Raw genomic sequence first — 72,089 nt, 5'->3', positions numbered from 1 at the left:
AGGATTAGGGATTGTGGCCATTCCCTCACGTGGGGTGAGCACACCAAGGGTGTAGTCACCTTAAGGTCAGTAGCCTATTGGCTACTAACCTTGAGACCTCTAAAACGCCCCCTAAAAACAGTATTTAGCGGGCAGCTCTGAATCAAGAAGACTTATTCCCGCAACCTAAGAAGAAGGACGAAAGAGACGCCCAGCAGAGGAGACTGCAGAGAAGAACTGACTTGGCCCCAGCCCTAGCGGCCCGTCTACAGTTTCCAGAGATCCTGCGCCAAAAGTCACCTTGTCCTGTAGTCAACGACCTCCAGAACCCCTGGGAGGACTGACTGCCTTCTACAAAGACCGGATATCCTGTGAACAGCAGTTCTTTAAAAAGAAAAAAAAGCCAAGAAAGACTCTGAGCCTGCTGAGGAAAAAGAAACCCGACCCCTGGAACCAGCACTGCACCCGACGCCTACGGGCAGAGTATCCCACCGGTCCCAGGGAGGTCCCTCGGTGTCAGAGTCCACCGTGAGTTGACCCCCCCACCCAGGACTCCCCGAAGTGGCCTGCAGCCTTAGCACGGAGACCCTCCCCAACTGCAAGTGCACCGGTAAGGTGAAATCTGACCTCAAAAGACACCCCTGCATCCAGCCACCCGGAGAAGAGAACCCAAGATGCATCTACGTCCCCAAGCCCTCCAACTTACCTGTCCAACTGTTGGTTCATGTAAGACTTCCTGGACCAAGCCTGCAGCTAAAAACCAAAACTGTCAATCCACATTGAAAACAACAGTGCCACCGACGCCAAAACAGCACCCTGCACCAGCAGCCCCTGTGCCGCTGCAGGTGTTAACTCAGATCCCCCTTTGCCCTGAGCCTAACACCAGGAACTTTGCTCCCACAACCTTGTGGCCTGTTCGTGAGCAGCCACTAACCAGAGGCCCCATATCCTCCAGTGGATAACATTGGGCCCCAACACTCTCCACCCAGCCGCGCTAGTGCCACTGAGAGTGCATCCTCGACCACGGGGGCACCCTGGTTCTTACCCCAGAATAACAACTTCCACAAATAAGTACTTACCAGCAAACCGTTAACTTCCTTTCCTTGCATAGGATTGCATTGACTGCTTTTCCTTGAAAATTCTCATTTCCTTGCATAGGATTGCATTGACTGCTTTTCCTTGACAATTCTTCTAAGTGTGGAGTTGGTTTGTATGAAACATTGAAAAACTGCAAATTGAATTACTTACCTTTTGTCTAAGAAATGTGTCAGTGTGGTATCTAGGCTTATCAGACTGTTTAGCAAAAGTAAAGCACACAGTAATCTGTAAAGTTACTGAAAACTTATTTCGAACTGTTGACATACCTGTAATTCAACCAACTGCATTTGAACCTGCATTCAACTGTAAATCCCTGAATAATATAATGCAAAGTATTATTTTACTTACCTGCACCAGACTTGGCTTGGTTATAGAAATAAAATAACTAAATCATATTTTTGATTCAAAAAAATTGGTCTGAGTTCAGTCTTTAAGTGTGTGACATCATTTCTTGCCTGAGTGTGTACAACAAATGCTTAACGCTACCCTCTGATAAAGCCTTACTGCTCGCCCACACTACCACAACTAGAGAGTAAGATGCTACCTACTTTTACCTCTGCCTACCTTTGGGGTTCCACTGGACTCTGTGCACACTATACTGCATTCGAGGAAGGAAGGACCCTTGTGAAGGGCTTTGTGGCCCAAGCATTTCAAAATAATCCTCAGATTGAAAGGAAGTCAGTTCAGGGCCCTAAGATGAGTGGGATGTGTGATCAGAGCCAAGGACAAGTCTGGCTGTCCTATCTTGATGACGTTGAGGCTCAGTGAGGGATATTGTTGACACCCGAGATATGCATGCATATCAGTAGGCTACATTAGCAGACCTAAGGACCTGAATTATGCATTTGTGACAACCTTCAACCTTCCAGTTAAAATTACAATTTCGATTCTGTCTTATTTGTTTGTTTGGGAATAAATACAATATTTCATATTTTGTGTATTTGTTTGTTGGGCACTTTTCTCAATAGTGGTGTATAGTTTTGAGGTTACTTAGATCGCAGTCTCCACCTTCCACTAGTGATTCAGTAAGGGTGCAAATAAACTAAAGGGTTAGGAACCACTGGCCTAGACAGTGCTGTCTAGGTAACCCAGGCTCTGGACTTTGCCACTGGAAGATGTTTTCAAAACTATCTGCCTCCTCCTGCACACTGGGTTTATTCTTATATTTGTTTCTGAAATGTAACAATCTCATTCATTTTAAGGCTGATTGGGCCGATGGGTCTGTTCTTGCTTGCTGGACCCAAGAGCCGTTTTTTCCTAAACTGCTTTTGGGATGTCGATGAACTGAATTTCACATCCCCAGCTTCTGTGACAATCCCTTAAACTATGGTTTAGTAGGAGTTTCAAGTTTGCGTTCTTTCAAACACATCCCGTAAAAAGTGGAAATGGGCACGAAAGCACTAGACATCCACGAATTGTTACACAAAAACAGGAGCTCTTTGTGCAAACTCTTCACGTTGGAGTATGTAATAAAAATATACGAAGTGCTGAACTAAGATTCTTTCTTGGTGTTCTGCATCACTCAACTCAGGGAGCTGAATCACTCTTCTGATGCTCTGTGTCCCATCCTCTCTGGTAATCTAAGTAATTTTATTAATATGATCAAGCGTTGTGCCAACCTCCAGCATGGTGACCTAGTGTGGTTGTAGGTTTAGAGTTCATGCTGAAGAAGTAGTTGGCCTATCATTTGGTGAGTGAGATGCAAGTGCGGATATGTAGACTAGCAAGCTGTCTTGCTGCTGCGTTCTGCAGTCAGCTAAGCAGTTAGACAGGGGCTCCAGCTTATGTACCACGGCATAGTCTAGACGGGAAAGCACTCTAGCCTCCGCTCCACATTACTTGCAGTCTCTTGTTCAGCCATACATCCCTACACGCCTCCTTCGTTCTGCCACTCTTGAAAAATGTATGGTCCCGAAGTTTAATCTTGCTAGGATGGGTGGCCGTTCCTTTTCTTATCCTATCTTATCTTGGCCCAATGCTCTGGAACACCCTCCCGATCACTATCCGCAAAGAAACCATCTACACCAGCTTCCGCTAATCCTTAAAGACCTGGCTATTTAACCAGTAACGTCTTTCATCATTACTCCTCTTTATTTTGCTCCGTCCAGGCGTCGGGAACCCCTTTTTGGGTAGCTGTTGCGCCCTACAAATTCAATAAATAAGTATATTTAGAGCCAGCATCCTATATTTGGTTGGCAATAGATTAAGCATCGCTTCAGACAATCATAATGGCACCCAGACGCGGGTTTCACGGCCGTGCTCTTACTGATGGAAGGAGAGATCTTTATCTTCACCCTAAAAGAGAGACAACCCTGTGAGAGTTCACCTTGTCTTACATATTATAAAATGTCACTAATCATCGTCATCATAAGGTGTGCCATCTAAAATCTTGTGTGCAGCATTGATGGCAGTTCCCCAAGTCACACACATGCTTCTATCAGAGGTTCGAGTGTTGCAGGCCTTTGCAAAATGATTCCTTTAGCCTCATTTTAAGCACTAATGTCCTTCTGTCAGACATGAAAAAACATTAAACCTGGTTAATTTTAAACAGAGTTCTATAGATAGATACAAAGATTTCACAGGTGGAAAAGAACTTGTGATGGTTGTAAGGATTATGTTGCAGGAGTGTGCTGTTCTGAAAACACGCAATTTATGTCAGTGAACACGCAATTCATGTCAGTGACAAAAAAAATATTTTAATATTGCATCACGGACGCCTAAGTAAAGTCGCAGAGTAAGTAAGTACGCATGAGATACCTACACTGAATATTTTACAAAAAGCTGCAACAACAGCATACAGTTCGCTCTGATCTATGTAGAGGTGTGTGAAATCTTCTATCCATAAATTTCTTCAAACAAAATGTGGTAGTTCTGGAGATCCTCGTGCAAAAAAAAGATGTGAGTGACAGTGCTTATAGCAGAAAAATTCTCATGATTGAGACATTTTGTGCATGAACCAGACTCTTGCATCCACCGGGCATCAGCCAAATCGCTAGGTCTCCACAGTCTGGGGTAAGTTCCACAGGTTCCAAGTCCTGATGTGTAGGCAGGTTAGGGGATAGGTTCAAGATCTGGTCAATGTCCAATTGTTGTCCCAGGGAAGTAAAACAACGTGTAGGGGACCACTATGGAAGCCATCTTGGGGTCAGGCAGAGGACTGTACTGTACACTGTTGGCCATCCTAAGGTTAGGCATCAGGCAGTTAAAGTCGGACAGCGGCTGCCAGAAAATAACAAGTCCAGCATGCAAACACCATCACACGCACAGACATGCACAAGCACACACCAATGTGAGCACACACTCTCATATGTGCACTGACTCACACAGACAAGCACGTAGCCAGAAACATCCAAAAACACAAGCACACAAAATCCCATGCTCGAATAACAAAAACACCCAAATACATGCACATGCAAACACCATCACATGCACAGACATGCACAAGCACACCCAAATGCGCTCACTCTCATATACACGCAGACACGCACATACAGAAACTATCCCAAAAAAAACACAAGCACACATACAATCACATGTTCCAGAACAAAAATACCCAAGGACGTACACACAAATACATGCGCGTGCACACACACACCATCACACGCACAGACAAGCACACAACAAATGTGTGCACACACTCATACGTGGACAGAGGGCGCACATACAGTTTGATCTTGTTTGAAGACTTCTTAGGTGGCATAGGGGCTGTGCGGCGAAGGTCACTGGTTTATGGACAGATCTGATCACAGGAAGGAGCTCTGGGAGGTACCCATGACTCTTCTTGCAACCTGCGTTGTCACAGGCCTTTCAGTGAATTAAGGGGACTCCACGGCCATCTTAAGGTCAGGCAGCATGATGGCGCTGCACCAAGTCTTGGAGCAGGCAGCGAGACCCACCATGGAGGGGGGAGTAGGAAGGAGGGTGTACTGCCTACCTCTACTCCTGCGGTGGAGTGGTGTAGCCCAGAAAAGCTCTGGGGCCAGATCAGGACCCCGGCACCATCTTGGAGTCAGGCAAGGCGCCACATGTAGACCTCTCAGTGCAGAAATCCAAAAGCAGCTAAATGCTTAAAAGGCCTGAGGCTGCTAGCGATGATCGTCCCTAGTCGTGCACGACCCCGACGCTCTGTGGTGTCTCTCAGGCAGTGAGCACCCTTCAGGGCACACTTCCAGTCTTGGGCTACCGCACGGTCCGCGCCAGATCCGCCGGAGAGAAGGCGGCAGCGCAGGCTAGCACAGGCACAACCAAGCTGTCCCCGTGAAACCGGAGCTCCCACGGCAATCAACCTCATCTGCGATGGTATCGCTCGTAGGACAGAGGCTGCAAGCAGATAAAGATTTTGCACCCCCAACCTGCAGCTAGTGTGTGTGTGAGAGAGAGACACGTATCTGTCTGCTTTACTCTCTATTAATAAATTCAGCAAATATTCCGCATCTCACTCCATAGATTACAACCTCTACTTATTTGAAACCACATCCCTGCAGTATAACAATAGCCGGTCTCCTCTAGCCTATCTATTCATCCTACCAACCATTTGCATGAGTAACAGTCTACCACAATGAAACTGGGGTTAATGCATAGAACAGTTTCCTTGAGAGCTGAAGACTAATGCCAGTAACCAGCAAAAATCACTGGGTAAACCACGGAGGATGTCTTTCTGGAGTAGTCTGCTACCAGCCATGGGACACCTCTAAGTCTCATCTGGGGAGCAAGAGCTATATGAATACAATATATCGATTTTTCAATCCTTCCAGGTTGTAATTTAGGGGAGATAAAGTGTTGAAAATATTTCCTTTGTATAGTGTGTAATATAAATGGTTATTAGTGTAATTATTCACAGATGGGTACCTGATGTTCTTACAATGCACAAAGAGCTCAAGTTAAAAAACAAAAAATCTTAATCTCACTGTATCTTGTGGAAACTTGTAAAGTGACACCTGGGTGTGCCTTTGTTTGTTGAGGAATCTGAAGTTGTGGTTCGAGTTGTCCTGCTCCGTTTCACCCCCAACCGCCCCGAGCAGAACATTCAACTTAGACAAAAGGAATTAGTGATTGCCAGTGAAGTGAGGCATTTGCTGTCATGTTTTGCTGGAAGGAAAATAAGAGCGGTTACCCTCCGCCGTGAAGGTCCTCAGGGCAGAGGGAACTGAATGTGCAAGTGCTCCATGAATGAGTCATGGGTTCAACATACAGCATAGGGGCACTCTGAGGAATATTCACTGGGGTAAGAATAACTGATGGGGCTGGAATCTGGCTGCTGCCTGCTCCGAGCCTGCATCAAAAGCTGGATTTAAAAAATGGTTCACATTCGAATAAGAAAGCAACAAGCATTTTTAAACACCTAATCAACAAAGAGTTCTCTTCCACATATCGTGTTAAAAATGTGAGTTCATACTTTGGTTCTGAAGTGTCATTGGAAACCGCCCTCCCAGAAGAGCAGAGGTACAACCCCTAGGAATTGCCAAAAATACTCACAGATGCAGGTGGGCTTTAAGAAGGTCAGGAGGACTCAGCTAGGTGAGAGTTGGTTACTAGCCACATAGAAGGATTACTTAAGTGAAAAGGGATGTGAGGTAGTAAAGAGGGAAAAGAGGATAGGGAACAGGGTAGGTGTTCTGGACCCAGTGCTTAATTTGTGCTGGTGCTTCGCACCGGCACTTACTTTGCAGGGCCGGGTCCACACGAGTCTGCTGCACGTGACGTCACATATGATCGTATGTACCTCACTGGCTCGGCGCACAGTGTTGTTCTCCTCTCCCGAGTCCCTGTGAAGAACGTTGCGGCTGTGAGAGCCTGAGCCAACAAAATTCTGATGGCATTACTGCTTTGGTGGCCCTTAGTTCAGTGTTGCCGCTGGGCGGGACACTGAATGGGCAATTTGGGCTGGATTTGGTCCGGCAGTTGTAGGGTCTGTGCGGCAGCCAGGCAGGGCGCACAGATTTTGATCCAGATTGCCACGCCCCGGCAGCATTCAAGTGACCTCGACTGTGTTGGGAGCAGTAGCTGCACCACACCAGGCCTATTTCAGTGAAGGCAGTGCCCCGGCCCACCATGTAATAGTGAGTAATAACCAGTAGGCATGCCCATTGCAAAACCAACGCTGTTTTTTTTAATGTGTTTTTTAGCGCTGTGATGGACACTAGCGTAACGAAAAGTGAGGGGGGCTCCCTGCACGGTACTTAGGGGGGCCCCCTCCGGGCTCAATCAGGAGCTCTCCCAGCCAGAGTTCAGTGCCGAGGGGGCCCCTTGGAGCTATGGGCCCCCCACCCGCACCGCGTGGGCTGCGGGGGCCTGTGTTACGCCCCTGGTGATGGGACGCTTGACTTTTGATGATAATACTGTGCTGCGCCACACGGCTGCGCTACTGCCTCTGCCTGGCGTAGTGGCCGCCAGACACAGTCAGATATATTTATGTATCACGATGAAGGGCCCGGGCCGGCGGGGGTTAAGTTAAAGGCCCTGCCCTGCGCCTGAAGTTTCCTCCAGGCTCCCGCTCCCCTAACAGTTAGCAGATTCAGGGCTCGATCTATCAGTAGTTAGTTAAGGCAGTGCCCCGGCTCCCAGCTTACCACGTACCAGGCGCAGTGCGTCCATTGGGGCGTAGCCCCACTAAGCCCCATGGACCTACCGTGTCGTCACTAAAAGCCCAATACAAATATTTTAAAAAATCGCGCTATCTGCCGGCCGGGAAACCGGGAGACATCCCGGAGTGTGCGGGGGGGGGGGGGAAGGATGGGCCTGCTGCAGCTGAGCAAGTGTATTTTTGGGCACAAGCATGCCGCGCATGCGCATATCGTTTTCCTGTGAATTCCCCCTTAGAGAGAGGACCAGGGGGCGGGCTGCAGCCCCTGGGGTTACACAGGGCGACGAGTCATGGTGCCCCCCCAGCCAATCCTGGCGCTGCATACAGCGCCAGGATTGGCTGGTCAATACATAGCCCGGGTATGCATGCCCTCTTTAGTGACTATCAATGCATTACAAAATGAGCTCGCATAGGAGAAAGCGGGGATTCCCATTTTGGTGTGTAGTTCAGTTGTAAAAATGTATACATGACTTTGGTGTGAATATGTACCATCAAAACTGCAGAGCCACATCAAAGGGGAGAGGATGTGGTCCGACGGTTAGCGCGGCCGACTTTGGTACTGGGAAACCAGGTTCGAGCCTCTTCTCGAGCCATAAAAATTTATACAGGACTTACTTTTGTGTTAAATAAATAGATATTTTAAAAAACAAATAAAAATGATGTTCCGACTAAGGTGTGAAATTGGTGTCGAATAAATACATTTTTAAAAACAATTAATATTAATCATGTATCATTGGTGCTGGAGTGCAAGGTTCGAGACTGGTATTGAACACTGACAAGCTGTGTGCAAGTTATATGGTCATACAAATACATGAATGATGGATGGATGGATGATGGGTGGGTGGATGCATGAATGGATGCAGGATGAATGATGGGTGGATGGGTGGATGCATGAATGAATGATGGATGCAGGATGGATGGCTGGGTGGATGGGTGGATGCATGAATGATGGATGCAGGATAGGTGGATGGATGCATGAATGCATGATGGGTGCAGGATGGGTGGATGGATGGATGGATGGATGGATGCATGAATGCATGATGGGTGTAGGATGGATGCAGGGTGGATGGATGGGTGCATGAATGAATGATGGATGCAGGATGGATGGGTGGATGGATGGGTGGATGCATGAATGAATGATGGATGCAGGATGGATGGATGCATGAATGAATGATGGATGCAGAATTGGTGGATGGATGGGTGGATGCATGAATGAATGATGGATGCAGGATGGGTGGGTGGATGCATGAATGAATGATGTATGGATGCAGGTTGAGTGGGTGGATGGATGGATGGGTGGATGCATGAATGATGTATGGATGGATGCAAGGTGGTTCAGGCTCGCTCGCTGCGGTGCAATATGCAAATTAGTTTACGCCACACCACTTTCAAATGTCACCAGCCGCCCCTGCCACGTACCCATAATAACCTTAAAACTAGTAGCCATGCACTGACTGAGCCGTGCCCAACCAATGCTACTTTTTTTGGGGCGTGGCGGTGAAGATCATGCTGTGCCACTGCCTAGTAGCAGACACCGGCCGTACACACATATATAGTATAAGGATGAAGGGCCCGGCCAGCCGGCCGGGGTTAAATTAAAGACCCCAGTCCTCCTCAGACAGGAGGAACTGGAGTGTTGGTCCATTTGGGGACGCAGGTCACGCATAGGGGCTGTGAAGGAGCCTGCGTGAGAGTGCTGGCTGAGCCCGGCTTAGAATGAAAACAGTGCACTAGGGGCCCCCAGCTGCAGGAGTCACCGAGGGAGCGAGAGGTAGCAAGGGGAAGCACCTGCTCACTCAAGGCTCAGGAAGGCAGGCGAAGGGACAGAATATAAACAGGATTCTTAGAACCCTGGTTACTTTCCTGTAGTTTTTACACTGCCTGCCTATATCCTCGCGCTTCAGGAGCAAACAGAAGTATGTTGACGGACTAAGGATGAGAAAAAGAGTCAACCCTGCGATGACACTGGAGATCAGAGGAGGGCATGGTTTTACGTTCGCTACCACTGGCATGTTGGTTAATCAACTTCCATTGCTTCTGGGTCCCTCTGCCTGCAATTGTCTAGTCTTAGTGCTGCTGTAGCCCTGGGCCTGAAGTATTCTCCAGGCTCCTGCTCCCCTTAACAGTTTGCTGCTTTGAAATGGCTAAATCCCTGCAGTTTAACCTTCACAAATGAAAATACAATTGATTGCGTTCCAAGATTGTGCATCACAAGTTGCCACATGGATGTGTCACCACCTGGGGTCAGGCCAGGGAAGCCGCATTTTAAATGTTTTCAGATGGAGTAAGCAGAAACTTGAAACTTTGGAAACCTCGCTTTCTAATGGCAGATTTAGCACAGGACACGTGATCTGGGGCACCCAATACTTGCTACTGTCATGCTGCTTCACTTCAGCCACCATTTTGCATGGAAGCTCCCATATTGCATCTGTCCAGGGTCCACTGAATGAACCTTTGCCTCCATGTGCTAGTTTTCTGAAACTTGAGACATAAGTGCCTGTTGAGAATGTGGGTGGGTCATCTAGAGTAAGTGGGTGGAGCCAATGGAAGTGGGTGTGGCCTCTTAAAAAATGTGAGCACCTGCTCTTCATATTTTACAAATTAAGCACTGTCTGGACCAGAAGCCATCCTTCCACTAACAGGGACAAAAGGGAAGACAGACTTAACATACATACCCAACTGGAAGCCTTGTGAGGAAAAGTTAAGTAGAGAAGAAAGTGGGCAACTGAACTTTGAAGTAAGGGGAGGGATCACAAAGTTGACTCGTCAGGTAAGTGAAAGGTAGGTGCATGGAGTCCGAGTCATATCACCCACACGCAAACTAGCGCGACAAACAAATTCTGGTTGACGACTTTGGAGACTTGCAATAAATGGATTCTCTCTTTCAATGTAGAAGTAATGCATAGTTGAATGCAGTCACAAAGAGGTGCAGTCATTAAACGTGGGTTAATTTCCTGCAGTCATGGCTTCGTAAGTAGAGTGCAGGTGGACTCGAATCAATGTGGTTGCCCTTTGAGCTTTGGACGAGGCCATCCTGCTGCCTCGTTGCATCTGCCTGATGTGCAGGGAGAAAGGTCTCACCTGCGCCAAGATAACATGTTGAGTCACCTCCCCTCCTTCCAAAACAATAAGGGAAGTGCAGAGGAGTTGATCACCCTCCAAAACGATATATATATAAACAAAGAGATTCTATCAATGTGTGGACATGTATTTTATTTGTTGGTTTTACAGTGATGAAAATATAGTGAAAGTACTCTCTCTTAGGGTGATAAAGATGAGAGCGCTATGTGCTTTTTAAAATACCCCTCACACACTAAAAAAATCCAGTAGTGTCATGCTTCATCATTGGGGTCTTCCCGTCCCTCTACGGGGCGGGGCGTGCTACGACCTGACCGACTACGCGGGAGCACTGAAGTGGTGACAGGACTATGTGATGGTGCAAGGTGTCAGTGAAAGTGTAGGGACCTAACAATGTGTGTGAGTACAAAAATTAAAAATCCTCTGGCTAGTAGAAAAAAACAATTTATTAGCTTCTCTAGCTGGGGACGTTAAGAAGGGGGTTTTTGGGGTTGACCCGATCGCTACAACCTGGTCACCTCCCCTCCTGTCAACAGTCACAAAACAAAAGTAAGAGACGGCTGGGGTAAGGTTAGTCCCGGCGTCGGCTCCCCATCCTGTGATACTGGGCACATCCCATAATCTCCCCACGCCTACAAAATAAACGTGAATTTATATAACTGGTGCTCGCGTGAGGCGCTCAAATGCCTCTAGGCCGAGTTAGCACTATACAAAACTGCAAAAAAGCGGTGCAAAATTGCCGGCGTCAGATAAGTTTACATATGTCTAGGCAATATTGTCACTGGAGCTTAAGCGATCTTGCACTGTCATCGAGCCCACTGCCGATTAGAAGCTTTTTTTTTAATCTGCAAATTCCACAGATGCGCATCTTAGTTGGTTTTGTATCACCCCCGAGCACGCAGCAGGCACGAGACGAGGTGAACGGGGGAATAAAATGCCACATGGACCACTTCGGCCATCCTCAGTTGCAATACCCATCGGTGCCACAAGAGGGCGCCGCACTACGTATTATCTGCTCGGTGAACTAAAGAAGCTGAAAGAGTTTAGGCCGCAGTCTAGGCAGATAGTGGTCTGTTTTGCTAAAGACATTTTGGGGAGTTTCAGAAAGTTGGCCAGGGAATGTATTCCGCCCGTTGCTTACCATAGACTTTGTGGTTTGCAACTCGCATTTATTTGCTTTCCTTTTGTTTGCAGGGTGACCAACCACCCGGATTTTTCAGGGGTAGTCCATGCATTGTTTTTGAGCGGTATTGCTGGGTGTGTGCAAACCTCAGTTGTGGAGTGCGTGTTTTTAATGGACAGTTAGTTTGCACTAGGTAAAATCTCAATACATACACTTTAAAAACACTTGATTGTCATCTAAGTTATGTCCACATTTTGTGGTAGCCGCTTATACTGTGTGATGCAAATTTAAAACTTACACATTCACAGTGCTTTCTGTGACGGGCAGGGACTTCCTAGCACTAATACACAAAAGTCACTATTCCCTGCTAAACCAAACAAATTTCAGTTTTGAGGGCTTCCGGTTGCAGACATACTTCTGCAGTGATCACATTAACCAAAAGTTTCATAAAACAGTGCATTCCCACAGTTTTTTTTTTAAAACTTGCATTTACTTTTCAGTTAAGGTGTGCATTATTTTATATGCAGTTACCGGGTGGTGAATGATAAAGATGGTCGCAGAATATTTTCTTGTTTTCTGCTACGCCTTGGAGTCTGCCTCCACACTCACTGGCCAAATCTCCATTGTACTCCGGATCACAGTAGCCATACTTTTATACCCTTCGACCGCTGTAGCCGCCAGTGATATTAGCATATGTTGTCATGACATCGTGTCAACTTAACATGTGCTCTGTATTTAACGCAGTGCTCTATTCATCTGAAAGAATTGAACGAAAACTCATCTGGTGCTAAAGGAGATTGAGAAAAAGAAAGTAATCTAGTCAGTTCTTTAATTGCACTGTGCGAGACCTGGGTTCAAACCCCAGCTCACCTGCATGACTAAGTTGTGTGACTCAAATCACTTCATGCGTCTAGTTTACTTGATAGTGACATTTGAGAGCACATTCAAGCAGTGGCGGATGGCATGTACAGAAGGGGGTGGGCCAAAATAAAAGCAAGTAAACAATTAAACACCTTCCTGCACATCCTCTTGGTCTTCTCCGGGCAGGCTCCAATGCAGGACCCAGGAAACTGCAGTAACCAATCCTGGTGCTGCGCTCATGAAAGAAGCCCCAGGATTGGAGAGAGCAGCCTCCTCTACCGTGCCTTATGCGGTCTCTAACCCAGCTGTCCTAGATAGCTGGGTTAGAGAGGTTTACAGTGCACACGTTTGGCTGGCTGTTGCAAGACTGCTGGCCAAAGAGACATGCACACTTTATACTCAAGTGCACTTGCCAGCACTTTCTTCTGATGCGTGAGTGACAGCAGCAGAAAGCCAGACAGCCCCCACCTGACACACTGAGTTTTGAAAAATAAAATGGTCATAAATGAACTTCACCATTTTATTTTTTCCTTCCCTGGGGGTAATTTAGTTGGTGGGGCTGCGCTCCTCCGCCTTACCGGAGGAGCCACCCCTGCCTTACCGGAGGAGCCACCCCTGCATTCAAGTAATTCCCTTCAAGATGGGTCCTGGGTAAAAACCACACTTGTATGTTTCAATATCCTGTAATGTTATGTCATGGCCAATATTTTTATTGATTGCATAAGGGACACCCGAAAATTCGTTTTGCTTTGTGTCAGGAGGGAGGGGTTGATAATGTTTTAAAGTTAATGTTTAGAAACTTCCAATTTAAACAAAATGTCAATGTTGTGATTAATATACTATAGTTAAACACTTCCATTTGTTAAAGAAACACTTTTTAAAATCTTTTTCATGTCCTCATTTTGTTTGTTGTGTAACTAGTATCCCAAATATTTTTAATGTTCTGCATTCTCTTTGGCACTTGGGGATAAGCCAGACCACAGGTTCTGGCTTGGCAAGACTGCAGAGCCAAATCTGAGCGAGACTTCTAGCCGCAGATTCCTTACCTTTGAATTTCCAAGGTGTCAGACTAGATCCGGAAGGCTAGAAATAGTCTCTACCAGAAGAGGTGTTACCAAACATAAGTATGGTGTTCTTTAAGACATGGAGAGTGGGCACTTATACATGACAACATTCAAAGGGTCCGGCTGCTTGCCCTCCACAAGCGCTACTAATTGACCATCACGCTGGCAGAGTTTGCCAGGGTGGGAGGGTGTTGCTCTTTCAATGACTTGACAGTGTCTCTTCGGTTTCTGGCCTCTCTGCTGAGACTACTCTCAAAGTATGCAATTCTTTCCAATACTCATGGAGGGCCGATCTCATTTAGGAATATTCCCACCCCGTTTTCGCTCTTATTTATGCGGTATTGAGCAATGACTCTGAACATGTTGCTGCGAATCCCCCATCTCATTTGGACTTCGTCCTTAGAGGTCCTCATGCACACTAACGCATTAGTCGAGCCTTCTTGGTGCTGCGAGACTAAAAAACAAGCTGTGGGTACCTCACATCCTGACATTTGGTGTGAGACTGTCGCCCACATCATCTGATCTGCCTCATTCATTTGTTTTCACTTTTAGTGGAAGGTCAGGCGAGGCACCTGTGTTTGTTCAACTTGTAGAAGGTAAAATATGTTTACCAAACTGTTTGCCGTGCATATTGAAAGGTTTAGAAACTTGATCAAAACTTTGCTTTCTCTAAGAAAGATTGGGTATATCAAAGTAGGAGTGATGCCCCCGACATCGTGCTCAGGGGTATCAATTTACTATTGAACAAGGATATAATGGGCCATCTGAATTTAGCATACCTAGAGGCAGTTTCATGCACAGCAAATAGTGCAATGTAAATAAATTAATCAACCAGTGGGGTATGGCCACTCCTCCAGCTGTCCAGTATTTTTTTACAGTCCCGACCTGAATGTGCCTCCATGCCTGGTGGCTACTTAATTTGCTTTAGGCTCCGTTTCTCTTCAGTTGCCCAAACCTCATTTACCAGTATCCTGAGAGCTTTTTTTGTAAAGAGGCCTGTAAATCTTTATTCTCTTCATACATAAATGGGTCGGAAGAGGCCTTAGTTGCTGTCAGAGCAGACTGCCCCTTTATTGCCTCCAGTACGTTACCAATATTTGTAAATTGATACTTGTATAGCATAGCGCACGACTCACCCGCAAGGGTCTCGAGGCGCTTGTACGAATACCGCTTTGGAACCCATCCTGGCTTTCCCTGTGAGGCGTCCACTCCTGGGCACCCCCAAGGTGGAGGCCAGGCATCCCAGCGTTGTGGGGGCTGTTGTGGAGATTAAGCAAGCTATTGCCCAGAGTTGCAGAGTGGGACTCCATGATTGGAATAGGCACCGAGGCGAGAATTATCAGGTCCGTGGAATTTTGAGCCCAAGACCCGCCGAGGCGGGGAATTGAACCCTGGTCCCGGGCTAGACCTCTGCATCAGGGTCTGCCGCTCTAATCATTGAGCCACACTTCTCCACTCTATGCAGATGAAGCGGTTCTGATGGCGCGAATGGCCAATGACCTGCAAACCTTGTTGAATTCCTGTGACCGCTTTGATAGATTTAGACTGTTCTGTCAATCTTTCTAAGGCCTATATTAAGGTGGTGGGAACCAAGTAAGCAAGAGTTGAGACCTTTACTTTGAACTTGCATAGCCTTTTACAAGTCAGAAACGTTCCCCATTTAGGGGTTTGTAGATTCAAAAGCTGAAAACCCTTGCTTGAGGCCAAGAGGCAGGAGCTTAGGAAGTCTGTAGGTGACTTTCCAGCTTTGCCTCTAGGCTGGGGAGTAGACCTCAGAGCCCAAGTTAAAATCTACAAGGCTAGGTGTATATCAAAAGTACTTTAAAAGTGGTGTCACATGGGGTACCTTTCAATAAAGGCGCTCCAAATAGAGTAAAAAAATTTTGTTAATATGCACACTGTTCCGTGAATACACCAAGGAACCCAGGAGATTCTTCGAAGCTCCTTTAAAGTAAGTGGATTTAAACCAGTTCACCCACCCTGTTTTTGCAGAGGTTATCAGATTAATTTGTGGCTGCAAATTGTGTTTTTAAAATGCTGTTTATACTAATGCGTACAGGGTGATTAATTATGCCTGTCCAGAGTTTGGGTTGCTTCTCTTTTACATGCATCATTTTATATACTGCTGCCTTATGGTTTTAATATATAAACTGACTAGCAGCCCGCCCCAGCGTTGCCTGGGGCAGAAAGGGGCTGGGGGCAGCATTTGAGGCTTGTGTGCACTCCCGCCACGACATTGTCTGTGTCCCGGAGCCTGTGCCTTACCTCAGCCACCGTTGTTCAGGGCCAACCTCCCGCCCCCCTCCCGCCCCGGCCCCCTCCCAGCCCAGTCCCCTCCCGCACGTGTCCCAGAGAGCCTGATCCTTACCTCAGCCGCCGGTCCCGATCCAGGCGCCCCGCCCACACAGGCCGCCACTTTGCCCAGCAGCAAGCAGGGCCGCGGCAGTCCTCCCAGCAGGTCGCAATCTTCGCCGCCATATCAGGAAGTGTTCAGGAAGTGCTGGGAGCGCAAATAATGTCATCACGCAGACGTCGCGGCCGGCGCTACTTGCAAGGGATTACTTTATTTTTATTTCTAAATTTTTTAAACAACGCATATTTTTATTTTTAATACCCTATGTCCTTCTGCTTGCCCTGAGGTTTTCAAAAATGTCTGGTGTTTTGATTGGTGGTGTACTTTGAGTTTACCTGGCTCAAAGGACACAGTTCTCTCTTTATAATAGTAGTATAGATATAGATGTAACGATTGAACTGGTATCAGACCTCTAAGGTTCTAACATGCTTTGTGAAATCCTGCCTGGAAGCCCCAGAACCCCCATTCCACCCCTTGTCACCAGGAAGTGTGGCATACAAACCCTACATAAAAGCCCCTTCCTAGCAGCCTTAAAGTAAGGTTCCCTAGTGCTGCAGTTTCGCTATTGCAGGTGCAGCTAGTGAACAAGGAACAAAATCGAGAACACCGGGGCACTGTACACATGATGCAGTCGCAAACATCCAGGGCTCAAGAGCACGCACTGCCTCACATCACCACCACCACCCCTACCGCCTCCCCATTTAAAACCACCATTCTATTAGTCAGCTTGTATTGGAAGAAGCTCATGGGATAAGCAATTTTAGAATATTAAGTCACTACCCATCACAATAAAGTGCCTAATTCCATCTAAAGATGGGCCTGAACACTATTTGCAAACAACCAACCCACAGGAGAGCCCCTCTGAGGAAACCTTGATCACCCTTTCCTGATCTCCAAATGAACACAGAGAGAATAATTCAGTTCAACGCTTTATTTTACAATAATGTGAAGCTGTGAAACGAGACAAGGTCTGGCCACCAAGGATTTCTTCCAAGAGGCTTCCTGTGGGAGGAGAGTCACCTACAAGAAAACAAGAGAAAGAACGTGAGTGAGGACAGCTATAGACAGATGTTGAAGCATCAAAAATAAACTAAGACTGAGATTTACTGTTTACTCCACCCTCTGCTGTAATCCAAACGGGTAAGATTCACCTCTCCACTGTAAGGGGAACGAAGCCCCTCCCAAGCACACCAGAACATTTAAGGGAAGCAGAAAGATGGAGCATGCACAGGTCACCGACATATGAGCTGGTTTTAAAATGCTTCAAACACACATGTATACATACAACCCCTTAGTAATAGTCACTCCTTGAAACTGGAGTGGACATGTGTATTTGTAAAGCGCACGTTCACTCGGGGGAATCCTGGCGCTGAACAGAGGTTTGTTACCCAACTCAATGGTACTCATTTTTATCGACCTCAGATGGATGAAAGACTGAGTGGACCCGCTGGGATTTGAACCTATGACCATGAGGTCAAACAGGACCCTGAAACAGACGCATTAGTTCACTGAGCCACCAGACTAGGCTTCTATTTATAGTTTCCAGGCCACCTTTGGCAAGCGGAGATTACAGCATCTGAAACCTGCATCATTCTTACGACGCCTACAACCCTACATGCAGACACCATTTAAGAATAACCACCTAGAATTTTTAAAGCACACAGCTACCTCCGAAGTGGTTTCCCGGCACTGGGGGCCCTTGGGAAGATAAACTACTGCCCAGAGTCACATGGTGCTGGGCTGACCTGCCGCTGGCGATCGAACAGTGAAGCCCGTGGTCCAGAGTCAGGCACCCTGGCCGCACCCCTTCATGGGATCCATGCAAGTCTTCTGCTGCGGACCATTTCTCTGTGGGGCCATGTTTAAAATTCCCCTTTCCTCCACTAACTAGACGGTGTAGGATGCTTTCTAAACACCTTTTGATCTTCACATATAACTAGTTTCCTTATTTTGCTGCAACCCCAGTTCTTTACCCAAGTGAAGCAAAGCAAATGACAGATCTGTGCAGGCAGTCAAGTATTCACTTTCCTCCTGGGTAAGTTCTCACAAGGAGAGCATGCTTTCACGGTCTTGGACACATTTATAGTCTGGACCATTAAACCCCTCTAGATACACATTCTTAACCACACCCTATTGCAGACCAGTAGATCTGCCAGTCACAGGCCTGGGGCAGCACATTAGTTAGTTCTCAGATACATTTGTGGCACAGTAAACTACTCTTACCCCCTTGATACACTTTAAATTCTCCATGCCCCCTGAGCAATATCGCCTCGCTGTCATTCTGCCTCCGCCTCAGAGAAAAAGGAGATCCAAACTACTATAACAAACCTGATTACATGCTTAACATACTTTTGTATTGTGCATGTTACATACACGTTATGGTTTCATAAAGTACCTTTTATAGTGCAGGGAAAGGCGGATGCAAAAACAGACTTCACAGCAAAGTGGACAACCGAGCAACACCAGGTCCGCTGCAGAAGACTGGTCCAAGGCTGTGGAAAACAGAACAGCATTAGGATCTGAAACCACCATGTACTCTGTTCAATCTGAAATGATAGTGGATTGTCTGCCAAGTTTTGTATCAATTAAGTCAAGGGGGTGATGGATTTATCAAAGTAACATAGCAAGAGCCAAAGACTTCAGCCTGGACAGCTCCAGCTTTTGCCCCACTCCAAGGGAGGCACTTATGGTTCTAGGGAGTGGATTTCACTATGCAGTCACTCAAGAAGACAGACGGGGGGGCGGAGGGGGGGGGGGCTCTCAGATACCAGACCCTGAAGTGAGCGACTGAACCAATCTCTTCAACTTCCCAGCCGACAGAAGTACTTTTGTCAGTTCACCCCTTGGGGCATTCCAAGGAAAACAAGTGGCCATGTGGGAGACCCACCTGTAGTGCCACGTTCCGCTAAATTTACTTTTAATTTAGTCACTTAACCGCATGCGCGCTAGCGCAATTCCGCTCCTGTGCTGAGATTTTAAAACCGCACTTTACGTGACGAGCTGGGCTAGTCATCAGTGTGCGAGGAGGCTACGCCATGACGAGCCCAGCTCGTCATCAGCGTGGAAGGGGTTAAAAATGGTGGTAAGGAAGCAGAAACTAATAAAAGGTGGAACATACATAAGACAGACTGGGAAGAGGCCCTAAGGCTGGTTAGCAACTATGTAAAGAAATTACAAAATGATATTTGCAGGGGGGTGGGGGGGGGGGGGGGGGGAGTTAAGGGCACTGAGCACCCTAACAGGTTTGTATTCAAATTGTGATGCAAACAGACCTCGGCAGCTATCCCCTCTTGTACAATAGCTGGGGGTAGGCAGCAGGTACCATTAGTAGCAATGTACAAGTGCTAGATCCACCATATTACGTTGACGATGACATTAGTAATCACAACTACTCTGACGAGGCGCTCGAAAGGGCACATTTGTAAGCTCCCTCCAGTCCTTACTGCAGCCTCCAGTCTCCACCTCCCCAACTCCCCTGCTTAACTTCCACCTTAGTCCTAAGGAAGGATAAGCACTCATTTTATTCTTATATCGATTCTATATACATACCTTACAAACCCAGTGAAGAGTAAGAAAATATCATATAGTCACTAATGTGGTTTACCCTGCGAAATTTCCTTCAGCATTAATACCATTTCATAGAAAACAAACAGAATAACTCTTTACCAAATAGATAGTTGTAGTTTCAACTTTAATCCTGAAAAGTAGCTCAATTTGTATTCCACAAGGTTCATAGTTACTCTATATCTCAAACACCCTTTTAGGAATGTACATTAAATGCAGTCAGGATCTATACACAAGTTCAGTGAAAACATGCATTTTCTGGTACACTTTGCATTCCTCAACTTGGATTTAATATGGAACAGTTAAATCATTGCCAATGTAATTTTTATTGCACACAACACAAGCTGAATTCACTATGCAATATTTTGTGTTTATTTTATGCTCATTTCAAATACCTTTCCTTAAACCGTTCCGTGCGGCTGTCAGCCATTGGCAAAAAACACAGTTATACAGAATGTAGAACAATGTCATACATTCACCCCAGTGGTGCCGCATAATCGCAGCCACCGTTAAGGTGTTAAAACAGGTTTCACGGTAGTTACCATTTCCATTAATTGACGTACATTGTGTAAACCAATGGCTTACCCGGAATACTGCAGCTTGAGTTTGATAGGTTCTTAGCAAACATGTAGGCAACTTCACCACAATCTGCGCTTCAGGAATTGGTGCAGCACTGCAACACAGAAGGCTGCTTCTATAGCGGTGGGTAATCTGCAATAGATAGCAAGGACAAATGGTACAAAGCTCAAGTGGAGAATCCAATATCTTCAGGTGGGAAAAGGGACCGAAATATTTGGGCATACGGTATCAGCAATAAAGCCTTCCAGTGTCAAAGGCAGAAGCTCTTGCTCAGCCATAAGGGGTTCTCCTCCAGTGACTGGAGTAGATTTCACTGCGAGATGCCCGAATAGAGGCTTTCTGTACGGCCCTTGGGTGCCAGAATTCAGGCTATCTCGAGAGAGGTGACAGACCGGGCCCGATCCCTGCCACCCCTCAGTTGACGTCAGCACTGCAGCCGGTTCACCCAGTGGGTTACCCCAAATTGTAAAACGGGGGCCCACATGGGGCCCCGGCTGCAGTGCTGAGGTCAGGCTTAAAAAGAAAGCCTTTTCATTTTTGTAATTTAGTCATCACATAATAGAAAGAAAAGTAAGAAATAAGAAAGTGAGGATACAAAAGGACAGGAGACAGACGAGAGGCTGGATAACTGCTGTAACAAAATGTGAAAATTCTATTGGTACTTAGTGGGTATCACAGCTACCCATCTTAGTGGTACTCAACAACCAATGTATTTTGCATCCAAAGATGGATGCAGAATAGATCAACACTCCCCATCCCTCATGGGAGGCTAGTAGCTCAAATGCAGGACCATGTACCCTTACATAGCACATGCAAGTACTGCAGTCACCATGTTGAAACAAGAGTAAGCATTAATAACCACTGCAAATATAAGCAGTTCACATGGCAGGTCTAAGCTCCATATATGGTCATTCACAAGGAGCCCAGGCAACTGCCATTTCCAACCCATGTAGACATAGCCACCACATTTGATTTATAATTGATACAGATGCCCCTGGGCATCTTGGCGCTAACAGTTACTAACTTTCTCCTATTTTGTTCTTGACCCGTTATTGCTGGCTATACGACTCTGGGCACTTTACCACTGCCAATCAGTGCTAAAGAGCATATGCTCTGTGTAAATTGTGATCATGATTGCCAATCTGTGATAACCAATCATCGATTGGCATATTTGATTTACTGGTAAGTCCCTAGTAAAGTGCACAGAGTGTGCCAGGGCAGGTAAATCAAATGCTACTAGCGGGCCTGCAGCATTGTGGTGCCACCCACTGGAGTAGCTCTGTAAATGAATCTCAGACCTGCCAGTGCAGTGTCTGCATGCAGTTTTAAATCAGCATGTTGACCTAGCAAGGGCACCCACTTGCCAGGCCCCCAACCTTCCCTTTTCTTAGATGTAAGGCACCCCTATGGTAAGATCAAGGTTCCCCCATGGGCAGGGTGCAGTGTATGTAAAAGGTAGGACTTTTACTGGTGTGTGACATGTCCTGATCGTGAAATACAGTAAATTTTGTTTTTCACTACTGAAAGGCTCAGTCCCATAGGATAACATGCCAGATACTTTGTAACATCTACAAGTATAACTATCCATTTGAACAAGATTGAGAAAGTTTTGGCTCTTAACTCAGAATTTAATACCACATCTTGTTTAACCCTTCTGTGTGCCTCTGCCAGTTTGTGGATTGACAGTGTGGATTTGGAGTGACAGGGAATGTGCACTCACTGTAGACAGCCACTAGGGGGGGTTTGAGGTGTGCCTGGCCTTTTCTAGAGGACTCAGAGCTGAGCTAAATAGACGTTGGCTGCATTTCGAATATTGGGAGAAGTCTCCCTTGTACAATGCTAACTCCACCCGCTGTGGTCACAGTGCGGACAGAACTGGTTTGGACAGGGAACAGAGTCCCTTGCACAAACATAAGACAAAATGGGGTATACATAGACCTTCAACCCCAGAACTTTAGATCACTTCTGGACTCAAGAGTAACCTTTGCCAAGTAGAAGAGCTGTGAGAAGGAATACTGCCCCTTTAATGTGTGTGGTTGGCCTGCAGTTGCTGCTTTTGCCAAGAAAAGGCTAGACTAGAACTTTCCAGTGAATCTGCTTGAAGAATTCACATGGGCATGTGTGTGCTGGCCTACTGTCGGTTCTGAAGTCTCGGGGACACAAATAAATCACCCCCAGCTCCCGTAACTATTGCTGAGTTTTGACCATCCAGGAGGTGCCCGTTTGTTTTGGGACTCTTGAGGTTTTTCCTGCTGTTGGGAGCTGGAAATAACTTGAAACAAACAAGAAAACCTGTCTCCGAGGCAGTCAGCGATGCCACTGCGACGCATCGACCTGCACAGAGGCCAGGGGCACTGCTCTTGAAGTACACAACGCATCGGAGCTCTGATGTCTGCATGGATTGTATTCCCAATGCAAGTGCTCACACAGACTCCATCGCCAACACCTGCATCCTGTTTTAGCGGCACGATGCCATGCAGTCAGACTTCGTTATCCAATGGTACTGTTTGTTTGGGAGTCCGTGTGGCTCCATGCAAGATTCTGCACACTTCACCTCATCAACACCGTACTTTGGATTTATCGCAGTCATGACGTCTAAGAGCCCTAGGTGGAGCCATTTGCTTTCTAGGAGCTTCTTTTTTTCAGTAACTGTTCTAAAGTCATATCTGACCTGTATGTGGAATCTTTAGCGTTTGTCTTGAGTTAAAAGATACTTTCTTTTCTAAACTGGTGTTGTCTCATCACTTATTGTGTGTTTTGAGAACAAATACTTGCCTTTAGGGATAAGGCAGTCTGCTTGAGACAGACTGCTAAGGGGGTGAACCCCCCCCCCCCCGCCAGTCTTACCCTGACTAGAAGCAAGGGTCCCTATTCGGACAAAAGTACCTATCTCTGCCAATTAGAGACCTCCATTACTAACGCTGGTCAGATTGGATTTTAAAGGTGCTTAGACAGTTGATTCCAAAGTAACCCGGGGGGGGGGGGGGGGGGGGGGGGGGGGAGGACAAACGTGCCACCCCAAAAGACCATCTTGATTTTTGGAACAATGACAGTTTTGGAAGTTGCAGATTACAGCAGTCTATTAGGAGAGTACCATACAAATTTCTTTCAGGTACTCCAATACGGACCCATAGAGGGCTTTATGCACCAAAGAGCATGAAAAGCCCCTTTTTTTTCCTACTAGTAGCCAGTGAAGCTCCGATCGGACACCTGAAACAAATTTGAACTTTTATATTTTCTTAATAAGGTGACCCGCTTTGTCCTGCAGAGTCTGAAGCATGTTTAGAAAGCATTTTTATTTCCAAATAAAGGGCCTTGCATTAATTAAATACTGATATCACTGATGAAATGTGAAACTAATTTCTGCCAATCAGAAGGAATAGAGGGTAAAACCTTCCTCAAAGTTCTCAGCAAGAAATAGAAGGTCAATTTGCTAGTCTTATCCACAAATGATAAGTCAGACTCAAACATTAATACCAAGTTCCTAACCTGGGGCACTGACACATTGGGGAAAGGGTTAGGACCCACCAAGATAGATTCCGTAAGGATCCTCCCCAAATAGGAAAACTTATCCTAGTTCAACTTGAGGCAACTGCCACTCAAGCTACCAATTGCACACATGCATCTCCTAAAATAATAGTTGACCCTAGTCAACATTGCTGGAGATGCACTACAATTTGAGTGGTGTCAGCATAAGACACTGCGGCAAAGCCAAAAGAACAAATCTACTGGTCTACAGGGGCCACGCACATGTTAAAAATAATTATTCAGTGATTACCGCAAGAGGACACCACAAGGCAAAGAAAGATGTAGATGTACTCTCCAAGAGCCACAGACTGCTCACCACTGGTTAAAAAATGAGGAGAGAAGATAAAGGGATGAACCAGTGATGAACCAGTGATCCCAATTCTGCTAGGAGCTCCAGCAGAACCGCATGGGTCCTTGTCAAAGGCTGCAGAAAACCAGTACCTCCAAGTTCAGATGAGAACAAGGTTGAACTATGGCCAACTCCATATCTAAGCGGCGGATATGAGGAAAATGGTCGTCCGTATCAACATAACTGCAAAGGAAAAGCGCATGTGAAAGTAAACTATCAGGTACTGCTAACAACTTGGCCACAAAAGCGATGGGCAGCTTGCGGGCGACGGACAGACTGAAGAGCATGGTTTGGTAGCTAACACCAAGAGGCAGGCTTCAGGTGCAATAATGCAGGTGTAATCCTACGGTCACACAAATCTTAAACCATGCAGCTCGGGAAGACGATGGCCTTGCTAGAAGACAGTGGGTCTAGGTCTGCAAAATAAACCAAAAGATTGAAGCAAACCACTGCCAGTTCACTAGGCTTAAGCAGCGGCCCATATTCTATTAGGCAATATCCCCATCGCTGTGCAGCAACATTAGATTCTAGCCAAACTTAGCATTTAGAGATTAGAGTGAAGGCACACACCAGGGTCAGGTGCCCACGAGTGGCAGGACAGTAACTTACTATGGCTAGAACAGTAGGGAGTGGAAGTAAATGAGGCAACCCCACCACAATGCAAAAAGGTTGACAACTAAGAAGCTGAAAACATTTGCGACAGCTGCTTGGCACCAATAGAAGCCGCGCCATTGTTTTTTCATTACGAGAGCCGCTGCGGAAGGCTACGGCTGCAGCGCTCAATTCTACAACCAGTTGTGGTTTTCACAGAGAAAAGCACAGGTTCCCCTTCAGCCTTAAAATCAGCTGAAAGGCAGAATTTAGATTATAGGAGCAACTGTTACAATAGGACCTGGCCATGAACAAAGGAGTATGGCCTAAAAGGTGTAATATGGGTAGTACCATTCTTTCCCCCTCCACTCCCTCAAAATTTAGATTTAGGCCACAGCAGCTGAGGAATTAGCAGAAGGTGGAATCCATACTGTGAACTGAGAGAAACATAATAGGGGTGCAAAGAAGTGTTTGAGGTGGGCCGGCTTGCTCACATGGGTGGTGGTTTAGTTGAAATCAGGTTCTCTGATAAAGGCAGGTCACGATGAAAGGTGCATTGAACGGTTTCCTTTGCTGTATGTGAGCAAGCTCATCCACAAGCCAGGAAGTAAATAGATTCCCATTCCCGGATCTGTTCTTTCAATGGCGTTTCCCTTGCCTCAAAAAAGTTAGAGATGAAAGAGGGCTGTTTTTTTGGCCTAAACAGATTCGTAGGGGGCACAGAATGTTACAAGGGCAGAGAAGATTTGGCTCTTATGCACCCTTCTTTATTTCACATAGTTCTATATAGCGCGAACTTGACCCGAATCGGGTATGAGCGCTTTACAGATCACCAGTTGAATTACATGAGGACACATTTATTTTTGTTAGGCACGGAGAGATTAAGGGATGTGCCCAGAATCACAGGATGTTGAGCGTCATTGCAGAGACTCGAACCCAGTTCCCGAGGTTTGAGATCAACTGCCTTAACCGTTATGCCAACTCGTTAATGAAGTAAGTTCAGAGATGGCCAGGAATCTAGGACAGGAGGGAAAGAGGTGGTAAAGAATACACTAGAAGAACCAGCTGAGCCCAGATTACTCAACTGATGCCACTCAAGTACAGATGGGACGACAAACAACTTTTATGGAAAGTTGCAGTTTAACGTGCCTCACAGTATGTGCTAAGGTGCACTAATGCAAAGCCAGTTTCTGCAGTTTGGATATTATGCAGTTTCAAGGCCTCCAAACCCCCATTGCCTTCCTGGGTGAGCATAGTTGCTGTAGTAGATTCACTCTGCATGGGTCCTCCCCATCAGAGGATATGGACTGGTTGACAGAGCCATACTGTAGTCTGTAGCAGAAGCAGCCTTTTGGGTGTACAGTGTTGGCCACATGCATCAGTACCACTGTTACCAGATACTCAGGACTACACTACTTATTAATGAGATCACCTCATTCTTTCCTGAAAATGTTCTGAAGAAACCCAGGTAGAGCAATTCAGCAATGCTAGCTATAAAACCCTGTAAATTCAGATCCCAGGACTGGGGAAATTGTCTCAGTGGCCATTGCCTGGTTTCACTGAATCATTTCATTTGGAGAAATTAAAGTCCTGCGCACACGTGTTTCGTGGATGGTCCACAAAACCCACAGGGAAAACAGCAGAATCTAATTTCAACGAGGAAGAAGCTGCTCTCGAGAACTAGGTAAGTACTCCATAACCAGGACTTCCATCAAAGGCCTGGCAGCCATTGAAACTAAAAGGCTTGGAAGTTCAAAAAGGCCAACTTTACCGCAGAGTGTTAACATGTTACGCTGCACCTCTGCAACACCCTAAAATAGAAAAGAACAAAAAGTTAGAAAACTTCAGCCAAAACAGTCGTTCAAAGACATCTCCATGAGGGAGAGAGGCACAAGCAAATGAAGACAGGAATTCCACTTCTGGTTAAGTTTGAAAACATGCAACAGCTGCATCAGACTATCAAACCCACAGCTGAGCCCACCACACTGACGGCCATCTTCAAGCGACTCAGACTAGCGGGCAAAATGGCACCCACAACAGCCCGCCACCACTTGCAAAGGTCAAATATACTCACGGATCTGAGGAGAAGCAGGGGACAAAGAACCAGCTTCAAGCCTGTATGGAGACAAAACAGACACTGCAAAGAACTCTCTCTGTAAAGGAAAGACATGAAACCTCCACACAGCGCTCGCACTGGAAGCCAAGAGCACCCGCTCAAATACAGAGCAATGTGCCCCCTACACACAACCTGCAGTCACTTGTACACATGCAAAGCAGGACCAGCACCCCGAACCGAGGAATATTTCTCTTACCAAAAGCCCCTAAAACATAACAGAACTAAATTAAATGCACGGATCTCGCAGCTGCTTCCCCAGGAAACCGCAGAAGCCAAAGACTGATATCGGAGGCATTATCTTCCTAAATTCATAACAGTTTCTCACCCTTGAAAGCAACCCCCGCCCCCCAGAAATGACACGTCCTCTACCTGAACTCCCAGCACTCCAAGCAGTCAGTACCCTTTGACAACAATTGCAGAACCCCCTCCCCCCATTCACATTTTAGCTACATCCCAAAAATTAATTTTGGTGCCTTACCCTTCGAGCCAAACTCCTGGGCTTCAAGAATCAACTGGAGAGAGAAATATACACACCAAAACAGCATTACTGCACAATATAAGCTTGAAACTGACTTCACAAACAGCAAACGTACCCCCCCCCCCTCTTAACACAAATTCCAAAGTTCCTCTTTAACACCGGTCCCAACAACATGCATTGCAAAATCGGAGAAAGCAACCTTTCAGTTTCGATCATCTGCATTTCAGATAACCTCCGAGATTCGCTCTGCTTGAGTAGACACAGCTGCCTTGTAATTGTTAAATTAGAAATTAACCAAAAATACGTACTTGATAGTGTTTCGTGTATAATTATTATTTTTTTTAATTCTCGACAAGTCATCTAACCATAATTACACCAAATAGAAAGATCGTTCTTTCCGAAAAGGTGGAGGAATGCATCAATGGAGAAAACACGCACATTGTTTGACTCCACAGTACAAAAACTCAAACATTTCACCTTAAAACGCCCAGGGTTCAAATACATAAAAATCAGTTTAAACGTTTCGCTCAGAACAAATTAACGTTTACAAGATTGTAACGCATACAAAAAAAAAATGCAATAATCAATTCTAGAACTTCAAAATAAATTAAGGGCAGAGATTACCTGGTAAAAAAACATCTTCAGATAGATGAAAATTAATCTAAGAACTTCACAATAAATGAAAAATTTACAAAATACATAAAACAAAATGCACCACGAACGCTCGTCAACTCACCTCCTCAAAACAGTTACATGTCCAACTTTCACCCGTGTTCGCCTTCGATAGAAAATAAACAAACTACAAAACAAGCATTTAACAAACTCCGGAATAACCCATAAAAGTCAGAAAAGAAATTCAACTCAGCAAAACAATTAAACACTTGAACTGAAAAAGTACATACACAATAGAGCAGAAAATCGAAAACCATGAAAACAACTATACAAATCAACGTACCGGCATGAAAACAGCAGCACAACCCAGGCCCCCGCTTCCCCTTTTTTAAATGAATAGCACAGGTGCTGCATTTGGTCACGAGGCCACCTTTGGAAACACAAGAGGCTCTTCAATAATTAGAAGCCACGCCTTTTGCGGACAAGTGACAATCTCATGGCCAATCCAATGCGTCCCTGAGATCTTGACGGGAGCTCGATGGGGTGGACCCAGGTGCGCAATCCCGGAGACATTGATTGGGTCCAGAGTGGGACAGGGACTGTGATTGGCCACGTGGTATTCGGGTGATGGAGCAGCTGTGTCTTTATGTCCTGGAGGCTTCCGGGTACCAGAGGGTGGACAGGGAACAGCCCCGGAAGTGGAATTCCTGCTGCTTGGAGTAGTCCCGCCTTGTCACTATGGACCTCTAACTCAGTTAAAAAGGGGCGTGTCTCGTTCACAATTTATTGACTGGGGGAGTAGCCCTGGGGTGGAGTGAGAATAAAGGAAAGCGGATGAACAGGTTTGGGTTATCAACTTCCTCTATTTCATGAGCCCTGGCTCTAGCTGCCTGGATTTTCCTATGGCACTCTAATGCATTATGGGAGTTGTAGTCTTGGTTCACCAGCATTGCACAGCCCTGAGCATGTCGGGTTAAACACGCGTTGTAAAAGGAAAGCTAGGCGTGCATTCATTGATGGGTAGATGAGTGAAAGGATGTGTGCAGAGGTGTGACAGGGTGGATGGGTGAGTGTAAGGATGGCTAGACAAGGGTGATGGAGGATGATAACAAATTATGAATGAGTGAAAGAAAGATTGGATGGCTAGAGTGGAAGGCTGGCTATATTGATGGAGTGGGTGGATGAATGAAAGGTAGAATAAATGGGTTTGCTGGATAAAAGGTGAGTGAAATGGAGGATGAGAGAAAAGGAAGATGGTTCAATGGATAGAGTAAAAAGGATGGATGGGCGGAGTACAAAGATGTTTAAAAGGATGGATGAGTGAAAGGAAGGGTAGATGGATGAGTGAATGCATGGATGAGAGAAAGGGTAAGTGGATGAATGGGGTGAAGGGTGGATGAGCAAAGCATGAATGATTGAAAGGATGGATGATGCGTGGAGAGATATGGAGTGCTGGGTAAGTGAAAGGATGGAAACGTTTGTTGGATAGGCTTCAAGATGGATGGATAGGTGTGGATATGGATGGGTGGAGGATGGACAGAATGGTGACAAACAATGTTGGATGGAAGACGAAATATACAGGTGGAAATCAGCGGGTGACTTGAAGGATGAATGGATACATTCTTGGATAGAAGAAACAAGTAACCTCTTCTAGGGAGGGTCGAGATGACTTGTTTCGCTTGGTGCCATAAGGGCTTTGGTTCAAAGTGGGGGGTATTTTAATTGTCTAGCTTCTCCCTTGATTTCAGGTTTAGAAATATCTATCAGATCGAGGTTTTCTTTTGTAGCGGGTGTTCCAATCCCCAGGCAAGATGCGGTAACTTTCCAAAACAAGTTTCAAGGTTGACGCAATACTCACACTTGGAACAGTGCGTTCTTGGTGAATCAGTCTTATTACAAACAGGAACACCTATGGGTATGGGGCAGCACTTTTATTGTGCCTCGGTCATGTCCGAGAAAGTGCCTTAAAATGAGTAGGTACTGAGTAGCTGCACTTCATTAATTTGAAAGGGAGAGTACCGGCACTGGTGCATTACTTGTAATGGAAGAGTACCAGCACTGGTGCAGTACTTCTAATGAGAGAGTACCAGCACTGGTGCGTTACTTGTAATGAGAGAGTACCAGCACTGGTGCATTACTTGTAATGGGAGAGTGCCAGCACTGGTGCATTGCTTGTATTGGGAGAAAACCAGCACTGGTGCATTACTTGTAATGGAAGAGTACCAGCACTGGTGCATTACTTGTAATGGGAGAGTGCCAGCACTGGTGCATTGCTTGTATTGGGAGAAAACCAGCACTGGTGCATTACTTGTAATGGAAGAGTACCAGCACTGGTGCATTACTTGTAATGGGAGAGTACCAGCACTGGTGCATTACTTGTAATGGGAGAGTACCAGCACTGGTGCATTACTTGTAATGGGAGAGTACCAGCACTGGTGCATTACTTGTAATGGGAGTACAGGCACTTCTTGGTAGCAAACATGCTTTTTTGGTAGTGAGTACATGAATTTCTACTTGTTTTTCTATATTTCCATTTTCAGCCCTGGTCCTATGGCTCCCCTCATGCCAGTACTGTGACTCCTCTGCTGATCTGCTAGTGCACTGGGACAGTCTTCTACTGTACCTCGCACCCTTTCAATATTCACTCTGGTCTCACACACAACTCTACCAAACGTCCCCAGTCCTGACGTAGTATCCCGACCCATCAGCCGTACCTGTACTGGGACCAACGTACCTGCCAGTCCAGTGCTGGAACCCCGCCCTCCTCCACCACCACTACTACCCATGCACCTCAACGCTAGTCAGCTGCTCCAGTACTGAAACCAGCCAACTGTATGCTACTGACCTTCAGTACCTGGTGCTATTCTGCAATTGACACCATTAACACAGAGATCCGTACTTTGGAGGACATCGACTACTATAAATTCAAGCCTGAAACTACAAAATAGTATAAAACCCTACCCCCAATACAAATTAACTCAATACATCATTTACTTTTCTTGAAATATATAATGCTTAGAATCACTGTAGGGATCATCCCTCTGCCTGACTCCAAGGCTTGTTGAATCTAAGATGCTGCCCCTCCCCCCAAGCGCAATCTCTCTGTTGTTCCTGTTGCCTCCTCCTGCTATCGATCTGGTTGTCACCTCCCTCGTGCCATTGTCTCACCCTTCTGCTGTTGCCCTTGTTCCCAGCTCTGGCTTCGTAATACCCAGGTAAAGGAATACCTCTTTTTACATGTTCACCCCCACATTTTTGGACTGATGCTGCTGGTTTTTCAACTCTTAGGGGGTCATTAGGATGGCGGGCGGACTTTGCCCGCCCGCCATACTGACGGGGAATGGGACCGCCCGCCATAAGGGTGGGGGTCCCGGGGGTGGTATTAGGATGTGCCCGCCACAGTGACGGGCACATCCTGTATTTTTAGCATTGTGGCGGGCGGTGCTCTCTGCATCATTTGCATTCACAAAGGGCCAGGCACCGCGCGGTGCCTGCCGCTTTGTGAATGCAAATGAAGGGGGGTACCACAGGTACCCCCCGTGCTCACCCCCCTACTCACCTTCACTCTGGGGGCCCGCACAGTTGATGGACAGAATGCAGAACAATGTCAAACATTCACCCCAGTACAGAGATCTGTGCCCAAATCCGTCGTTTTTTTGCACACCACACCACCCCAGTTCAGACATGGCCATATGCAAATCTGTCTGACCCTGTGCCTCATGGGAACAGTCCAGCCCGAACTGCCAAGCCATGCCTTCCCTGGACCGGAAACAAGCTTCCGAGGACTGGTTTCTGGCATTCCAGCCGTCTTCAGTCCGGCTTGCTTCAATCCAGTGGTGTGGAGAGCATGGGACACACGTCTGAGCATGCCCATCCCACTCAGGGTGACAAATGCAAAAACCACAGTTGATGGACAGAATGCAGAACAATGTCATACATTCACCCAAGTACAGAGATCTGGGCCCAAATCCATCGTTTTTTGCCGCCATGGAAAGGCATTGAAAAATGCCCATGATAATATGACTGGCGGTGTCTGATAGACACGACCACCATATTATTCCTTTTCCGCCCCGGCCGCAAGGCGACCGGGGTGGAAAAGCGGCGGACAGTCTTTCCGTCCGCCGTGGTCCCCCCGCCATACTAATATGGCGAGGGGGGGGAATCGAGAGATGATGGCGGGCGGATTGCCCCCGCCAGCCGGGCGGGGGCAATCCGCCCGCCATCATAATGGGCCCCTTAGAGTGCACTGTGGTGTCACAAGGCCCGTGGGGACATTGTCTTTTTTTTAATTAACTTAGCATGAGCACGTTGCAGCTTGCCTGCTGCTTTTGCGCATGTTAATACACATCTTTATTTTTGCAATATTTTAATGATTATTTCCACATGAGAACTCATCGCGGTGTTCACACTCTGCATGTTCCTGGGATTTTGAATGAACATTATGTGCAAGGTTGAACAACAATGCCCCTCGTTATTTTGTTCTGGCCAGACCTTAGACAAAACATACCAATGCAGCTATTGTTTGGACAACGTACTTTGCTTCTTAGTTGGGTACACGGATTAGGTAAGAGACACCTGGAGAGAGACCTTTCCAGGGAGAAGAGCGAAACAGCACCTGTGATGTAGATCTTCCATCTATAGGCTGAGTGTTGGACAGGCCACATGAAGGGCCGCTCTCCCCCGGCCCAACCAGGCCCGAGCCCGGTCACGCAAGTACCACACACCACCATTGCACGTCCTCCGTCCCCCCCAGGGACCCCTGCCCTCGAGCATGTCGACCTCGTGGGTCCGATCCACTGCCGGCCCACGCGCCCATCCTGGGGCGCCATCTTGGACACTCCACCACGAGGCCGCCTGGCCCCCGATCGACCTCAACCCTGGGCCTGGCCCGGCCTCAGACACCCCGGCACCACCATCCACCCAGGAGGTGAGCGGGCTACTTGGCAAGTCAATGGGAGAAGGAGGTGTCGATGGCTCTCCCCCGCCAAGTGCCGCTCGCCCATCGCCTCCCCGGGCGCTGGCTCCACCCCCCTGCTGGGTGTCTGGACTCCCTCATCCCGGACCTCCCGACCTCCAAGTGCGAGGGTCCGGACATCAAAGCACACCAGCCCTATAACTGGGGCAGCTCCAGAGCAGGAAGGCAGTTGTATCTTGGAGTCGAGAGACGCAAAGAGGAACTCATCCTAGACGGACTACTGGCGCTGCCGTAGCTCTGTCTTGTGCACCATCGTCCTGCCTGCCGGCGCTGCCGCAACCTTCGCAACCTTCATATCCTTCATCGTCGTCGGGACCTGCTGGCGTGGCCGCGGACCGTTTGTAACCGTCATCTTCACCGGGACCTGCTGGCTCCGCCGCGGACCGTCGTTTCCTTCGTCCATCTCGGGACCTGCTGGCTCCGCCGCGGCCCGATCATCTAGAACGCCGAGCTCGAGGATTGAGAGCTATATCCATCTTTTGGTAACAAGACTGTCCCGCTACCCCTTTTCCCAAACCAGAGACCAGAATCGAGGGGACCCCTGAGTCCAGACCTCCTTGTATCATTTCATCGTAACTTAAAGAATTGCCTATAAAGTCTCGTTGAACTTTAACCTTGTGTCGTGTCCGTCTGTGGGGGGGAAGTTACTTGTCTGTACGATCGCTGGAGACGGCTCTCTCCGGAGACCTCTCCCCTTATTCTCGGCCGACCCTCCCGGTCCGTCTAACATTGGTGGCCAGCGGCGCGATCCGAATCACCGCATAAACGTACAGAGAGTAGCTCACCCCACGACGAAATCACAATGACAACTAAAGAAAGCGGATCAACCGAGAAGTTCCAGATGGAGAAATTGGATGAATACAGCCATCGTGAACTAAAACAATTCTGCATCGAACTAGGTATCGCTACCACCGGACTAAGTACCAAAGACGATTTTAAGCATGCCCTAGAATCTTGGGCAGAAACCGGGGCTGCCGGAACCCCCGATCAAAGCACCGCAGCAAAAACCACCACGGCCCCTGAAGAGCGAAGAACGGGTCTCTCGCAAGACGAGATCCAGGAAAGAGAAAAAACCCGACTACACGAGCTGGAAATGGCCCGACTCAAAATGGACGTTGAACTTAAGTTGGCCGAACAAAAAATCAACTTAGAGCACCTGCGTCTCCGAGAAGAAAGAGAGGAGAAACAGAGACAAAGGGAGCTCGAGGAAAAGAAACTGACGTACGAACACGAGCGGAACCTAGCTGAGATCAACCTACGCAAGCAGAATAAAGGAGTAGGGGTGCCCGAGCAACCCCACACCCCAGGGGCAACAGAGAAAAAGGTACACATCCCCAAGGATGTCGTCCGAGAATACTTCCGAGAGGACGACATCCAGCAATGGTTTAAGGCCTATGAAATCGCTATGACTGCACACCGGATCGATAGAAGCGATTGGGGAGCCGGTCTATGGGGGAGATTCCTCAATGAGGGCCGCGATGCCCTGCTACAGCTCCCGGACCACCAGATGACCTCCTATGACCATATGAAAGCTGCACTCCTCACCCGCTATGGCCTCACACCCGAGATGTACCGTCAGAGGTTCCGAGACTGCACCCGCATCCCGGGTACAACTTGGGTGGACTATGTCAACTACTTTAGCCGAGCCTTCGAGGGCTGGATCAAAGGAAGCAACGTCACAACCTACGAACAACTGTTCAATCTTATGGTATGGGAGCATCTGTCGAACAATTGCTTCATTGAACTCCGCCAGCACCTCCTCGACAGCAAGTTAACGGATCCCCGGCAGCTCGCAGCCGAAGCTGACCGGTGGGAGATCACCAGAGTGGGCCGGAATGGGTCCTACGAACAGAACCGGAACAACAATGGTCAGCACCGACCCAGAGGAGGAGGAGGGGGCCAAGGACGCGGAAGAGACAACGGCCCGGTCGCCCCCGCTACCAACACCACCCCCCCGGCCAACCGGGGCAGCACCCCGGCGCGACCGGGATACCGAGCCAATGTTACGTGCCATCGATGCCAACGAGTCGGCCACTACGCAAACGACCCAAGCTGCCCCCAGTACCAGAGCCCAAGGCCCCGCCAAGTAGCCGCTGCTGCTCTAGGGGAGGAACAGATCACAGAGGAACAAGAGGAATATGAAAAAGAGCATCAAGAATGGGAGCCAGCCGCCATGGCTCTAGCATGCTTAGGGGGGAAAGACATGATCCCGCGGGTCCCCCTACCCGCTAACACCCAGAAGTACAGCCAATGGGTGAGCATCAATGGACGCCGGGCCGAAGCCCTCCGTGACACCGGGGCCAGTGTAACAGCCGTCCGCTGTCACCTGGTGACCCCAGAACAGTATCTACCGAACATTCTCTGCCCTGTACGTTCAGCCGATAACTCAGAAAGTCTGTGTCGGATGGCCTGCGTCCCCTTCGAATGGGGAGGGGTCTCCGGCATGTTGAAAGTAACGGTCCGAGACGATGCCCCCGTAGACTGCCTCCTGGGGAATGACCTTGAAAGCTCTCCGTGGGCAGCCGTAGAACGAAGAGAACACCTGGGGATGTTAGGCGTCCCGGACTGGGCGTGCGTCACCACCCGGTCCATGGCCGCCCGTGCCAACCACCGCCCAGAAGAACCCGAATGGCCGGCGCCACCGCCTCCGGTCGCCCCAGCCGAAACCACCGACCGTGACGTCCCCCCCGAACCAGCTCAACCTTCCGACCTCGCTAACCTCGACCAGTGGCCTCAAGAGGGGGGGCCCATGCAAGAACAATTTCGCCAAGAACAGAAGACCTGTCCCTCCCTCGAGGGACTCCGCCAGCAAGCGCTCGCCCAAAGCGCAGGGGATACCTCCGGAACTCACTGGGTCTACTGGGACAATGATCTGCTGTACAGTGAGCAAAGAATCGCAGAGCTGGGGGCCAGCCGAGTCCTAGTGGTACCACTCCGTTTTAGAGACTTTCTGCTAAACCTGGCCCACGATGTCCCCCTGGCAGGACACCTGGGACAAGATAAAACCTACAGTCGCCTAGTGACCCACTTCTTCTGGCCCAAAATGAGGAACGATGTACACCAGCATTGCCGATCTTGCCCCACGTGCCAAGCCAGTGGAAAGAGCGGCCGCAAACTAAAGGCCCCCCTGCAACCTTTTCCCGTGGTCACCACCCCGTTCGAGAGGGTCGGGATAGACATCGTGGGGCCCCTGGACCCGCGCACAAAACAAGGCCATCGATTCATCTTGGTGCTAGTGGACCACGCCACCCGCTACCCTGAGGCTGTTCCCCTGCGGACTGTGACAGCCCCGGTAGTCGGCCGGGCTATGATGGGGATCTTCTCCCGTGTGGGCTTCCCCCGAGAAGTCGTCAGCGACAGAGGCACGAACTTTATTTCGAAATATATGAAATCCCTCTGGCAACAGTGCGGGGTTACCTACCGATTCACGACCCCCTATCACCCTCAAGGGAACGGACTCGTTGAGCGGTTCAATCGCACGCTAAAAGGGATGATCGGGGGGTTGGAAGAGCCCCTCCGTCGCCAGTGGGATGTGCTGCTGCCGTGCCTCCTCTTCGCCTATCGGGAGGTCCCCCAGAAATCCCTGGGCTTCAGCCCGTTTGAACTGCTATATGGACACCCAGTGCGGGGGCCGCTCAGCCTAGTCAAAGAAGGCTGGGAGATGCCTCCGCTAAAGAACCCTCCAGATGTCTTCCGGTACCTCCTAACCCTCCGCAACCAGACCCGGCGGTTCAGGGAGCTGGCAAAAGCCAACCTAGAGGCCAGTCAAGAGGACATGAAAAAGTGGTATGACCGGAATGCCTCATCCATTGAATTTGAACCTGGCCAACAGGTATGGGTGATGTCCCCCACCGAGCCATGCGCCCTGCAAGACAAATGGACGGGGCCCTTCAAAGTAGTCGAGCGCAAGGGCCCTGCCACCTATCTCATCGACATGGAATCTTCCCGGAACCCCCTCCGGGTCCTCCACGCTAACAGACTGAAGCCCCACTTTGTGCGTACAGAACTCAGCCTCCTGATGGCCACAGACAATGGGGCTGAAGAAGACTCCGAGCCCCTCCCTGACCTCCTACGGACTCGGGAGCAAGACGGCTCCGTGGATGGGGTCCGACTCTCGGAGGCCCTCACCAGAGAGCAACGCCAGGAGTGTCGAGTCCTCCTGTCACAGTTCGCCAGCCTGTTCTCCCTCACCCCAGGTGTCACTTCCTGGTGTGTGCACGATGTGGACACGGGGGACAGCCCCCCTATCCGCCACCGGGCCTACCGCGTGCCAGATCGGGTACGGGCCTGCATCCAGGAAGAAGTAGCCAAGATGCTCACGCTCGGGGTCATCGAGCCCTCAGACAGCCCCTGGGCCAGCCCTGTAGTACTGGTCCCCAAAGCAGCTGCCCCCGGCACCACACCAGAACTCCGGTTCTGCGTCGACTACCGGGGCTTGAATGCGGTCACCAGAACAGACGCACATCCCATCCCCCGGGCCGATGAACTAATCGACCGCATGGGAGCTGCCCGCTACCTCAGTATCTTCGACCTGACGGCGGGCTACTGGCAAATCGGCCTCACACCCCGGGCGCAAGAACGTTCTGCCTTTTCCACCCCCGATGGCCATTACCATTTCACAGTCATGCCCTTCGGCATGAAGAATGCCCCAGCAACATTCCAACGGCTCGTCAATCAGGTCCTGGCGGGGCTCGAAGGATTCAGCGCCGCCTACCTAGACGACATCGCTGTATACAGCCACCATTGGTCCGAGCACCTCCACCACCTCCGAGCAGTGCTGCAAGCCCTTCAGCGAGCTGGCCTCACGATCAAGGCCAGCAAGTGTCAAATTGGGCAAGGGTCTGTAACCTACCTCGGGCACCAGGTGGGAAGCGGCCTGGTGGCCCCTCTGCAGCTAAAAATTGCCGCCATCCAGTCCTGGCAGCCCCCCATCACCCAGACCGAGGTACGAGCCTTCCTGGGCCTCACGGGCTATTACCGAAGGTTCGTGAAAGACTATGGTACTATAGTGGGGCCCCTCACAGAACTCACGTCAAAAAATCAGCCCAAGAAAGTCAACTGGACCCCAGAGTGCCAAGCTGCATTTGAACAATTGAAAGCCGCCATGTGTTCCGCCCCTGTGCTCCAGGCCCCCGACTACAGCCGGGAGTTCGTCGTCCAGACGGATGCCTCCGACCATGGCATTGGGGCAGTCCTGTCTCAAGTGAACACCGAAGGCCTTGATCAACCGGTGGCCTTCATCAGCCGGCGACTCCTACCACGGGAACAACGCTGGAGCACCATAGAGAGGGAGGCCTTCGCTGTGGTATGGGCCCTCAAGAAGCTCCGGCCCTACCTTTTTGGCACACACTTTCGGGTACAGACCGACCACCGACCCCTGCAGTGGCTGATGCAGATGCGGGGGGAAAACCCGAAGTTACTACGCTGGTCCATCTCCCTACAAGGTATGGACTTCACAGTTGAACACCGGCCTGGGCCAGATCACGCCAACGCGGATGGCCTGTCCCGGTTCTTCCGCCTCGACGAGGAGAGTCCCCAAGAGGATGGGTAACTCTCCCCGCCTTCAGCTGGGGGGGACGCATGTTGGACAGGCCACATGAAGGGCCGCTCTCCCCCGGCCCAACCAGGCCCGAGCCCGGTCACGCAAGTACCACACACCACCATTGCACGTCCTCCGTCCCCCCCAGGGACCCCTGCCCTCGAGCATGTCGACCTCGTGGGTCTCTCCGGAGACCTCTCCCCTTATTCTCGGCCGACCCTCCCGGTCCGTCTAACACTGAGGTACGGGGTCTGCTGACAAAGCCCAGAGATCTTCAAATATATAATAATACTGCTTCGAGGGAGGAAAGGCGCCCCTGGCTTTTTATGATGACATCTCCCTTCATGATTTATGGACTCGCTGCTATGTTGACTATATTTCTATTATGCATTTTCCTGCTGGTCGTGGCACGTATACTGCATGTTAGGGTACATTAGTTAAAATAAATATTTTAAACTATTTTGTGTCTCTGTCAGATCCTATTGTGGATGAGTACAAGAGTGTGAGTGAAAGGGTGTGTCTTGTAACCGCGATTCCTGAGAGATCTGGGAGTGTTGTGTTCTGGGGTGTCTCATCATTTGCTTCTCTGCGAGTGAGTAGGAGAGCAAGTGAGGCACTATAGCTAGTCGGTCGTGGGCACCACTCCCCTTAAGGATATATGTAAGTCTCCACTAAGGAAGTCCTATAGAATCCTATGGCAGGGAGTTATATATTTTTTTAACAGGGCATATAATGTTTAATATGTCTTAGCAGAAACACTTCCAAATTGCTGCTTTGCTGTGGAAAGGTTAGGAGCCCAATTGTCTATCAAAGTGTTACTGGCTGGCATCGTAGCCCGGCTAACCTCTGAATGGGACTACCCAAGAGAGTCGAATAAGGTATCAAATTAATTGTGGCATTAAATCTGACCTGATTCCCAGATTTAAAGTCACTATTAAGGTTAGCAACGTTTAGAAAGTTGCTCTTCTGCACTCCAGCTAGTACAGTGGCCCCAAAAAGGCCCCAACATATTTCTGATGGCCTGGGGAGTTGTGTGAACGATGCCCAAAAGCAGATAACACAGGGCGAGGTATTTCGTCTTCTCCCTGGAAGGCCACTCAGGGTGTTCGTCCAGAGGGGAAGCCGCCTTTGAAGGCACATTATCCCTAAGGAAGATGCCTTTTGTTCTTGGAGACAATAAGGAGCCAAGGAAGGGAGACTGTCTTTCCTGTGGACATGGAGCCCATAGGTAGCAACGCCTCTGCGTAAGCTACCCTGCACCTTGAAAGGGACAAGAATGGGGCACTCTGGGATAGCAAGATGCCATGCATCACAGGAGCGTCATCACTAGGTAGAGGGGACCCAGTAGCCCATTGACTAGTGACTAATTCCAACAGCCACCTCCATTGCTCACCCCCTACACAGAATTATTCCAGCAGATACCTCCATTGCTCACTCCTCACCCAGCGTTATTCCAGCAGGCACCTCCATTACTCACTCCTCATCCAGCATTATTCCAGCAGGCACCGCCATTGCTCACCCCTCACCCCTCACCCAGCATGATTCCAGCAGGCACCTCCATTGCTCACTCCTCACCCAGCGTTATTCCAGCAGGCACCTCCATTGCTCACTCCTCACCCAGCGTTATTCCAGCAGGCACCGCCATTGCTCACTCCTCACCTAGCATTATTCCAGCAGGCACCTCCATGGCTCACTCCTCACCCAGCATTATTCCAGCAGGCACCTCCATTGCTCACCCCCTACACAGAATTATTCCAGCAGGCACCTCCATTGCTCACTCCTCACCCAGCGTTATTCCAGCAGGCACCTCCATGGCTCACTCCTCACCCAGCATTATTCCAGCAGGCACCTCCATTGCTCACCCCCTACACAGAATTATTCCAGCAGGCACCTCCATTGCTCACTCCTCACCTAGCATTATTCAAGCAGGCACCTCCATTGCTCAGACCTCAACCAGCATTATTCCAGCAGGCACCTCCATTGCTCACCCCCTACACAGAATTATTCCAGCAGGCACCTCCATTGCTCACTCCTCACCCAGCGTTATTCCAGCAGGCACCGCCATTGCTCACTCCTCACCTAGCATTATTCAAGCAGGCACCTCCATTGCTCAGACCTCAACCAGCATTATTCCAGCAGGCACCTCCATTGCTCAGACCTCAACCAGCATTATTCCAGCAGGCACCTCCATTGCTCACTCCTCACCCAGCGTTCTCCCAGCAGGCACATCCATTGCTCACCCCTCACCCAGCATGATTCCAGCAGGCACCTCCATTGCTCACCCCTCACCCAGTGTTATTCCAGCCGGCACCTCCATTGCTCGCTCCTCACCCAGCATTATCCAGCAGGCACCTCCATTGCTCACTCCTCACCCAGCATTATTCCAGCAGGCACCTCCATTGCTCACTCCTCACCCAGCATCATTCCAGCAGGCACCTCCATGGCTCACTCCTCACCCAGCATTATTCCAGCAGGCACCTCCATTGCTCACTCCTCACCCAGCATGATTCCAGCAGGCACCTCCATTGCTCACTCCTCACCCAGCATGATTCCAGCAGGCACCTCCATTGCTCGCTCCTCACCCAGCATTATTGCAGCAGGCACCTCCATTGCTCACTCCTCACCCAGCATGATTCCAGCAGGCACCTCCACTGCTCACCCCTCACCCAGCGTTATTCCAGCAGGCACCTCCACTGCTCACCCCCCACCCAGCATTATTCCAGCAGGCACCTCCATTGCCCACTCCTCACCCAGTGTTATTCCAGCAGGCACCTCCACTGCTCACCCCTCACCCAGTGTTATTCCAGCAGGCACCTCCACTGCTCACCCCTCACCCAGTGTTATTCCAGCAGGCACCTCCATTGCTCACTCCTCACCCAGCGTTCTCCCAGCAGGCACCTCCTTTGCTCACCCCTCACCCATCATTATTCAAGCAGGCACCTCCACTGCTCACTCCTCACCCAGCGTTCTCCCAGCAGGCACCTCCTTTGCTCACTCCTCACCCATCATTATTCCAGCAGGCACCTCCATTGCTCACTCCTCACCCAGCATTATTGCAGCAGGCACCTCCACTGCTCACCCCTCACCCAGCATTATTCCAGCAGGCACCTCCATTGCTCACTCCTCACCCAGCGTTCTCCCAGCAGGCACCTCCATTGCTCACTCCTCACCCAGCATTATTGCAGCAGGCACCTCCACTGCTCACCCCTCACCCAGCATTATTCCAGCAGGCACCTCCATTGCTCACTCCTCACCCAGCATGATTCCAGCAGGCACCTCCATTGCTCACTCCTCACCCAGCATTATCCAGCAGGCACCTCCATTGCTCACTCCTCACCCAGCATGATTCTAGCAGGCACCTCCATTGCTCACTCCTCACCCAGCATTATTGCAGCAGGCACCTCCACTGCTCACCCCTCACCAAGCATTATTCCAGCAGGCACCTCCATTGCTCACTCCTCACCCAGCATGATTCCAGCAGGCACCTCCATTGCTCACTCCTCACCCAGCATTATTCCAGCAGGCACCTCCATTGCTCACTCCTCACCCAGCATGATTCCAGCAGGCACCTCCATTGCTCACTCCTCACCCAGCATGATTCCAGCAGGCACCTCCATTGCTCACCCCTCACCCAGCCTGATTCCAGCAGGCACCTCCATTGCTCACTCCTCACCCAGCATGATTCCAGCAGGCACCTCCATTGCTCACCCCTCACCCAGCATTATTCCAGCAGGCACCTCCATTGCTCACTCCTCACCAAGCATTATTCCAGCAGGCACCTCCATTGCTCACTCCTCACCCAGCGTTCTCCCAGCAGGCACCTCCATTGCTCACTCCTCACCCAGCATTATTGCAGCAGGCACCTCCACTGCTCATCCCTCACCCAGCATGATTCCAGCAGGCACCTCCACTGCTCACCCCTCGCCCAGCATTATTCCAACAGGCACCTCCATTGCTCACTCCTCACCCAGCGTTATTCCAGCAGGCACCTCCATTGCTAACCCCTCACCCAGCGTTATTCCAGCAGGCACCTCCACTGCTCACTCCTCACCCAGCGTTATTCCAGCCGGCACCTCCACTGCTCACCCCTCACCCAGCATTATTCCAGCAGGCACCTCCACTGCTCACCCCTCACCCAGCATTATTCCAGCAGGCACCTCCACTGCTCACTCCTCACCCAGCATTATTCCAGCAGGCACCGCCATTGCTCACTCCTCACCCAGCATGATTCCAGCAGGCACCTCCATTGCTCACCCCTCACCCAGCATTATTCCAGCAGGCACCTCCATTGCTCACTCCTCACCCAGCATTATTCCAGCAGGCACCTCCATTGTTCACCCCTCACCCAGCATTATTCCAGCAGGCACCTCCATTGCTCACTCCTCACCCAGCATTATCCAGCAGGCACCTCCACTGCTCACTCCTCACCCAGCGTTATTCCAGCCGGCACCTCCACTGCTCACCCCTCACCCAGCATTATTCCAGCAGGCACCTCCATTGCTCACCCCCTACACAGAATTATTCCAGCAGGCACCTCCATTGCTCACTCCTCACCCAGCGTTATTGCAGCAGGCACCGCCATTGCTCACCCCTCACCCAGCATTATTCCAACAGGCACCTCCATGGCTCACTCCTCACCCAGCATTATTCCAGCAGGCACCGCCATTGCTCACTCCTCACCCAGCATGATTCCAGCAGGCACCTCCATTGCTCACTCCTCACCCAGCGTTATTCCAGCAGGCACCTCCATTGCTCACTCCTCACCCAGCGTTATTCCAGCAGACACCTCCATTGCTCACTCCTCACCCAGCATTATTCCAGCAGGCACCCCCATTGCTCACTCCTCACCCAGCATGATTCCAGCAGGCACCTCCATTGCTCACTCCTCACCCAGCATGATTCCAGCAGGCACCTCCATTGCTCACTCCTCACCCAGCAATATTCCAGCAGGCACCGCCATTGCTCACTCCTCACCCAGCATGATTCCAGCAGGCACCGCCATTGCTCACTCCTCACCCAGCAGTGTTTCAGCAGGCACCTCCATTGCTCACCCCTCACCCAGCATTATTCCAGCAGGCACCGCCATTGCTCACTCCTCACCCAGCATGATTCCAGCAGGCACCTCCATTGCTCACCCTTCACCCAGCATGATTCCTACAGGCACCTCCATTGCTCACTCCTCATCCAACGTTCTCCCAGCAGGCACCTCCATTGCTCACTCCTCACCCAGCATTATTCCAGCAGGCACCTCCATTGCTCACTCCTCACCCATCATTATTCCAGCAGACACCTCCATTGCTCACTCCTCACCCAGCATTATTCCAGCAGGCACCTCCATTGCTCACTCCTCACCCAGCATTATTCCAGCAGGCACCTCCATTGCTCACTCCTCACCCAGCATTATTCCAGCAGGCACCTCCATTGCTCACTCCTCACCCATCATTATTGCAGCAGGCACCGCCATTGCTCACTCCTCACCCCGCATTATTCCAGCAGGCACCGCCATTGCTCACTCCTCACCCAGCATGATTCCAGCAGGCACCTCCATTGCTCACCCCTCACCCAGCGTTATTCCAGCAGGCACCTCCATTGCTCACTCCTCACCCAGCATTATTCCAGCAGGCACCTCCATTGCTCACCCCTCACCCAGCATTATTCCAGCAGGCACCTCCATTGCTCACTCCTCACCCATCATTATTGCAGCAGGCACCTCCATGGCTCACCCCTCACCCAGCATTATTCCAGCAGGCACCTCCATTGCTCACTCCTCACCCAGCGTTATTCCAGCAGGCACCTCCATTGCTCACTCCTCACCCAGCATTATTCCAGCAGGCACCTCCATTGCTCACTCCTCACCCAGCATGATTCCAGCAGGCACCTCCATTGCTCACTCCTCACCCAGCATGATTCCAGCAGGCACCTACACTGCTCACTCCTCACCCAGCATGATTCCAGCAGGCACCTCCACTGCTCACTCCTCACCCAGCGTTATTCCAGCAGGCACCTCCATTGCTCACTCCTCACCCAGCATGATTCCAGCAGGCACCTCCATGGCTCACTCCTCACCCAGCATTATTCCAGCAGGCACCTCCACTGCTCACTCCTCACCCAGCGTTATTCCAGCAGGCACCTCCATTGCTCACCCCTCACCCAGCATTATTCCAGCAGGCACCTCCATTGCTCACTCCTCACCCAGCATTATTCCAGCAGGCACCTCCATTGCTCACTCCTCACCCAGCGTTCTCCCAGCAGGCACCTCCATTGCTCACTCCTCACCCAGCATGATTCCAGCAGGCACCGCCATTGCTCACTCCTCACCCAGCATTATTCCAGCAGGCACCTCCACTGCTCACCCCTCACCCAGCATTATTCCAGCAGGCACCGCCATTGCTCACTCCTCACCCAGCATTATTCCAGCAGGCACCTCCATTGCTCACTCCTCACCCAGCATTATTCCAACAGGCACCTCCATTGCTCACTCCTCACCCAGCATTATTGCAGCAGGCACCTCCATTGCTCACTCCTCACCCAGCATTATTCCAGCAGGCACCTCCATTGCTCACTCCTCACCCAGCATTATTCCAACAGGCACCTCCATTGCTCACCCCTCACCCAGCAGTGTTTCAGCAGGCACCTCCATTGATCACTCCTCACCCAGCGTTATTCCAGCAGGCACCTCCATTGCTCACTCCTCACCCAGCATGATTGCAGCAGGCACCTCCATTGCTCACCCCTCACCCAGCAGTGTTTCAGCAGGCACCTCCATTGCTCACTCCTCACCCAGCGTTATTCCAGCAGGCACCTCCATTGCTCACTCCTCACCCAGCATGATTGCAGCAGGCACCTCCATTGCTAATCCCTCACCCAGCATTATTCAAGCAGGCACCTCCATTGCTCACCCCTCACCCAGCAGTGTTTCAGCAGGCACCTCCATTGCTCACTCCTCACCCAGCATTATTCCAGCAGGCACCTCCATTGCTCACTCCTCACCCAGTGTTATTCCAGCAGGCACCTCCATTGCTCACTCCTCACCCAGCATGATTCCAGCAGGCACCTCCATTGCTCACTCCTCACCCAGCGTTCTCCCAGCAGGCACCGCCACTGCTCACTCCTCACCCCGCATTATTCCAGCAGGCACCTCCATTGCTCACCCCTCACCCCGCATTATTCCAGCAGGCACCTCCACTGCTCATTCCTCACCCAGCATTATTCCAGCAGGCACCTCCATTGCTCGCTCCTCACCCAGCATTGTTCCAGCAGGCACCTCCATTGCTCACTCCTCACCCAGCATTATTGCAGCAGGCACCTCCATTGCTCGCTCCTCACCCAGCATTATTGCAGCAGGCACCTCCATTGCTCACTCCTCACCCAGTGTTATTCCAGCAGACACCTCCATTGCTCACTCCTCACCCAGCATTATTGCAGCAGGCACCTCCATTGCTCGCTCCTCACCCAGCATTATTGCAGCAGGCACCTCCATTGCTCACTCCTCACCCAGTGTTATTCCAGCAGGCACCTCCACTGCTCACCCCTCGCCCAGCATTATTCCAGCAGGCACCGCCATTGCTCACTCCTCACCCATCATGATTCCAGCAGGCACCTCCATTGCTCACTCCTCACCCAGCATTATTCAAGCAGGCATCTCCATTGCTCACCCCTCACCCAGCATGATTCCAGCAGGCACCTCCATTGCTCACCCCTCACCCAGTGTTATTCCAGCAGGCACCTCCATTGCTCACTCCTCACCCAGCATTATTCCAGCAGGCACCTCCATTGCTCACTCCTCACCCAGCATCATTCCAGCAGGCACCTCCATTGCTCACTCCTCACCCAGCATGATTCCAGCAGGCACCTCCATTGCTCACCCCTCACCCAGCATTATTCCAGCAGGCACCTCCATTGCTCACTCCTCACCCAGCATTATTCCAGCAGGCACCTCCATTGCTCACTCCTCACCCAGCATCATTCCAGCAGGCACCTCCATTGCTCACTCCTCACCCAGCATGATTCCAGCAGGCACCTCCATTGCTCAACCCTCACCCAGCATTATTCCAGCAGGCACCTCCATTGCTCACTCCTCACCCATCATTATTCCAGCAGGCACCTCCACTGCTCACCCCTCACCCAGTGTTATTCCAGCAGGCACCTTCATTGCTCACCCCTCACCCAGCATGATTCCAGCAGGCACCTCCATTGCTCACTCCTCACCCAGCATTATTCCAGCAGGCACCTCCATTGCTCACCCCTCACCCAGCATGATTCCAGCAGGCACCTCCATTGCTCACCCCTCACCCAGCGTTCTCCCAGCAGGCACCCCCACTGCTCACTCCTCACCCAGCATGATTCCAGCAGGCACCTCCATTGCTCACCCCTCACCCAGCGTTCTCCCAGCAGGCACCTCCATTGCTCACTCCTCACCCAGCATCATTCCAGCAGGCACCTCCATTGCTCACTCCTCACCCAGCATGATTCCAGCAGGCACCTCCATTGCTCACCCCTCACCCAGCATGATTCCAGCAGGCACCTCCATTGCTCACCCCTCACCCAGCATTATTCCAGCAGGCACCTCCATTGCTCACTCCTCACCCAGCATTATTCCAGCAGGCACCGCCATTGCTCACTCCTCACCCAGCATGATTCCAGCAGGCACCTCCATTGCTCACTCCTCACCCAGCATTATTCAAGCAGGCACCTCCATTGCTCACTCCTCACCCAGCATTATTCCAGCAGGCACCTCCATTGCTCACTCCTCACCCAGCATTATTCCAACAGGCACCTCCACTGCTCACCCCTCACCCAGCATTATTCCAGCAGGCACCTCCATTGCTCACTCCTCACCCAGCGTTATTCCAGCAGGCACCTCCATTGCTCACTCCTCACCCAGCATGATTCCAGCAGGCACCTCCATTGCTCACCCCTCACCCAGCATGATTCCAGCAGGCACCTCCATTGCTCACCCCTCACCCAGCGTTCTCCCAGCAGGCACCCCCACTGCTCACTCCTCACCCAGCATGATTCCAGCAGGCACCTCCATTGCTCACCCCTCACCCAGCGTTCTCCCAGCAGGCACCTCCATTGCTCACTCCTCACCCAGCATCATTCCAGCAGGCACCTCCATTGCTCACTCCTCACCCAGCATGATTCCAGCAGGCACCTCCATTGCTCACCCCTCACCCAGCATGATTCCAGCAGGCACCTCCATTGCTCACCCCTCACCCAGCATTATTCCAGCAGGCACCTCCATTGCTCACTCCTCACCCAGCATTATTCCAGCAGGCACCGCCATTGCTCACTCCTCACCCAGCATGATTCCAGCAGGCACCTCCATTGCTCACTCCTCACCCAGCATTATTCAAGCAGGCACCTCCATTGCTCACTCCTCACCCAGCATTATTCCAGCAGGCACCTCCATTGCTCACTCCTCACCCAGCATTATTCCAACAGGCACCTCCACTGCTCACCCCTCACCCAGCATTATTCCAGCAGGCACCTCCATTGCTCACTCCTCACCCAGCGTTATTCCAGCAGGCACCTCCATTGCTCACTCCTCACCCAGCGTTATTCCAGCAGGCACCTCCATGGCTCACTCCTCACCCAGTGTTATTCCAGCCGGCACCTCCATTGCTCACTCCTCACCCAGCATTATCCAGCAGGCACCTCCATTGCTCACTCCTCACCCATCATGATTCCAGCAGGCACCTCCATTGCTCACTCCTCACCCAGCATGATTCCAGCAGGCACCTCCATTGCTCACTCCTCACCCAGCATGATTCCAGCAGGCACCGCCATTGCTCACTCCTCACCCAGCATTATTCCAGCCGGCACCTCCATTGCTCACTCCTCACCCAGCATTATTCCAGCAGGCACCTCCATTGCTCACTCCTCACCCAGCATTATCCAGCAGGCACCTCCATTGCTCACTCCTCACCCAGCATGATTCCAGCAGGCACCTCCATTGCTCACTCCTCACCCATCATGATTCCAGCAGGCACCTCCACTGCTCACCCCTCACCCAGCATTATTCCAACAGGCACCTCCATTGCTCACTCCTCACCCAGCGTTATTCCAGCAGGCACCTCCATTGCTCATTCCTCACCCTGCATTATTCCAGCAGGCACCTCCATTGCTCACCCCTCACCCAGCATGATTCCAGCAGGCACCTCCACTGCTCACCCCGCACCCAGCATTATTCCAGCAGGCACCTCCATTGCTCACTCCTCACCCAGCATGATTCCAGCAGGCACCTCCATTGCCCACCCCTCACCCAGTGTTATTCCAGCAGGCACCTCCATTGCTCACTCCTCAGCCAGCATGATTCCAGCAGGCACCTCCATTGCCCACCCCTCACCCAGTGTTATTCCAGCAGGCACCTCCACTGCTCACCCCGCACCCAGCATTATTCCAGCAGGCACCTCCATTGCTCACTCCTCACCCAGCGTTCTCCCAGCAGGCACCTCCATTGCTCACTCCTCACCCAGCATTATTCCAGCAGGCACCTCCATGGCTCACTCCTCACCCAGCATTATTGCAGCAGGCACCTCCATTGCTCACTCCTCATCCAGCATTATTCCAGCAGGCACCTCCATTGCTCACTCCTCACCCAGCATTATTCCAGCAGGCACCTCCATTGCTCACTCCTCATCCAACGTTCTCCCAGCAGGCACTGCCTTGCTCACTCCTCACCCAGCATTATTCCAGCAGGCACCTCCATTGCTCACTCCTCACCCAGCATGATTCCAGCAGGCACCTCCATTGCTCACTCCTCACCCAGCAATATTCCAGCAGGCACCGCCATTGCTCACTCCTCACCCAGCATGATTCCAGCAGGCACCTCCATTGCTCACTCCTCACCCAGCATTATTCCAGCAGGCACCTCCATTGCTCACTCCTCACCCAGCATTATTCCAGCAGGCACCTCCATTGCTCACTCCTCACCCAGCATGATTCCAGCAGGCACCTCCATTGCTCACTCCTCACCCAGCGGTATTCCAGCAGGCACCTCCATTGCTCACTCCTCACCCAGCATGATTCCAGCAGGCACCTCCATTGCTCACTCCTCACCCAGCATTATTCCAGCAGGCACCTCCATTGCTCACTCCTCACCCAGCAGTGTTTCAGCAGGCACCTCCATTGCTCACTCCTCACCCAGCATTATTCCAGCAGACACCTCCATTGCTCACTCCTCACCCAGCATTATCCAGCAGGCACCTCCATTGCTCACTCCTCACCCAGCATTATTCCAGCAGGCACCTCCATTGCTCACTCCTCACCCAGCATTATTCCAGCAGGCACCTCCATTGCTCACTCCTCACCCAGCATTATTCCAGCAGACACCTCCATTGCTCACTCCTCACCCAGCATTATCTTGCAGGCCCCTCCATTGCTCACTCCTCACCCAGCATGATTCCAGCAGGCACCTCCATTGCTCACTCCTCACCCAGCAATATTCCAGCAGGCACCGCCATTGCTCACTCCTCACCCAGCATGATTCAAGCAGGCATCTCCATTGCTCACCCCTCACCCAGTGTTATTCCAGCAGGCACCTCCACTGCTCACCCCGCACCCAGCATTATTCCAGCAGGCACCTCCATTGCTCATTCCTCACCCTGCATTATTCCAGCAGGCACCTCCATGGCTCACTCCTCACCCAGCATGATTCCAGCAGGCACCTCCATTGCTCACTCTTCACCCAGCATTATTCCAGCAGGCACCTCCATTGCTCACCCCTCACCCAGTGTTATTCCAGCAGGCACCTCCATTGCTCACTCCTCACCCAGCATGATTCCAGCAGGCACCTCCATTGCCCACCCCTCACCCAGTGTTATTCCAGCAGGCACCTCCATTGCTCACTCCTCAGCCAGCATGATTCCAGCAGGCACCTCCATTGCCCACCCCTCACCCAGTGTTATTCCAGCAGGCACCTCCACTGCTCACCCCGCACCCAGCATTATTCCAGCAGGCACCTCCATTGCTCACTCCTCACCCAGCGTTCTCCCAGCAGGCACCTCCATTGCTCACTCCTCACCCAGCATTATTCCAGCAGGCACCTCCATGGCTCACTCCTCACCCAGCATTATTGCAGCAGGCACCTCCATTGCTCACTCCTCATCCAGCATTATTCCAGCAGGCACCTCCATTGCTCACTCCTCACCCAGCATTATTCCAGCAGGCACCTCCATTGCTCACTCCTCATCCAACGTTCTCCCAGCAGGCACTGCCTTGCTCACTCCTCACCCAGCATTATTCCAGCAGGCACCTCCATTGCTCACTCCTCACCCAGCATGATTCCAGCAGGCACCTCCATTGCTCACTCCTCACCCAGCAATATTCCAGCAGGCACCGCCATTGCTCACTCCTCACCCAGCATGATTCCAGCAGGCACCTCCATTGCTCACTCCTCACCCAGCATTATTCCAGCAGGCACCTCCATTGCTCACTCCTCACCCAGCATTATTCCAGCAGGCACCTCCATTGCTCACTCCTCACCCAGCATGATTCCAGCAGGCACCTCCATTGCTCACTCCTCACCCAGCGGTATTCCAGCAGGCACCTCCATTGCTCACTCCTCACCCAGCATGATTCCAGCAGGCACCTCCATTGCTCACTCCTCACCCAGCATTATTCCAGCAGGCACCTCCATTGCTCACTCCTCACCCAGCAGTGTTTCAGCAGGCACCTCCATTGCTCACTCCTCACCCAGCATTATTCCAGCAGACACCTCCATTGCTCACTCCTCACCCAGCATTATCCAGCAGGCACCTCCATTGCTCACTCCTCACCCAGCATTATTCCAGCAGGCACCTCCATTGCTCACTCCTCACCCAGCATTATTCCAGCAGGCACCTCCATTGCTCACTCCTCACCCAGCATTATTCCAGCAGACACCTCCATTGCTCACTCCTCACCCAGCATTATCTTGCAGGCCCCTCCATTGCTCACTCCTCACCCAGCATGATTCCAGCAGGCACCTCCATTGCTCACTCCTCACCCAGCAATATTCCAGCAGGCACCGCCATTGCTCACTCCTCACCCAGCATGATTCAAGCAGGCATCTCCATTGCTCACCCCTCACCCAGTGTTATTCCAGCAGGCACCTCCACTGCTCACCCCGCACCCAGCATTATTCCAGCAGGCACCTCCATTGCTCATTCCTCACCCTGCATTATTCCAGCAGGCACCTCCATGGCTCACTCCTCACCCAGCATGATTCCAGCAGGCACCTCCATTGCTCACTCTTCACCCAGCATTATTCCAGCAGGCACCTCCATTGCTCACCCCTCACCCAGTGTTATTCCAGCAGGCACCTCCATTGCTCACTCCTCACCCAGCATTATCCAGCAGGCACCTCCATTGCTCACCCCCTACACAGAATTATTCCAGCAGGCACCTCCATTGCTCACTCCTCACCCAGCGTTATTCCAGCAGGCACCGCCATTGCTCACTCCTCACCCAGCATTATTCCAGCAGGCACCTCCATTGCTCACTCCTCACCCAGCATGATTCCAGCAGGCACCTCCATGGCTCACTCCTCACCCAGCATGATTCCAGCAGGCACCTCCATTGCTCACTCCTCACCCAGCATTATTCCAGCAGGCACATCCATTGCTCACCCCTCACCCAGCATTATTCCAGCAGGCACCTCCATTGCTCACTCCTCACCCAGCATGATTCCAGCAGGCACCTCCATGGCTCACTCCTCACCCAGCATTATTCCAGCAGGCACCTCCATTGCTCACTCCTCACCCAGCATGATTCCAGCAGGCACCTCCATTGCTCACTCCTCACCCAGCAATATTCCAGCAGGCACCGCCATTGCTCACTCCTCACCCAGCATGATTCCAGCAGGCACCTCCATTGCTCACTCCTCACCCAGCATTATTCCAGCAGGCACCTCCATTGCTCACTCCTCACCCAGCATTGTTCCAGCAGGCACCTCCATTGCTCACTCCTCACCCAGCATGATTCCAGCAGGCACCTCCATTGCTCACTCCTCACCCAGCGGTATTCCAGCAGGCACCTCCATTGCTCACTCCTCACCCAGCATGATTCCAGCAGGCACCTCCATTGCTCACTCCTCACCCAGCATTATTCCAGCAGGCACCTCCATTGCTCACTCCTCACCCAGCAGTGTTTCAGCAGGCACCTCCATTGCTCACTCCTCACCCAGCATTATTCCAGCAGACACCTCCATTGCTCACTCCTCACCCAGCATTATCCAGCAGGCACCTCCATTGCTCACTCCTCACCCAGCATTATTCCAGCAGGCACCTCCATTGCTCACTCCTCACCCAGCATTATTCCAGCAGGCACCTCCATTGCTCACTCCTCACCCAGCATTATTCCAGCAGACACCTCCATTGCTCACTCCTCACCCAGCATTATCCAGCAGGCACCTCCATTGCTCACTCCTCACCCAGCATGATTCCAGCAGGCACCTCCATTGCTCACTCCTCACCCAGCAATATTCCAGCAGGCACCGCCATTGCTCACTCCTCACCCAGCATGATTCCAGCAGGCACCTCCATTGCTCACTCCTCACCCAGCATTATTCCAGCAGGCACCTCCATTGCTCACTCCTCACCCAGCATTATTCCAGCAGGCACCTCCATTGCTCACTCCTCACCCAGCATTATTCCAGCAGGCACCTCCATTGCTCACTCCTCACCCAGCATTATTCCAGCAGACACCTCCATTGCTCACTCCTCACCCAGCATTATCCAGCAGGCACCTCCATTGCTCACTCCTCACCCAGCATGATTCCAGCAGGCACCTCCATTGCTCACTCCTCACCCAGCATTATTCCAGCAGGCACCTCCATTGCTCACTCCTCACCCAGCAGTGTTTCAGCAGGCACCTCCATTGCTCACTCCTCACCCATCATGATTCCAGCAGGCACCTCCATTGCTCACTCCTCACCCACATTATTCCAGCAGGCACCTCCATTGCTCACTCCTCACCCAGCGTTATTCCAGCCGGCACCTCCATTGCTCACTCCTCACCCAGCGTTATTCCAGCAGGCACCTCCATTGCTCACTCCTCACCCAGCGTTATTCCAGCAGGCACCGCCATTGCTCACTCATCACCCATCATTATTCCAGCAGGCACCTCCATTGCTCACTCCTCACCCAGCGTTATTCCAGCAGGCACCGCCATTGCTCGCTCCTCACCCAGCATTATTCCAGCAGGCACCGCCATTGCTCGCTCCTCACCCAGCATTATTGCAGCAGGCACCTCCATTGCTCACTCCTCACCCCGCATTATTCCAGCAGGCACCGCCATTGCTCACTCCTCACCCAGCATTATTCCAGCAGGCACCTCCATTGCTCACTCCTCACCCAGCATTATTCCAGCAGGCACCTCCATTGCTCACCCCTCACCCAGCATTATTCCAGCAGGCACCTCCATTGCTCACCCCTCACCCAGCATTATTCCAGCAGGCACCTCCATTGCTCACTCCTCACCCAGCATTATTCCAGCAGACACCTCCATTGCTCACTCCTCACCCAGCATTATTGCAGCAGGCACCTCCATTGCTCGCTCCTCACCCAGCATTATTGCAGCAGGCACCTCCATTGCTCACTCCTCACCCAGCATTATTCCAGCAGGCACCGCCATTGCTCACTCCTCACCCAGCATTATTCCAGCAGGCACCTCCATTGCTCACTCCTCACCCAGCATTATTCCAGCAGACACCTCCATTGCTCACTCCTCACCCAGCATTATCCAGCAGGCACCTCCATTGCTCACTCCTCACCCAGCATGATTCCAGCATGCACCTCCATTGCTCACTCCTCACCCAGCATTATTCCAGCAGACACCTCCATTGCTCACTCCTCACCCAGCATTATCCAGCAGGCACCTCCATTGCTCACTCCTCACCCAGCATTATCCAGCAGGCACCTCCATTGCTCACTCCTCACCCAGCGTTATTCCAGCAGGCACCGCCATTGCTCACTCCTCACCCAGCATTATTCCAGCAGGCACCTCCATTGCTCACTCCTCACCCAGCATTATTCCAGCCGGCACCTCCATTGCTCACTCCTCACCGAGCGCTATTTTTTTTTTTTTTTTTTTTTTTGTATGTTCTTATATAGCGCTCGACTACCCGGAGGCATCTCGGCGCTTGCCTTGGGAACCCGTCCTGGCTTTTCCCTGTGAGATAGCCCCTAACGGGCATCCCCAAGGTGAAAGCCAGGCATCCCGCCGCGGGGGGCCGTTGTGGAGATTAAGCAAGCTTAATGCCCAGAGTTGCAGAGTGTGAACCCATGATTAGGTCAGGCACCGAAGCGAGAATTATCGAGTCCGTGGACATTTGAGTTCAAGACCCTGCCGCGTCGGGAATTGAACCCTGGTCCCGGGTCTGACCTCTGCTTCAGGGTCTGCCTGCTCTAACCAGTGAGCCACACTTCTCCAGCAGGCACCGCCATTGCTCGCTCCTCACCCAGCATTATTCCAGCAGGCACCGCCATTGCTCACTCCTCACCCAGCATGATTCCAGCAGGCACCTCCATTGCTCACTCCTCACCCAGCATTATTCCAGCAGGCACCTCCATTGCTCACTCCTCACCCAGCATGATTCCAGCAGGCACCTCCATTGCTCACTCCTCACCCAGCATTATTCCAGCAGGCACCTCCATTGCTCACTCCTCACCCAGCATTATTCCAGCAGGCACCTCCATTGCTCACTCCTCACCCAGCATTATCCAGCAGGCACCTCCATTGCTCACTCCTCACCCAGCATGATTCCAGCAGGCACCTTCATTGCTCACTCCTCACCCATCATGATTCCAGCAGGCACCTCCATTGCTCACTCCTCACCCACATGATTCCAGCAGGCACCTCCATTGCTCACTCCTCACCCTGCATGATTCCAGCAGGCACCTCCATTGCTCACCCCCTACACAGAATTATTCCAGCAGGCACCTCCATTGCTCACCCCCTACACAGAATTATTCCAGCCGGCACCTCCATTGCTCACCCCCTACACAGAATTATTCCAGCAGGCACCTCCATTGCTCACCCCCTACACAGAATTATTCCAGCAGGCACCTCCATTGCTCACTCCTCACCCAGCGTTATTCCAGCAGGCACCGCCATTGCTCGCTCCTCACCCAGCATTATTCCAGCAGGCACCTCCATTGCTCACTCCTCACCCAGCGTTATTCCAGCAGGCACCGCCATTGCTCACTCCTCACCCAGCGTTATTCCAGCAGGCACCTCCATTGCTCACTCCTCACCCAGCATTATTCCAGCAGGCACCTCCATTGCTCACTCCTCACCCAGCATTATTCCAGCAGGCACCTCCATTGCTCACTCCTCACCCAGCATTATTCCAGCAGGCACCTCCATGGCTCACTCCTCACCCAGCATTATTCCAGCAGGCACCTCCATTGCTCACTCCTCACCCAGCATTATTCCAGCAGGCACCTCCATTGCTCACTCCTCACCCAGCATTATTCCAGCAGACACCTCCATTGCTCACTCCTCACCCAGCATTATCCAGCAGGCACCGCCATTGCTCACTCCTCGCCCAGCATGATTCCAGCAGGCACCTCCATTGCTCATTCCTCACCCTGCATTATTCCAGCAGGCACCTCCATTGCTCACTCCTCACCCAGCATTATTCCAGCAGGCACCTCCATTGCTCACTCCTCACCCAGCATTATTCCAACAGGCACCTCCATTGCTCACTCCTCACCCAGCGTTCTCCCAGCAGGCACCTCCATTGCTCACTCCTCACCCATCATTATTCCAGCAGGCACCTCCATTGCTCACTCCTCACCCAGCATTATTCCAGCAGGCACCTTCATTGCTCACTCCTCACCCAGCATTATTCCAGCAGGCACCGCCATTGCTCACTCCTCACCCAGCATGATTCCAGCAGGCACCTCCATTGCTCACTCCTCACCCAGCGTTATTCCAGCAGGCACCGCCATTGCTCACTCCTCACCCAGCATTATTCCAGCAGGCACCTCCATTGCTCACCCCTCACCCAGCATTATTCCAGCAGGCACCTCCATTGCTCGACTCTTCACCCAGCATTATTCCAGCAGGCACCTCCATTGCTCACTCCTCACCAAGCGTTATTCAAGCAGGCACCTCCATTGCTCACTCCTCACCCAGCATGATTCCAGCAGGCACTGCCATTGATCACTCCTCACCCAGCATTATTCAAGCAGGCACCTCCATTGCTCACTCCTCACCCCGCATTATTCCAGCAGGCACCTCCATTGCTCAGACCTCACCCAGCGTTATTCCAGCAGGCACCTCCATTGCTCACTCCTCACCCAGCATGATTGCAGCAGGCACCTCCATTGCTAACCCCTCACCCAGCATTATTCCAACAGGCACCGCCATTGCTCACCCCCTACACAGAATTATTCCAGCAGGCACCTCCATGGCTCACTCCTCACCCAGCATTATTCCAGCAGGCACCTCCATTGCTAACCCCTCACCCAGCGTTCTCCCAGCAGGCACCTCCATTGCTCACTCCTCACCCAGCATCATTCCAGCAGGCACCTCCATTGCTCACTCCTCACCCAGCATTATTCCAGCAGGCACCTCCATTGCTCACTCCTCACCCAGCATTATTCCAGCAGGCACCTCCATTGCTCACTCCTCACCCAGCATTATTCCAGCAGGCACCTCCATTGCTCACTCCTCACCCAGCATTATTCCAACAGGCACCTCCATTGCTCACTCCTCGCCCAGCATTATTCCAACAGGCACCTCCATTGCTAACCCCTCACCCAGCATTATTCCAACAGGCACCTCCACTGCTCACCCCTCACCCAGCATGATTCCAGCAGGCACCTCCATTGCTCACTCCTCACCCAGCATGATTCCAGCAGGCACCTCCATTGCTCACCCCCTACACAGAATTATTCCAGCAGGCACCTCCATTGCTCACTCCTCACCCAGCATGATTCCAGCAGGCACCTCCATTGCTCACTCCTCACCCAGCATGATTCCAGCAGGCACCTCCATTGCTCACTCCTCACCCAGCATGATTCCAGCAGGCACCTCCATTGCTCACTCCTCACCCAGCATTATTCCAACAGGCACCTCCACTGCTCACCCCTCGCCCAGCATTATTCCAGCAGGCACCTCCACTGCTCACCCCTCACCCAGCATTATTCCAGCAGGCACCTCCATTGCTCACTCCTCACCCAGCGTTATTCCAGCAGGCACCTCCATTGCTCACTCCTCACCCAGCATTATTCCAACAGGCACCTCCACTGCTCACCCCTCACCCAGCATTATTCCAGCAGGCACCTTCATTGCTCAGACCTCAACCAGCGTTATTCCAGCAGGCACCTCCATTGCTCACTCCTCACCCAGCATTATTCCAACAGGCACCTCCATTGCTCACTCTTCACCCAGCATTATTCCAGCAGGCACCGCCATTGCTCACTCTTCACCCAGCATTATTCCAGCAGGCACCTCCATGGCTCACTCCTCACCCAGCATTATTCCAGCAGGCACCTCCACTGCTCACCCCTCGCCCAGCATTATTCCAACAGGCACCTCCACTGCTCACCCCTCGCCCAGCATTATTCCAGCAGGCACCTCCATTGCTCAGACCTCAACCAGCGTTATTCCAGCAGGCACCTCCATTGCTCACTCCTCACCCAGCATTATTCCAGCAGGCACCTTCATTGCTCAGACCTCACCCAGCATTATTCCAACAGGCACCTCCATTGCTCACCCCTCACCCAGCATTATTCCAACAGGCACCTCCATTGCTCACTCCTCACCCAGCATTATTCCAGCAGGCACCTCCATTGCTCACTCTTCACCCAGCATTATTCCAGCAGGCACCTCCACTGCTCACCCCTCGCCCAGCATTATTCCAACAGGCACCTCCACTGCTCACCCCTCGCCCAGCATTATTCCAGCAGGCACCTCCATTGCTCACTCTTCACCCAGCATTATTCCAGCAGGCACCTCCATTGCTCACTCCTCACTCAGTGTTATTCCAGCAGGCACCTCCACTGCTCACCCCTCGCCCAGCATTATTCCAGCAGGCACCTCCACTGCTCACCCCTCGCCCAGCATTATTCCAACAGGCACCTCCACTGCTCACCCCTCGCCCAGCATTATTCCAGCAGGCACCTCCATTGCTCACTCTTCACCCAGCATTATTCCAGCAGGCACCTCCATGGCTCACTCCTCACCCAGCATTATTCCAACAGGCACCTCCATTGCTCACTCCTCACCCAGCATTATTCCAACAGGCACCTCCACTGCTCACCCCTCGCCCAGCATTATTCCAACAGGCACCTCCACTGCTCACCCCTCACCCAGCATTATTCCAGCAGGCACCTCCATTGCTCACTCCTCACCCAGCATTATTCCAGCAGGCACCTCCATTGCTCACTCCTCACCCAGCATGATTCCAGCAGGCACCGCCATTGCTCACCCCTCACCCATCATTATTCCAGCAGGCACCTCCATGGCTCACTCCTCACCCAGCATTATTCCAGCAGGCACCGCCATTGCTCACTCCTCACCCAGCATGATTCCACCAGGCACCTCCACTGCTCACTCCTCACCCAGCGTTATTCCAGCAGGCACCTCCATTGCTCACTCCTCACCCAGCATTATTCCAGCAGGCACCTCCATTGCTCACTCCTCACCCAGCATTATTCCAACAGGCACCGCCATTGCTCACCCCTCACCCAGCATTATTCCAGCAGGCACCTTCATTGCTCAGACCTCAACCAGCGTTATTCCAGCAGGCACCTCCACTGCTCACCCCTCACCCAGCATTATTCCAGCAGGCACCTCCATTGCTCACTCCTCACCCAGTGTTATTCCAGCAGGCACCTCCACTGCTCACCCCTCACCCAGCATTATTCCAGCAGGCACCTCCATTGCTCACTCCTCACCCAGCATTATTCCAGCAGGCACCTCCATTGCTCACTCCTCACCCAGCATTATTCCAGCAGGCACCTCCATTGCTCACTCCTCACCCAGCGTTATTCCAGCCGGCACCTCCATTGCTCACTCCTCACCCAGCATTATTCCAGCAGGCACCTCCATTGCTCACCCCTCACCCAGCATGATTCCAGCAGGCACCTCCATTGCTCACCCCTCACCCAGCATGATTCCAGCAGGCACCTCCATTGCTCACTCCTCACCCAGCATTATTCCAACAGGCACCTCCATTGCTCACTCCTCACCCAGCATTATTCCAACAGGCACCTCCATTGCTCACTCCTCACCCAGCGTTATTCCAGCAGGCACCTCCATTGCTCACTCCTCACCCAGCATTATTCCAACAGGCACCTCCATTGCTCACCCCTCATCCAGCATTATTCCAGCAGGCACCTCCACTGCTCACCCCTCACCCAGCATTATTCCAGCAGGCACCTCCATGGCTCACTCCTCACCCAGCGTTATTCCAGCAGGCACCTCCATTGCTCACCCCTCACCCAGCATTATTCCAGCAGGCACCTTCATTGCTCAGACCTCAACCAGCGTTATTCCAGCCGGCACCTCCATTGCTCACTCCTCACCCAGCATTATTCCAGCAGGCACCTCCACTGCTCACTCCTCACCCAGCATTATTCCAACAGGCACCTCCATTGCTCGCTCCTCACCCAGCATTATTGCAGCAGGCACCTCCATTGCTCACTCCTCACCCAGCATTATTCCAGCAGGCACCTCCATTGCTCACTCCTCACCCAGCATTATTCCAGCAGGCACCTCCATTGCTCACTCCTCACCCAGCATTATTCCAGCAGGCACCTCCATTGCTCACTCCTCACCCAGCATTATTCCAGCAGGCACCTCCATTGCTCACTCCTCACCCAGCATTATTCCAGCATGCACCTCCATGGCTCACTCCTCACCCAGCGTTATTCCAACAGGCACCTCCATTGCTCACCCCTCGCCCAGCATTATTCCAGCAGGCACCTCCACTGCTCACCCCTCGCCCAGCATTATTCCAACAGGCACCTCCACTGCTCACTCCTCACCCAGCATTATTCCAGCAGGCACCTCCATTGCTCACTCCTCACCCAGCATTATTCCAGCAGGCACCTCCATTGCTCACTCCTCACCCAGCATTATTCCAGCAGGCACCTCCATTGCTCACTCCTCTCCCAGCGTTATTCCAACAGGCACCTCCATTGCTCACCCCTCACCCAGCATTATTCCAGCAGGCACCTCCATTGCTCACCCCTCACCCAGCATTATTCCAGCAGGCACCTTCATTGCTCAGACCTCAACCAGCATTATTCCAACAGGCACCTCCATTGCTCACTCCTCACCCTGCATTATTCCAGCAGGCACCGCCATTGCTCAGACCTCAACCAGCGTTATTCCAGCCGGCACCTCCATTGCTCACTCCTCACCCAGCATTATTCCAGCAGGCACCGCCATTGCTCACTCCTCACCCAGCATTATTCCAGCAGGCACCGCCATTGCTCACTCCTCACCCAGCATTATTGCAGCAGGCACCTCCATTGCTCACTCCTCACCCAGCATTATTGCAGCAGGCACCTCCATGGCTCACTCCTCACCCAGCATTATTCCAGCAGGCACCTCCATTGCTCACTCCTCACCCAGCATTATTCCAGCAGGCCCCTCCATGGCTCACTCCTCACCCAGCATTATTCCAGCAGGCACCTCCATTGCTCACTCCTCACCCAGCATGATTCCAGCAGGCACCTCCATTGCTCACTCCACACCCAGCATTATTCCAGCAGGCACCTCCATTGCTCACTCCTCACCCAGCATTATTCCAGCAGGCACCTCCATTGCTCACTCCTGACCCAGCATTATTCCAGCCGGCACCTCCATTGCTCACCCCCTACACAGAATTATTCCAGCAGGCACCACCATTGCTCACCCCTCACCCCTCACCCAGCATGATTCCAGCAGGCACCTCCATTGCTCACCCCTCACCCAGCATTATTCCAGCAGGCACCTCCACTGCTCACCCCTCACCCAGCATTATTCCAGCAGGCACCTCCACTGCTCACCCCTCACCCAGCATTATTCAAGCAGGCACCTCCATTGCTCACTCCTCACCCAGCATTATTCCAACAGGCACCTCCATTGCTCACTCCTCACGCAGCATTATTCCAGCAGGCACCTCCATTGCTCACTCCTCATCCAGCATTATTCCAGCAGGCACCTCCACTGCTCACCCCTCACCCAGCATTATTCCAGCAGGCACCTCCACTGCTCACCCCTCACCCAGTGTTATTCCAGCAGGCACCTCCATTGCTCACTCCTCACCCAGCATGATTCCAGCAGGCACCTCCATTGCTCACTCCTCACCCAGCATTATTCAAGCAGGCACCTCCATTGCTCACCCCTCACCCAGCATTATTCCAGCAGGCACCTCCATTGCTGACTCCTCACCCAGCATTATTCCAACAGGCACCTCCATTGCTCACTCCTCACGCAGCATTATTCCAGCAGGCACCTCCATTGCTCACCCCTCACCCAGTGTTATTCCAGCAGGCACCTCCACTGCTCACCCCGCACCCAGCATTATTCCAGCAGGCACCTCCATTGCTCACTCCTCACCCAGCATTATTCCAGCAGGCACCTCCATTGCTCACTCCTCACCCAGCATTATTCCAGCAGGCACCTCCATTGCTCACCCCTCACCCAGCATTATCCAGCAGGCACCTCCATTGCTCACTCCTCACCCAGCATTATTCCAGCAGGCACCTCCATTGCTCACTCCTCACCCAGCATTATTCCAGCAGGCACCTCCATTGCTCACTCCTCACCCAGCATTATTCCAGCAGGCACCTCCATTGCTCACTCCTCACCCAGCGGTATTCCAGCAGGCACCTCCATTGCTCACTCCTCACGCAGCATGATTCCAGCAGGCACCTCCATTGCTCACTCCTCACCCAGCATTATTCCAGCAGGCACCTCCATTGCTCACTCCTCACCCAGCATTATTCCAGCAGGCACCTCCATTGCTCACTCCTCACCCAGTGTTATTCCAGCAGGCACCTCCATTGCTCACTCCTCACCCAGCATGATTCCAGCAGGCACCTCCATTGCTCACTCCTCACCCAGTGTTATTCCAGCAGGCACCTCCATTGCTCACTCCTCACCCAGCATTATTCCAGCAGGCACCGCCATTGCTCACTCCTCACCCAGCATTATTCCAGCAGGCACCTCCATTGCCCACTCCTCACCCAGCATTATTCCAGCAGGCACCTCCATTGCTCACTCCTCACCCAGCATTATTCCAGCAGGCACCTCCACTGCTCACCCCTCACCCAGCATGATTCCAGCAGGCACCTCCATTGCTCACTCCTCACCTAGCATTATTCCAGCAGGCACCTCCATTGCTCACTCCTCACCCAGCATTATCCAGCAGGCACCTCCATTGCTCACTCCTCACCCAGCATTATTGCAGCAGGCACCTTCATTGCTCACTCCTCACCCAGCATTATTGCAGCAGGCACCTCCATTGCTCACTCCTCACCCATCATTATTCAAGCAGGCACCTCCATTGCTCACCCCTCACCCAGCATGATTCCAGCAGGCACCGCCATTGCTCACTCCTCACCCAGCATTATTCAAGCAGGCACCTCCATTGCTCAGACCTCAACCAGCATTATTCCAGCCGGCACCTCCATTGCTCACTCCTCACCCAGCATTATTCCAACAGGCACCTCCATTGCTCACTCCTCACCCAGCATTATTCCAGCAGGCACCTCCATTGCTCACTCCTCACCCAGCATTATTCCAGCAGGCACCTCCATTGCTCACCCCTCACCCAGCATGATTCCAGCAGGCACCTCCATTGCTCACTCCTCACCCAGCATTATTCCAGCAGGCACCTTCATTGCTCGCTCCTCACCCAGCATTATTGCAGCAGGCACCTCCATTGCTCACTCCTCACCCAGCATTATTCCAGCAGGCACCTCCATTGCTCACTCCTCACCCAGCATTATTCCAACAGGCACCTCCATTGCTCACTCCTCACCCAGCGTTATTCCAGCAGGCACCTCCATGGCTTACTCCTCACCCAGCGTTATTGCAGCAGGCACCTCCATTGCTCACTCCTCGCCCAGCATTATTCCAGCAGGCACCTCCATTGCTCACCCCTCACCCAGCATTATTCCAACAGGCACCTCCATTGCTCACTCCTCACCCAGCGTTATTCCAGCAGGCACCTCCATTGCTCACTCCTCACCCATCATTATTCAAGCAGGCACCTCCATTGCTCACTCCTCACCCAGCATTATTCCAGCAGGCACCTCCATTGCTCACTCCTCACCCAGCATTATTCAAGCAGGCACCTCCATTGCTCACTCCTCACCCAGCATTATTCCAGCAGGCACCTCCATTGCTCACTCCTCATCCAACGTTCTCCCAGCAGGCACTTCCATGGCTCACTCCTCACCCAGCATTATTCCAGCAGGCACCTCCATTGCTCACTCCTCACCCAGCATGATTCCAGCAGGCACCTCCATTGCTCACTCCTCACCAAGCATTATTCCAGCAGGCACCTCCATTGCTCACTCCTCACCCAGCATTATTCCAGCAGGCACCTCCATTGCTCACTCCTCACCCAGCATTATTCCAGCCGGCACCTCCATTGCTCACCCCCTACACAGAATTATTCCAGCAGGCACCACCATTGCTCACCCCTCACCCCTCACCCAGCATGATTCCAGCAGGCACCTCCATTGCTCACCCCTCACCCAGCATTATTCCAGCCGGCACCTCCATTGCTCACCCCCTACACAGAATTATTCCAGCAGGCACCACCATTGCTCACCCCTCACCCCTCACCCAGCATTATTGCAGCAGGCACCTCCATTGCTCACTCCTCACCCAGCATTATTCCAGCAGGCACCTCCATTGCTCACTCCTCACCCAGCATTATTCCAACAGGCACCTCCATTGCTCACTCCTCACCCAGCGTTATTCCAGCAGGCACCTCCATGGCTTACTCCTCACCCAGCGTTATTGCAGCAGGCACCTCCATTGCTCACTCCTCGCCCAGCATTATTCCAGCAGGCACCTCCATTGCTCACCCCTCACCCAGCATTATTCCAACAGGCACCTCCATTGCTCACTCCTCACCCAGCGTTATTCCAGCAGGCACCTCCATTGCTCACTCCTCACCCATCATTATTCAAGCAGGCACCTCCATTGCTCACTCCTCACCCAGCATTATTCCAGCAGGCACCTCCATTGCTCACTCCTCACCCAGCATTATTCAAGCAGGCACCTCCATTGCTCACTCCTCACCCAGCATTATTCCAGCAGGCACCTCCATTGCTCACTCCTCATCCAACGTTCTCCCAGCAGGCACTTCCATGGCTCACTCCTCACCCAGCATTATTCCAGCAGGCACCTCCATTGCTCACTCCTCACCCAGCATGATTCCAGCAGGCACCTCCATTGCTCACTCCTCACCAAGCATTATTCCAGCAGGCACCTCCATCGCTCACTCCTCACCCAGCATTATTCCAGCAGGCACCTCCATTGCTCACTCCTCACCCAGCATTATTCCAGCCGGCACCTCCATTGCTCACCCCCTACACAGAATTATTCCAGCAGGCACCACCATTGCTCACCCCTCACCCCTCACCCAGCATGATTCCAGCAGGCACCTCCATTGCTCACCCCTCACCCAGCATTATTCCAGCCGGCACCTCCATTGCTCACCCCCTACACAGAATTATTCCAGCAGGCACCACCATTGCTCACCCCTCACCCCTCACCCAGCATGATTCCAGCAGGCACCTCCATTGCTCACCCCTCACCCAGCATTATTCCAGCAGGCACCTCCACTGCTCACCCCTCACCCAGCATTATTCCAGCAGGCACCTCCACTGCTCACCCCTCACCCAGCATTATTCAAGCAGGCACCTCCATTGCTCACTCCTCACCCAGCATTATTCCAACAGGCACCTCCACTGCTCACCCCTCACCCAGTGTTATTCCAGCAGGCACCTCCATTGCTCACTCCTCACCCAGCATGATTCCAGCAGGCACCTCCATTGCTCACTCCTCACCCAGCATTATTCAAGCAGGCACCTCCATTGCTCACCCCTCACCCAGCATTATTCCAGCAGGCACCTCCATTGCTCACTCCTCACCCAGCATGATTCCAGCAGGCACCTCCATTGCTCACTCCTCACCCAGCATTATTCAAGCAGGCACCTCCATTGCTCACCCCTCACCCAGCATTATTCCAGCAGGCACCTCCATTGCTCACTCCTCACCCAGCATTATTCCAACAGGCACCTCCATTGCTCACTCCTCACGCAGCATTATTCCAGCAGGCACCTCCATTGCTCACCCCTCACCCAGTGTTATTCCAGCAGGCACCTCCACTGCTCACCCCGCACCCAGCATTATTCCAGCAGGCACCTCCATTGCTCACTCCTCACCCAGCATTATTCCAGCAGGCACCTCCATTGCTCACTCCTCACCCAGCATTATTCCAGCAGGCACCTCCATTGCTCACCCCTCACCCAGCATTATCCAGCAGGCACCTCCATTGCTCACTCCTCACCCAGCGTTATTCCAGCAGGCACCTCCATTGCTCACTCCTCACCCAGCATTATTCCAGCAGGCACCTCCATTGCTCACTCCTCACCCAGCATTATTCCAGCAGGCACCTCCATTGCTCACTCCTCACCCAGCATTATTCCAGCAGGCACCTCCATTGCTCACTCCTCACCCAGCGGTATTCCAGCAGGCACCTCCATTGCTCACTCCTCACGCAGCATGATTCCAGCAGGCACCTCCATTGCTCACTCCTCACCCAGCATTATTCCAGCAGGCACCTCCATTGCTCACTCCTCACCCAGCATTATTCCAGCAGGCACCTCCATTGCTCACTCCTCACCCAGTGTTATTCCAGCAGGCACCTCCATTGCTCACTCCTCACCCAGCATGATTCCAGCAGGCACCTCCATTGCTCACTCCTCACCCAGTGTTATTCCAGCAGGCACCTCCATTGCTCACTCCTCACCCAGCATTATTCCAGCAGGCACCGCCATTGCTCACTCCTCACCCAGCATTATTCCAGCAGGCACCTCCATTGCCCACTCCTCACCCAGCATTATTCCAGCAGGCACCTCCATTGCTCACTCCTCACCCAGCATTATTCCAGCAGGCACCTCCACTGCTCACCCCTCACCCAGCATTATTCCAACAGGCACCTCCATTGCTCACTCCTCACCCAGCATTATTCCAGCAGGCACCTCCATTGCTCACTCCTCACCCAGCATTATTCCAGCAGGCACCTCCATTGCTCACCCCTCACCCAGCATGATTCCAGCAGGCACCTCCATTGCTCACTCCTCACCTAGCATTATTCCAGCAGGCACCTCCATTGCTCACTCCTCACCCAGCATTATCCAGCAGGCACCTCCATTGCTCACTCCTCACCCAGCATTATTGCAGCAGGCACCTTCATTGCTCACTCCTCACCCAGCATTATTGCAGCAGGCACCTCCATTGCTCACTCCTCACCCATCATTATTCAAGCAGGCACCTCCATTGCTCACCCCTCACCCAGCATGATTCCAGCAGGCACCGCCATTGCTCACTCCTCACCCAGCATTATTCAAGCAGGCACCTCCATTGCTCAGACCTCAACCAGCATTATTCCAGCCGGCACCTCCATTGCTCACTCCTCACCCAGCATTATTCCAACAGGCACCTCCATTGCTCACTCCTCACCCAGCATTATTCCAGCAGGCACCTCCATTGCTCACTCCTCACCCAGCATTATTCCAGCAGGCACCTCCATTGCTCACTCCTCACCCAGCATTATTCCAGCAGGCACCTCCATTGCTCACTCCTCACCCAGCATTATTCCAGCAGGCACCTCCATTGCTCACTCCTCACCCAGTGTTATTCCAGCAGGCACCTCCATTGCTCACTCCTCACCCAGCATGATTCCAGCAGGCACCTCCATTGCTCACTCCTCACCCAGTGTTATTCCAGCAGGCACCTCCATTGCTCACTCCTCACCCAGCATTATTCCAGCAGGCACCGCCATTGCTCACTCCTCACCCAGCATTATTCCAGCAGGCACCTCCATTGCCCACTCCTCACCCAGCATTATTCCAGCAGGCACCTCCATTGCTCACTCCTCACCCAGCATTATTCCAGCAGGCACCTCCACTGCTCACCCCTCACCCAGCATTATTCCAACAGGCACCTCCATTGCTCACTCCTCACCCAGCATTATTCCAGCAGGCACCTCCATTGCTCACTCCTCACCCAGCATTATTCCAGCAGGCACCTCCATTGCTCACCCCTCACCCAGCATGATTCCAGCAGGCACCTCCATTGCTCACTCCTCACCTAGCATTATTCCAGCAGGCACCTCCATTGCTCACTCCTCACCCAGCATTATCCAGCAGGCACCTCCATTGCTCACTCCTCACCCAGCATTATTGCAGCAGGCACCTTCATTGCTCACTCCTCACCCAGCATTATTGCAGCAGGCACCTCCATTGCTCACTCCTCACCCATCATTATTCAAGCAGGCACCTCCATTGCTCACCCCTCACCCAGCATGATTCCAGCAGGCACCGCCATTGCTCACTCCTCACCCAGCATTATTCAAGCAGGCACCTCCATTGCTCAGACCTCAACCAGCATTATTCCAGCCGGCACCTCCATTGCTCACTCCTCACCCAGCATTATTCCAACAGGCACCTCCATTGCTCACTCCTCACCCAGCATTATTCCAGCAGGCACCTCCATTGCTCACTCCTCACCCAGCATTATTCCAGCAGGCACCTCCATTGCTCACCCCTCACCCAGCATGATTCCAGCAGGCACCTCCATTGCTCACTCCTCACCCAGCATTATTCCAGCAGGCACCTTCATTGCTCGCTCCTCACCCAGCATTATTGCAGCAGGCACCTCCATTGCTCACTCCTCACCCAGCATTATTCCAGCAGGCACCTCCATTGCTCACTCCTCACCCAGCATTATTCCAACAGGCACCTCCATTGCTCACTCCTCACCCAGCGTTATTCCAGCAGGCACCTCCATGGCTCACTCCTCACCCAGCGTTATTGCAGCAGGCACCTCCATTGCTCACTCCTCGCCCAGCATTATTCCAGCAGGCACCTCCATTGCTCACCCCTCACCCAGCATTATTCCAACAGGCACCTCCATTGCTCACTCCTCACCCAGCGTTATTCCAGCAGGCACCTCCATTGCTCACTCCTCACCCATCATTATTCAAGCAGGCACCTCCATTGCTCACTCCTCACCCAGCATTATTCCAGCAGGCACCTCCATTGCTCACTCCTCACCCAGCATTATTCAAGCAGGCACCTCCATTGCTTACTCCTCACCCAGCATGATTCCAGCAGGCACCGCCATTGCTCACTCCTCACCCATCATGATTCCAGCAGGCACCTCCATTGCTCACTCCTCACCCAGCATTATTCAAGCAGGCATCTCCATTGCTCACCCCTCACCCAGCATGATTCCAGCAGGCACCTCCATTGCTCACCCCTCACCCAGTGTTATTCCAGCAGGCACCCCCACTGCTCACCCCTCACCCAGCATGATTGCAGCAGGCACCTCCATTGCTCACTCCTCACCCAGCATCATTGCAGCAGGCACCTCCATTGCTCACTCCTCACCCAGCATCATTCCAGCAGGCACCTCCATTGCTCACTCCTCACCCAGCATTATTCCAGCAGGCACCTCCATTGCTCCCTCCTCACCCAGCATGATTCCAGCAGGCACCTCCATTGCTCACCCCTCACCCAGTGTTATTCCAGCAGGCACCTCCACTGCTCACCCCTCACCCAGTGTTATTCCAGCAGGCACCTCCATTGCTCACTCCTCACCCAGCATTATTCCAGCAGGCACCTCCATTGCTCACTCCTCACCCAGCATTATTCCAGCAGGCACCTCCATTGCTCACCCCTCACCCAGCATGATTCCAGCAGGCACCTCCATTGCTCACCCCTCACCCAGCATTATTCCAGCAGGCACCTCCATTGCTCACCCCTCACCCAGCATGATTCCAGCAGGCACCTCCATTGCTCACCCCTCACCCAGTGTTATTCCAGCAGGCACCTCCATTGCTCACCCCTCACCCAGCATTATCCAGCAGGCACCTCCATTGCTCACTCCTCACCCAGCGTTATTCCAGCAGGCACCGCCATTGCTCACCCCTCACCCAGCATTATCCAGCAGGCACCTCCACTGCTCACCCCTCACCCAGCATTATTCCAGCAGGCACCTCCACTGCTCACCCCTCACCCAGCATTATTCCAGCAGGCACCTCCACTGCTCACTCCTCACCCAGCATTATTCCAGCAGGCACCGCCATTGCTCACTCCTCACCCAGCATTATTCCAGCAGGCACCTCCATTGCTCACTCCTCACCCAGCATTATTCCAGCAGGCACCTCCATGGCCCACTCCTCACCCAGCATTATTCCAGCAGACACCTCCATTGCTCACTCCTCACCCAGCATTATTGCAGCAGGCACCTCCATTGCTCGCTCCTCACCCAGCATTATTGCAGCAGGCACCTCCATTGCTCACTCCTCACCCAGCATTATTGCAGCAGGCACCTCCACTGCTCACCCCTCACCCAGCATTATTCCAGCAGGCACCTCCATTGCTCACTCCTCACCCAGCATTATTCGAGCAGGCACCGCCATTGCTCACTCCTCACCCAGCATTATTCCAGCAGGCACCTCCATTGCTCACTCCTCACCCAGCATGATTCCAGCAGGCACCTCCACTGCTCACCCCGCACCCAGCATTATTCCAGCAGGCACCTCCATTGCTCACTCCTCACCCAGCGTTCTCCCAGCAGGCACCTTCATTGCTCACCCCTCACCCAGCATGATTCCAGCAGGCACCTCCATTGCTCACTCCTCACCCAGCATTATTCCAGCAGGCACCTCCATTGCTCACCCCTCACCCAGCATTATTCCAGCAGGCACCTCCATTGCTCACTCCTCACCCAGCATGATTCCAGCAGGCACCTCCATTGCTCACTCCTCACCCAGCATGATTCCAGCAGGCACCTCCATTGCTCACTCCTCACCCAGCATTATTCCAGCAGGCACCTCCATTGCTCACCCCTCACCCAGCATTATTCCAGCAGGCACCTCCATTGCTCACTCCTCACCCAGCATTATTCCAGCAGGCACCGCCATTGCTCACTCCTCACCCCGCATTATTCCAGCAGGCACCGCCATTGCTCACTCCTCACCCAGCATGATTCCAGCAGGCACCTCCATGGCTCACTCCTCACCCAGCATTATTCCAACAGGCACCTCCATTGCTCACCCCTCACCCAGCATTATTCCAGCAGGCACCGCCATTGCTCACTCCTCACCCAGCATGATTCCAGCATGCACCTCCATGGCTCACTCCTCACCCAGCATTATTCCAGCAGGCACCGCCATTGCTCACTCCTCACCCAGCATTATTCCAGCAGGCACCTCCATTGCTCACTCCTCACCCAGCATGATTCCAGCCGGCACCTCCATTGCTCACTCCTCACCCAGCATTATCCAGCAGGCACCTCCATTGCTCACTCCTCACCCAGCATTATTCCAGCAGACACCTCCATTGCTCACTCCTCACCCAGCATTATCCAGCAGGCACCGCCATTGCTCACTCCTCACCCAGCATTATTCCAGCAGGCACCGCCATTGCTCACTCCTCACCCAGCATTATTCCAGCAGGCACCTCCATTGCTCACTCCTCACCCAGCATTATTCCAGCAGGCACCGCCATTGCTCACTCCTCACCCAGCATTATCCAGCAGGCACCTCCATTGCTCACTCCTCACCCAGCATTATCCAGCAGGCACCTCCATGGCTCACCCCACACCCAGCATTATTGCAGCAGGCACCTCCATTGCTCACTCCTCACCCAGCATTATTCCAGCAGGCACCTCCACTGCTCACCCCTCACCCAGCGTTATTCCAGCAGGCACCTCCATTGCTCACTCCTCACCCAGCATTATTCCAGCAGGCACCTCCATTGCTCACTCCTCACCCAGCGTTCTCCCAGCAGGCACCTCCATTGCTCACTCCTCACCCAGCATTATTCCAGCAGGCACCTCCATTGCTCACTCCTCACCCAGCATTATTCCAGCAGGCACCTCCATTGCTCACTCCTCACCCAGCATTATTCCAGCAGGCACCTCCATGGCTCACTCCTCACCCAGCATGATTCCAGCAGGCACCTCCATTGCTCACTCCTCACCCAGCATGATTCCAGCATGCACCTCCATTGCTCACTCCTCACCCAGCGTTATTCCAGCAGGCACCTCCATGGCTCACTCCTCACCCAGCATTATTCCAGCAGGCACCGCCATTGCTCACTCCTCACCCAGCATTATTCCAGCAGGCACCTCCATTGCTCACTCCTCACCCAGCATTATTCCAGCAGGCACCTCCATTGCTCACTCCTCACCCAGCATTATTCCAGCAGACACCTCCATTGCTCACTCCTCACCCAGCATTATTCCAGCAGGCACCTCCATTGCTCACTCCTCACCCAGCATGATTCCAGCAGGCACCTCCATTGCTCACTCCTCACCCAGCATGATTCCAGCATGCACCTCCATTGCTCACTCCTCACCCAGCGTTATTCCAGCAGGC

At 51.9% G+C, this 72,089-nt stretch overlaps 1 long non-coding RNA gene across 1 annotated transcript; it reads right to left on the bottom strand.

Moving 5' to 3' along the window:
• Nucleotides 1-17,057: 17,057 nt before the first annotated feature.
• LOC147673235 (uncharacterized) lies at nt 17,058-28,103 on the bottom strand. Its single transcript, XR_015302505.1, has 6 exons — nt 27,345-28,103; nt 26,825-26,865; nt 26,522-26,561; nt 20,289-20,414; nt 18,535-18,631; nt 17,058-17,159 (listed from the first exon to the last, which is right to left on the bottom strand). It is a non-coding gene; the product is annotated as an uncharacterized LOC147673235 (long non-coding RNA).
• Nucleotides 28,104-72,089: the final 43,986 nt, after the last annotated feature.

The sequence above is a fragment of the Lissotriton vulgaris genome, chromosome 12 (assembly GCF_964263255.1).
Source record: "Lissotriton vulgaris chromosome 12, aLisVul1.2, whole genome shotgun sequence".
Classification (NCBI taxonomy): Eukaryota; Metazoa; Chordata; class Amphibia; order Caudata; family Salamandridae; genus Lissotriton; species Lissotriton vulgaris.
The sequence above is the reverse complement of the archived record's forward strand: the minus strand, read 5'-3'. Positions and strand labels throughout refer to the sequence as shown.